We start from the raw sequence: 72089 nt of genomic DNA on the forward strand, positions 1-72089 counted from the left end.
CTCCACAAGCGGGTTCGGCGGCCGAAAGTTCCTTCGGCGGCCGAACCTGAGTTTCTCCAAAGTGGTAGAAACTCAGCTCCAACATGCACAAACGCCTCCCAAACCTTTCCAACATGCATAAACCTATTCTACAACACTCCCAATCATACACAATCAAGCATACAAGTTCATAGGGGTCTCAAACTAGCCTAAACCCCAACTACAACACATCAAACATACCCACATTGCTCAAAAACACACATTAAACCCATAAACTCAAAACAACCTAAAAATGCATTTCTACTCCATGAAACAACTTAAAACTTGTTTAAAACATATAGTGAGCTCAAGATCGGCCCTTACCTCTTGAAGATCGAGAGGAAAACGACCCTAGCTCGGAGATGGGAGAGATTGAGTTTCTTGAACCTCAAAGCTCCAAAACTTGCTTTATGCTCGAAAATCTTCAAAACAAAGTGAAAACTAGTAAAAATCGTGAAAGATTTGAAGGAAAAAACTCAAGATCGGTGAGGGACGGCGAAGAGCTCACCTTGGCCGAAAATGGGGAGAAAAACTCGCCCGTTTTCGGCTAAGGGACCCCTTTATAAGTGGCTGGCCAGGCCACATTCGGGAGCCGAATATGCCTCCGCATGCATGCCATGTTCGGCGGCCGAACATAAGGTTCGGCGGCCGAACTTGGACTTCCCTCACTTATGCTTTCGGGGGCCTAAAGCACTCCCGAAGTGCATGCATGTTCGGCGGCCGAACTTGAGGTTCGACGGCCGAACCTGGGTCTTCCTCCAAGGCTATTTTCATGCAAAAACTCAGTTTCCTTCTAGCTTAAAAACATAAAATACATTAAAATATTTTATAAAAACATGCTTTTACCCTTCTAGAGGTTTCCGACATCCGAGATCCCACCGAACGGTAGGGATTCCGATACTGGAGTCTAGTCGGGTATTACAATGATCTTCAGAAATACTTTGAGGTCTCATGGATGAACAGACAATATTGAATTCTTTCAAGTGCTTGTGTGGATTTTCATTTTCTAATCCTCTAAATTTAGGAAGAAGATGGATCAAACCTATTTTTAGTTCAAAGGGAACTGTCAGAGGTGGATAGGTGATGCAAAGAGGTGCTTGATCACCTATAGGTGTTGCCAATTCTCTCATGGTTCTTTCTCTTAGCATTGGAGCTCTCATGGCTGGATTTTCTTGAATTATTTGGTCATGGACAGCATGTCCATTATGGGCAGCAGATTGTGCATTAGGTTTAGCCATTGGTGCGGCTTGGTGGTGCGTTCTGGTGGTGTTTAGATGATGGTCTGCGCAAGAGGCTCCTTCAAGCGCAGGTGCGGCTTCAGTTGGGTGTTTAGGCACAGAGGCTTGCTTTCCTAGTCTCCTGATAGTGCGTTCAATTTTCAGATTGTAAGGCAAAGTGTCCCTACGTTCAGATCTGGTCATGAAAGAAAAATAAACAAGTTAGAACAATTCCCCGGCAACGGCGCCAATTTTTGACTCGCGGTTGTCGAAGCCGATCAAAAATAACCTTTTCGGTTATCAACAATTTTACAACTGCAGATAGTGGTAAAGGATCGAATCCACAGAGAATTGAAAACTTATCTATTTTTCTCAACAAGACCAAGAGATTAAACTGAATGAGAAACTGAAAGCAAGTAACTGAAAGCTGAACAAAAGTAAAGTGCAATAAAAGTAAAAGGGGGGAGGTTTTGAGGTTGATTTGATTAACACACTACTGAAAGCAATTAAATAAGTAAGTAATAGAAATAAAAGAGAAATTCAATATGAGAATGGTCTAGTTGAAGAGATGGATCCACTTTGGTTGTTTGGATTGATCATAAAAACTTATGTTCTCTTGATTGATTCAATAGATTAGTTATGGAGGAGGAAGACGCTTCTCACCACCATGTCCCTCCTTATAATTAAATCAATTAGGGAACGTCCTCTAATCAATTACTAATTAACAAATTGCCAAGGAATGTCCTTGGGTCTTAGGCATCAAAACAATTGTCAATTGCATGAAGAAATAGAGAGATCCAATCCTAGCTACCCAAACGCATGGAGATGTTGCTAGATTATACAATTCCTTAGTTATTACATCAAGTGTTCTTATGTTAGAATAATTCCAGCAATTACGGACTAAAAATTATCCCAACTAACAATCAATTACCTTGCAATCAAGAATCAAGTAGCCAATTTGATCAAAACAATAAAGTAATCATAGATTCAAGCACAAAATTGTATGAATATTGAACTAATCAAAGACAAATAGTTTATGTTCAGATCTCACAATCCATAAAACAACCTTAGTTTCAACCAATCTTCAACTAGAATAATAGGTTTCAGCCACTCATGGCTGAAACAAAACGGAAAATAAAAGGAGAACACAAAGGAAGATGAACCGAATTGATGGAGACTTGGTGCGCCTTGCTTGGCCGGATGGGGGAGAAGGAGTTGCTGTCCAATCTGCCTTGGATGGCCTCTTTGAGATCTTTAAATATATTCTAAGGTGCTGTCTTAGGGTTTCAAGAGGCTGCCCACGTTTTTAGAGGCTGCCCAAAATGCCCTTGGTCCAAGATGTGCCATCCATGCACATGTGTGAGGGGAAAAACGTGGGGCATGTGTGGCTTGTGCAAGAGTGGGTCTTTTGGTCTTTGTTTGCTGCCCAAATGTCTTCAAGATGCTGCCCAAGGTGCCCAAGAGTTGCCTTCACACTCTCCTTGCCGCCCATGCACTAATAAGAAAGGTGGAGCCTCCTTTGCAATTTGAATTTTGAATGTGCAAGGAATGAGGTGGCAAGCATGTGATCTTTGGATTTGGCTTCCTTGATAAGCTGGATTTTGAAATTCAAAATTTGAATATGAATCTTGAAGATTTGAAATTCAAAATACTTTCCTTATTTGGCTCCTCATTTATGGCAGCTTGAGACTTGGCTTCTTGAATAAGGAATACTTGGAGATTTGAAATTTGAATTTCAAATTGCTTTGGCTGAATGTTCTTTCCTTCTTTGCCACTTTCCTTATTTAGCTTCACTTGAATTCAACTTGGCAGGCTTGCTCTCCTTTGCTCCATTTAAGGCAGTTTTAAGGGTATTTTCTCTAAAATGTCCTTTTTCACCATTTTCTCCCTTGGGCAAGGGTCTGTCATCCTCCCTGTAAAGCACATCCTCGCCATCGGAGTCTACCTCAGCAGCTCGGAGTTCAGCTAGCGGGGTGGAAGGGGCATGCCTGGCTTCCCTCAAGCCTCGATTGAAACCGGAGACGAATACGCGGAAGCCCTTATGCCATATTGCATTCTTCATCTCGTCAGAGGCTTTGTATTCCGCAAGTCGCTCCTCGCAGGCCTCCGCTATCTTGGTTTTCAACTCAGAAGAGTCTTTATAGCTTTGGAGACGAGCTTCACAGGCCTGCTTGATCTCTTTCTTCAGCTCGGCTGACTCCTTGTACTCCCTCAGCCGCTCCTCACACTCCAGCTGGACCCTTTCTTCAGCAAGCTTAGCATCCTCTAGCAGGGCTGCACACCTCTTCTTAAGAGCCTTGACTTCCTGGTAGAGGTGCTGGTTTTGAAGTCTAGATGCCTCTACTGCCAGAGCCATGTCTTTTTCATTATCAGCACGCTTGCTCAGCTCTTGCTCGAGGACCACAACCCGAGCTAGGGCTTCATCCTTCTAAGCCAGCACGGGATCGAAATCTGCATTCAACGACTCATGCTGGTGCCGGGCCTCATCCCTCTCCTTCTGAGCTTCTTCTAAGGAGGACAGCTGCTCCAAGACCTCATCACGGCGGACCTCCGCAGCAGCTGCCCTCTTATCAGCCCCCTCTAAAGCCTCCTTAGTATGGGCCAGCTCCTCCCTAAGGGTCTTCAGATGCTCCTGAGCTGCAGCAAGGTGACCCCGGGCATCGCTGGTTGCGATTAGATTTTCTTTAAGACGCGCCTCTTCAATCTGGCGGTCCACTGTGCTCCGAGTGGACTCGTCTCGGGCGTCTACCTCCATGAAGAGGCCCATCAGCTAACACAGAGAGAAAAAATATTAGAATGGCAGACAACAGAAACCAAATGAAAGAATTCAAAAGTAAGAAGAATAACTTACCATCAGGAGCATCTCCTTAATTGTGCCTCCAAGCTCCTCTCGAGTCCGAGACCGGAATGCTACTTGCTCTCATGTAGAACTCGCCAAAAGGCCAGTGAGAGCAAGCAGACGAGGATCCGAAGCTTCTGTGACCCCGCCAAACATCCGCTCCCGCAAGATTTCTGCAACAACGCTCGCCGGAGATTGATGAGTGATATCCTCCGCATTTAAAATATCGTTGTCGGAAGCAGACAGCAGAGGCACCACAGAAGTCTCCTTCTTCTTCTCGAGAGGAGGCAGAGCCGGAGCTGGTCTTCTAGAGGCCCAAGACCTCTTGGGGACAAGAGCCGGGGCAGGCGCTTCAGAAGGAGGAGGACGCTTGCTCCCGACCCTCTCTGCAGTGCCCTCATCATCAACTGGTCTGGGCTCCACTCCCTCAGTAACAGGGGCAGCCTCAATAGGAGTTTCCTGGACATCTTCACCAGCTGGGATAACCTCCATCCCAGGAGCCCTCTCATCAGTTATGGAGGTCTCGAGCTGTAATACCCGGCTAGACTCCGGTATCGGAATTCCTACCGTCCGGTGGAATCTCAGATGTCGGAAATCTCTAGAAGGGTAAAATCATGTTTTTATAAAATGTTTTAATGTATTTTATGGTTTTAAGCAAGAAAAAAATTAAGTTTTGAATGAAAATAGTCTTGAGAGGAAGGCTCATGTTCGGCCGCCGAACCTCAAGTTCGGCTGCCGAACATGCATGAGCTTCGGGAGTGCTTTAGGCCCCCGAAGGCATAAGTGAGGGAAGTCCAGGTTCGGCCGCCGAACCTTATGTTCGGCCGCCGAACATGGCATGCATGCGGAGGCACGTTAGGCCCCCGAAAGTGGCCTGGCCAGCCACCTATAAAGGGGTCCCTTGTCCAAAACGGGCGAGCTTTTCTCCCCATTTTTGGCCAAGGTGAGCTTTCCACGGTCCCTTATTGATTTTGAGCTTCTTCCTTCGAGTTTTCATGATTTTCTTATGAGTTTTCACTTGGTTTGAAGATATTTGAGCAAAAGAGCAAGTTTTGAAGCTTGGAGACCAAAAAGGTGATTTCTCCCCATCTCCAAGCTAGGATCGTCTTTCCTCTCGATCTCCAAGAGGTAAGTTTAGATCCGACCTTCCTTGTATGTTTTAAACAAGTTTTATGAAGATCTATGGGGTAGAAATGCATGATTAGGTTTATGTTGTGTTTATGGACAATGTATGTTGAATATGCATGTTTGATGTGTTGTAGTTGGGGTTTAGGGTAGTTTGAAGCCCCTAGGAGCTTATATGCTTGAGTATGCATGTTGTAGAATAGGAAAATGCATGTGTGAATGAGTTGGGAGGCTTTTGTGCATGTTGGAGCTGAGTTTCTGCCCTTTGGGAAGAACTCAGGTTCGGCAGCCGAAGGCTCTTTCGGCCGCCGAACCTGCCTGTGGTAGCATGTATCGGCTGCCGAACCCTGCCCCCGAAAGTGGACTTTCGGCTCTGGAAGGGAGTTTCGGCCGTCGAAAGTGCCGCCGAAGGTGCATGACTTTCTGCTTTGGAGGGACTTTCGGCCGCCGAACCTGCCGCCAAAAGTGCCCTGTTCAGCCTTCTTTTGCATGATTTATGTGATTGTTTTAAGGTGTTTTAGGGGGTTTTTGGGGAGTATTTTAGAGTCATGTTCTTGTATGTTTGGTCCCTCATTTGAGTCCACCTGTGTAGGTTCGGACCCGAGGAACCGAGGACCCCAGCAGTGAGTCAGCTGCTCCAGTGTCTGGTTTGAGCTAGCCAGAGGTGAGTGGAATAACTCTTTATGTTTTAAAGTAAATAATGAATATTTCAGCATGATTCACGCATCATGGATACCATGTGATATGTTAGGGTGTTTGCATTAGTATTCACGAATATGTTGCATTGCATATTATGTTGTTGATGTGGATGAATGTTGAGTGATCCATTAGCCCCCGTATGTTATGTCATGATATGATGACGATACGGTATGGAAGTCCAGGAAGACCCATTCTACGTCCCTGGCACTTTGTAAGAGAAAGTCCAGGAAGACTCATTCTACGTCCTTGGCATCTTGGAATATTATGTTATGTTATGTAAAAGAAAGACCAGGAGCCATTCTACGTTCTGGCACTAATGGAAATGTAGAGGGCTATTGGTGACAAATTCATCCTTGATGTGATTTGTTGTGATGTGACGCATTTCATGAAAGCATGAACTTTAATATAATGTTTCATTATTCTGCTCACTGGACTTTTTAGCTCACCCCTCTCCCTTACCCCCCAGATTTGCAGGTACAGGTTAGACAGGAGGTCAGCTAGAGTAAAGTCTTGGTTTTGTAATAGCTAGTGGTGGACATGATAAATGTTGAAATGTAATGTTTAGTATTGTAACGACCCGGAAATCCGACCCGTTACCGGCGCTAGGATCCAGATCGGCTTAAGGCCGCCGGGACCCGTAGCAAGCCTACATACCTCCTGTAAACCTGTGGAATCCCATACATAACAACATATACATGATCTGTAAAAAAATTTTTTCTTTTCTGTTATCCAAGCAAAACCTGTGCATGCACAAAATCATACATAAACCCCACACTGGAGTCCTCATCAAATACTCCAATGGGGTATCATCATCATACATATCAGCTTGGATAATCATGGTCATTAACATAATTACTCATTAAACACTCTGTACATCATGGGGATTCACACACCTCTAGGTCAAGCACTACTATAATCCTCAATACATCATCAAATCATTCATTACATTACATGGTCATAAGTACTCATTACATCATGTTCATGTCCACTACTATCTATTACAACATACATGACTTGACTTCACTCTAGCCGACTTCCTGATCTATCCTGTACCTGCAACTCTGGGGATAAAGGGAGTGGGGTGAGCTACTAGAGCCCAGTGAGCAGAATAATAAAACATCAGTTTAAATCATTCTTTCATGTATGCGCCATAACACAAACATTTCACAACAAGGATGAACTTGTCACCATTTAGCCCCTATCTTTCTTACTTATACATGCCGGGGGCGTAGAGCCGTAGCAGGCACACCCGGACTTCCATAATCTGTCATAGTGCTAGGGGCGTAGAGCCGTAGCAGGCACACCTGGACTCACATAGGCTATCATGACATACAAGGGCTAATGGATCATTCAACATTCATCCACATCAACAACAAAGTATGCAATGCAACATATTCGTGAATTCTAATGCAAACAACCTAACATATCTCATGGCATTCATGATGCGTGAATCATGCTAAAACATTTCATTAATTTGCTTTAAAACTTAAAGTTTATTCCACTCACCTCTGGCTAGCTCTGAAGAGACTCTGAAGCAGCTGGCTCACTGCTGGGGGTCTCGGTTCCTCGGGTCCGAACCTACACAGGTGGACTCAAATGAGGGACCAAACATACATGAATATGACTCTAAAAAACTCCCCAAAAACCCCCTAAAACATCCTGAAAACATCACATGAAAACATGCAAGAAATGGCTGAACAGGGCACTTTCGGCGGCAGGTTCGGCGGCCGAAAGTCCCTCTGCAGCCGAAAGTCATGCAGGTTCGGCGGCACTTTCGGCGGCCGAACCTCCCAGACAGAGACGAAACTTGAGTTTCGGGGGCAGGCTTCGGCAGCCGAAACTGCCTCCACAAGGGGGTTCGGCGGCCGAAAGTCACTTCGGCGGCCGAACCTGAGTTTCTGCCGAAGGGCAGAAACTTGGCTCCCTTGTGTCCACAGCCTCCAAAACGCCTCAAAACATGCATAAACTTGTTTCTACACATGCATACACATCATACATCACACCTAGGGGTCTCAAACTATAATATACCCCAACTACAACACTTCAAACAACACATTTCCAACATACATTGTTCAAATCACAACATAAACCCATAAACCTAACAACAAGCCTAAACATGCATTCTACCCCATCAACTTGCATAAAACTTTCATAAAACATAAAGGAAGCATAGATCGAAGCTTACCTCTTGAAGATCGAGAGGAAGAACGACCCTAGCTCGGAAAATGGAGGGATTTAGCTCCAAGACTTCCAAGCTCCAAACTTGCTTAAAAACACTCAAAAACTTTTGTGGAACCTTAAAACTCAAAGAAGATGGTGGGGATTGAAGGAAAAACACAAGATTTGGGAGAGGGAGGTCGGAAGCTCGCTGTGGTCGAAAATGGGAGAAAACTCTCCCATTTCGGCTAAGTGCCCCTTTTATAGGTGGCTGGCCAGGCCACGTTCGGGGGCCGAAGGTGCCTCCGCATGCATGCAAGGTTCGGCGGCCGAACTTGGAGTTCGGCGGCCGAACCTGCATTTCCCTCACTCAAAATTTTCGGGCGCCTAAAGTCCCTCCGAAAGCATGCATGTTCGGCGGCCGAACCTGGGTTTTCCTCCAAAGATTGTTCATGCAAAAAAACTTATTTAATTCTTACTTAAAAACATGAAATACATTAAAACATTTCATAAAATCATAGTTTTACCCTTCTAGAGGTTTCCGACGTCCGAGGTCCCACCGGACGGTAGGGATTCCGATACCGGAGTCTAGCCGAGTATTACATTCTCCCCCCCTTAAGAACATTCGTCCCCGAATGTTCCTCAACTAACATACAAAGCATGGCATCAATCATAACATACAACATAGCATACAATATATCATACATGCAACCCATAGAACAACTAACACTCACCTCAAAACAGATGGGGGTATTGCTGGAGCATGGACTCCCATGTCTCCCAGGTGCATTCTTCAATATTGTGGTGGTTCCAAAGGACTTTCACCATCGGGATTTCCTTGTTCCTCAGCCTTCTGATCTGAGTGTCTAGGATCCGCACTGGCTGTTCTACATAGGTGAGATCCTCTTGGATCTCTACATCAGGCTCACTAAGAACCTTGCTCGGATCTGACACGTACTTCCGTAACAGAGAAACATGGAAAACCGGATGGATTCTCTCCATCGAAGCAGGCAAGTCTAGCTTGTACGACACATTACCGACCCTCTGAAGCACCTCGAAAGGACCGATGTACCGTGGAGCTAACTTACCCTTCTTCCCGAACCGAACCACTCCTTTCATAGGAGACACCTTGAGCAAAACCAAATCCCCCTCCTAAAACTCTAGCTGTCTTCTGCGGATATCTGCATAACTCTTCTGCCGACTAGTAGCAGTCTTGATCCTCTCTCTGATTATGGGTACCACCCTACTGGTAAGCTCTACTAACTCCGGACCCGCAAGAGTCCTCTCTCCTACTTCCTCCCAGCAGATAGGTGATCTGCACTTCCTCCCATACAAAGCTTCATATGGAGCCATCCCTATGCTAGCATGATAGCTGTTATTGTAGGCAAACTCCACCAAAGGTAGATGCTGCCTCCAAGAACCGCCAAAATCTAGCACACACATTCTGAGCATATCCTCTATTGTCTAGATGGTCCTCTCTGACTGTCCGTCTGTCTGTGGGTGGAAGGCAGTACTGAAGTCTAATCTGGTACCCATAGCGTTCTGCAGACTCCGCCAAAACCTGGAGGTGAACTGGGGCCCTCTATCTGACACTATAGATACCGGGACCCCATGCAGTCTGACAATCTCATCTACGTACACCTGCGCCAACTTGTCCACAGAGTAACCACTCCTGACAGGGATGAAGTGAGCAGATTTGGTGAGTCTGTCCACAATCACCCATATGGAGTCCAATCTGTTGGACGTCGCTGGTAACCCCACTACGAAGTCCATAGCTATATTCTCCCATTTCCACTCTGGAATCGGTAGTGGATTCAACATCCCAGCCGGCTTCTGATGCTCTAGTTTCACCCTCTGACACACATCGCAGGCTGACACGAACAGTGCCACGTCCTTCTTCATAGCTGGCCACCAATACACTCTCTTCAGATCCTGATACATCTTGGTGGCTCCAGGGTGAACACTATACCTGGTATTATGGGCTTCCCCCATAATATCTCCCTTCAGACCAATGTCATCTGGCACACATAATCTGTTCCCGTAGCGGAGGATCCCCTTATCATCAAACTTGAACTCATTACTCTGGCCTGACTGAACCGTTCTGGCTATCCTGACCAACTCTGGGTCCTCATGCTGTTTCTGAGCTACCTGCTCCAGAAACACGGGTGTCACTCTCATCTGAGCCACTAAGGCACCTGTGCCAGACAACTCCAACTGTAATCCCTCACTCATAAGTCTGTGGAACTCCTTCACCACCGGCCTCCTCTCTGCTGAAATGTGGGATAGACTACCGAGTGATTTCCGGCTTAGGGCGTCTGCCACAACATTCGCCTTACCCGAATGGTACTGAATCTTGCAATCATAGTCACTCAACAGCTCTACCCATCTCCTCTGCCTCATGTTCAGTTCTCTCTGACTCAGGATGTACTGCAGGCTCTTATGATCTGTGAAGATCTCACACTTTACCCCATAAAGGTAATGCCTCCACATCTTGAGTGCAAAGATCACTGCTGCCATCTCTAGGTCATGTGTGGGGTAATTCAGCTCATGCTTCTTCAGCTGCCTAGAAGCATAAGCGATCACCCTCTCATTCTGCATTAGCACACAACCCAGTCCCACACGGGACGCATCACAATATACTGAGAAGTCATCATCACTTTTTGGCAGAGCTAACACCGGTGCTGAAGTCAACCTCCTCTTAAGCTCCTCAAAGCTTTCCTCACACTGATCGGTCCATATGAACTTCTGATTCTTCTTTGTCAATTTGGTCATAGGAGCAGCAATCTTTGAGAAGTCCTGAACGAACCTCCTGTAGTAACCTGCTAAACCCAGAAAACTCTTGATCTCGGTCACTGTGGTGGGTCTAGGCCAGTTAGCTACAGCCTCTACCTTCTTGGGGTCTACTTCAATACCCTGTTCTGACACAATGTGCCCCAAGAATGAAATGTTCCTAAGCCAAAACTCACACTTGGAGAACTTGGCATACAAGCCATGCTCTCTCAAGGTCTGCAAAACTGTCCTCAGGTGATGGGCATGCTCCTCTGCATTTCTGGAATACACTAAGATATCATCTATGAAGACAATAACGAAGTGATCCAGATACTGACTGAATACTCTGTTCATGAGGTCCATGAATGCTGCAGGGGCGTTGGTCAACCCAAACGGCATCACAAGGAACTCATAGTGCCCATACCTGGTCCTGAAAGCTGTCTTCGGTACATCTTCATTCCTTATTCTCAACTGATGGTACCCTGATCTCAGATCTATTTTGGAGAAACAACCTGCTCCTGCTAGCTGGTCGAATAGATCGTCGATCCTCGGCAAAGGGTACTTGTTCTTGGTAGTGACCTTGTTCAACTGTCTGTAGTCGATACAAAGTCTGAGGGATCCATCCTTCTTCCTCACAAACAAAACCGGAGCACCCCAAGGTGAAGTACTCGGTCGGATGAAACCCTTATCTACCAGCTCTTACAACTGTTCCTTCAGTTCTTTCAATTCAGCTGGTGCCATCCTGTAGGGAGGGATAGAGATCGGTCTGGTACCAGGCATTAACTCAATCTCGAACTCTATCTCCCTAGCAGGTGGTAACCCTGGCAGCTCGTCTGGGAAAACATCTAAGAACTCACTCACCACAGGCACTGAGGCGGGCTCTCTGACATGACTATCTAACTCCCTCACATGAGCTAGAAACCCCTGACATCCCCTCCTAAACAACCTACGAGCCTGAAGAGCTGAGATCAGACCTCTAGGTGTACCCCTCTTGTCTCCTCTGAAGACGACCTCTGACCCATCCTGATCTCTGAATCTGACTACCTTGTCTCTACAGTCCAAGGTAGCACCATGGGTTGATAACCAATCCATCCCTAGAATGACGTCAAAATCTGTCAAATCTAGAACCACAAGGTCGGCGGAAAGGCATCTTCCCTCTATGAAAACTGGACTACATTGGCAGACTGCCTCTGCCACTGACGGGTCACACTTGGGTCCACTGACCCATAGGGGACACTCTAACCCAGAGACCATCAATCCTACCCTCTCCACGACTCTCGGAGCAATAAAAGAATGAGATGCACCCGGGTCCATTAAGGCATACACATCAGAACAACCAATGATGAGATTACCTGCCACCACGGTGTTGGATGTGTTGGCCTCCTGCTGAGTCATAGTGAAGATCCGTGCCGGAGCTGATGGACCTTCACCTCTGTATCCTGCTGATGAAGAGGCTGACCCTCTCCCTCTGCCTCTGCCACTGGCCTGTGTTGCGGCTGGAGCTACTGGCTGTACCACACTGCCGGAGGCTGTCTGCTGAGACGGTGCTGCAAAAGCTGCTCTAGGACAATCTCGAGCCAAATGACCCGCTTGTCCGCATCTGAAACATGTGTTTGTCCCTGCCAGACATACTCCCTTGTGTGGTCTCCCACATCTCATACATGCTGTAACCTCTGCGCCAGAGCTTGAGCCACTGCCTAAACCCAGACCTGACTTGATCTTGTTCCAGAACTTATTCTTCTTAGATTTTCTGTGGCCTCTGTCCCACTTCTTACTGCCTGCAACTGCTGCACTCAGAGAAGAAGAGTCTAACCTTTCCCCACCTGGGGTCTTGGAACCAGAAGACTGTGCCACTGACTGTTTTACCTTCCCCTCAACGATAGCACTAGCCTCCATTCTCCTAGCCATATCCACTATGGCATGGAAACTCTCCCTCTCTGCTGACTGTATCAAAGAGGAATACCTGGAGTGTAGCATTATAATATATCTACTTGACTTCTTTTGATCTGAGTCCAAATTCTGTCCAGCATATGGCAACAACTCCAGGAACCTGTCTGTGTACTCCTCCACACTCATCTGATCAGTCTGCCTCAACTGCTCGAATTCTATCATCTTCTGCTCTCTAGAGCTCTCAGGGAAAGCCCATCCTGCAAACTCATTTGCGAACTCCTCCCAGGACATACTGTCCGCTCTCGGGTTCACATAGTTCTTAAACCAACCACGTGCCTTCTTGCACTCCAGTGTGAACCCAGCCATCTGAATGGCTCTACTGTCATCGGCCCCTATCTCATCTGTAATAGTCTTGACCCTGTTCAGATACTCAAATGGGTCATCGCCTGCTCTGTACTGAGGAGCACCCAACTTCATGTAATCGGTCATCTTGACCTTGCTCCCTCCAGATGAGGTAGGTTTGGGTACTTGTGTTTCCGGGACAGTAGGTACTGGTGGTGGTGGAGGTGCAACATCCCCTGGGGTAGGGTTTGCTGTACTGGTATAGGGAGGTGGAGGTGGGTACATGGGGTACTGAGAGTATGGTGGGTAGTAAGGTGGGTATGGCATATGTGGAGGATAAGGGCTAAAACTGGGGTTATCCGATGTACCTCCCATCGAATACCCTGGATGGTGTGAATAGGGTGGGTAGTGATGTGGCTGGACATAACTCGAGGCCTGAGTGCCTCCTTCTGATTCTCCCATGCCCTCTTCCGGCATGCTCACACCGAGACTGCCATCCCTCCTCTGGTCTACTTCCATATCCTCAGACATTCCTCCCTGCACTGTTCCCCTTACTGATCTGCTTCTACCCAGATCCAAAGACCTTCTAGGGTCTCTAGCTACTCTGTCTCTGTTGGACCTACTGGACATTGCCCTAGGCAATGCTGGAGGACGGGCATCAGCGCCCTCGTCCTGAGGTGGCACTCCAGTCAATCGTGCAGATCGACGAGTTCCTCTCATTCTATCTTCTGAAAAACAGCACATAGCACAAGCAATCATTAGCATCATATGGTTCATGTGGAAACACATGAACCCTCATCACATACATAGCATCACATCATAGCATTTATGCACATGCATATCATCATGGCATATCATATCATCATATAGACAGGACTCTACATCCTATCCTAGTGGACATGATTTTCCTAGTGTGCTTGACCTTCTAGAACATCTATGAGCCCGACACTCTAGGTCCGACCATATGAACCTAGGGCTCTGATACCACTCTGTAACGACCCGGAAATCCGACCCGTTACCGGCGCTAGGATCCAGATCGGCTTAAGGCCGCCGGGACCCGTAGCAAGCCTACATACCTCCTGTAAACCTGTGGAATCCCATACATAACAACATATACATGATCTGTAAAAAAAATTTTTCTTTTCTGTTATCCAAGCAAAACCTGTGCATGCACAAAATCATACATAAACCCCACACTGGAGTCCTCATCAAATACTCCAATGGGGTATCATCATCATACATATCAGCTTGGATAATCATGGTCATTAACATCATTACTCATTAAACACTCTGTACATCATGGGGATTCACACACCTCTAGGTCAAGCACTACTATAATCCTCAATACATCATCAAATCATTCATTACATTACATGGTCATAAGTACTCATTACATCATGTTCATGTCCACTACTATCTATTACAACATACATGACTTGACTTCACTCTAGCCGACTTCTTGATCTATCCTGTACCTGCAACTCTGGGGATAAAGGGAGTGGGGTGAGCTACTAGAGCCCAGTGAGCAGAATAATAAAACATCAATTTAAATCATGCTTTCATGTATGCGCCATAACACAAACATTTCACAACAAGGATGAACTTGTCACCATTTAGCCCCTATCTTTCTTACTTATACATGCCGGGGGCGTAGAGCCGTAGCAGGCACACCCGGACTTCCATAATCTGTCATAGTGCTAGGGGCGTAGAGCCGTAGCAGGCACACCTGGACTCACATAGGCTATCATGACATACAAGGGCTAATGGATCATTCAACATTCATCCACATCAACAACAAAGTATGCAATGCAACATATTCGTGAATTCTAATGCAAACAACCTAACATATCTCATGGCATTCATGATGCGTGAATCATGCTAAAACATTTCATTAATTTGCTTTAAAACTTAAAGTTTATTCCACTCACCTCTGGCTAGCTCTGAAGAGACTCTGAAGCAGCTGGCTCACTGCTGGGGGTCTCGGTTTCTCGGGTCTGAACCTACACAGGTGGACTCAAATGAGGGACCAAACATACATGAATATGACTCTAAAAAACTCCCCAAAAACCCCCTAAAACATCCTGAAAACATCACATGAAAACATGCAAGAAATGGCTGAACAGGGCACTTTCGGCGGCAGGTTCGGCGGCCGAAAGTCCCTCTGCAGCCGAAAGTCATGCAGGTTCGGCGGCACTTTCGGCGGTCGAACCTCCCAGACAGAGACGAAACTTGAGTTTCGGGGGCAGGCTTCGGCAGCCGAAACTGCCTCCACAAGGGGGTTCGGCGGCCGAAAGTCACTTCGGCGGCCGAACCTGAGTTTCTGCCGAAGGGCAGAAACTTGGCTCCCTTGTGTCCACAGCCTCCAAAACGCCTCAAAACATGCATAAACTTGTTTCTACACATGCATACACATCATACATCACACCTAGGGGTCTCAAACTATAATATACCCCAACTACAACACTTCAAACAACACATTTCCAACATACATTGTTCAAATCACAACATAAACCCATAAACCTAACAACAAGCCTAAACATGCATTCTACCCCATCAACTTGCATAAAACTTTCATAAAACATAAAGGAAGCATAGATCGAAGCTTACCTCTTGAAGATCGAGAGGAAGAACGACCCTAGCTCGGAAAATGGAGGGATTTAGCTCCAAGACTTCCAAGCTCCAAACTTGCTTAAAAACACTCAAAAACTTTTGTGGAACCTTAAAACTCAAAGAAGATGGTGGGGATTGAAGGAAAAACACAAGATTTGGGAGAGGGAGGTCGGAAGCTTGCTGTGGTCGAAAATGGGAGAAAACTCTCCCATTTCGGCTAAGTGCCCCTTTTATAGGTGGCTGGCCAGGCCACGTTCGGGGGCCGAAGGTGCCTCCGCATGCATGCAAGGTTCGGCGGCCGAACTTGGAGTTCGGCGGCCGAACCTGCATTTCCCTCACTCAAAATTTTCGGGCGCCTAAAGTCCCTCCGAAAGCATGCATGTTCGGCGGCCGAACCTGGGTTTTCCTCCAAAGATTGTTCATGCCAAAAAACTTATTTAATTCTTACTTAAAAACATGAAATACATTAAAACATTTCATAAAATCATAGTTTTACCCTTCTAGAGGTTTCCGACGTCCGAGGTCCCACCGGACGGTAGGGATTCCGATACCGGAGTCTAGCCGGGTATTACAAGTATAGTCATGTAATGAATAGTATTAATCAGTTATGTAATGTAATGATGTTATTGAGGATAGAATTGTGCTTGACCCTAGTATGTTGTAAATCCCTTTTTGGTTACATGATCTTTTAATGAAATATTTTATGATGTTATGTAAACCAAACTTAATACTTGTTATGTCACCCCATTGGAGCATTGATGAGGACTCCAAGGAGGGGTTAATGTTTATGATTATGTTTATGAATAGTGCATGCATAGGTTGAGTTTGGTGAATGAATGAAAAGAAAAGTTCAAAATTTTATGTATGTGTTGATCATGTATGGGATTAAACAAGTGTACAGGTTGTATGTCAGGCTTGCTACGGGTCCCGGCGGCCTTATGCCGATCTGGATCCTAGCGCCGGTAGCGGTCCGGATTCCGAGTCGTTACACGAGCCTTCCCTCAGAAACCTCCTCAGAAGGAAGAACAGGATCCGTCCTTACTAGCTCGGTGCCCTCGACCGGCCTGACAATGACCCTCGGAGCCTTTTTCGTCCCCTCAATAGAGGTCCGTTGAGACCTGGGGGCTTGGGAAGACTGAGGAGCCGAGCTCGACCTGCTGCGGCTGGATGGCCTGGAAGACTTGGTACCTCGGGAGCTCGGCTTGGGAGCTCGGAAAGAAGCCAGAGCAGGAGGTCGGCTAGCCGACCTGGAGGAAATGACTTCAGCCACCCTCTGGGTAGTCTCTCCCACTGATTGCCCAGCTCGGAGGGCGTCCAAAGCAGCATTCATGCTCTCCCGAGATAGCGTGAAGTTCTTCGGGGGTTTGATTTGGTCCATTTTCACATCGGAAGCTGCAAAGATTCAAAACCAGAACGAATTAGAATAGCCCTCAGTAAAAATCATAAAGACAAGACAAAACAGTTAAATGAAATAAAGTACCCGCGTCCTTGATATCCCGAAGATTAGATGCGAACATACACTTTTCGACATCATACTTCTTTTCAACAGAAGTCAGTCGAATGTACCCGACCTGCTCGGTAAGGCTCAGTTGGGGCAGGTCGTTGCAGCCTAGAGAGACGTTCTCCCAGGAGAGATCCACCTCCCAAGACAACCCGGACTCCTTCTTCAGCTCAACCACCGCAAATCCCTCCACCCAGCCCTTTATCGAGTCTTTATGACCCGAGGAGATTGACAGCCCCTCGCGAGGGGCAAAGTAGTAAAAAACTTGGCTTGCCTTTACTAGCCTAAAGAAAGTGACGAACAGACGCGTCGTGGATGTGAACCTCCAGCTCAGACAGACAGAGCTAACCAGAGGTGAGTGGAATTTAACTTAATGTTTTAATATGAGAACTGAATATTTTATCATGCTTCATGCATCATGAATATGCTATAGGGTGAGTGCATTAGTGTACACAAAGATGATGCATTGCATTTATCCTTGTACTTGGCATGGCTCCTTGTACATTGCTTCTGTGAGACGGCACGGACTTCGTGAGGATTCATTAGCCCTCAGAGGAAAGACCTGGAACAGCCTTACGAGGACCAGGCATAAAGACCTGGAACAGCCCTACGGGGACCAGGCACATGGTACTTAGGTACCCCAGATGAGATAGAGGGAGTTTTGATCCGTCCGGCCGAGGTTATGTGATTATGTGTTGCATTCCATGAGAGCATGTTTTAGCACCTATATTTGCTTATTCTACTCACTGGGCTATCGTAGCTCATCCCTCTCCCCTAACTTCAGTTGTGCAGGTTCAGAGATCAGAGAGAACTCAGCAGGGTACAGGAAGAGTACAGAGTCTTGTAATAGCTAGTGTGGACATGTATATGTAAAGAGATAAGGTTTATGTATAGTGTATAGAATGGTGCTTGACTATAAGAATTGTAATCCCTTTGTGGAGTCACATGATCAGTTTATGTATGTTTACATATATTGTTGTATGTTTATGAGCAAAACCAGGCTTAACATTATGAGATTGATCCGCCTAGAGCCATGAGGAGCTCTAGTAGGGATTGGTAGAGCACAGAGAGAGTGCATGCACAGGTTAAGCCTTGGAAGAAAGAAAAGTTTTATGTTTTTACAGAAAATGTATGATCATGTATGGGATTTCACAGGTATACAGACAAGATAGCAGGCTTACTACGGGTCCCGGCGACCTTAAGTCGATCTGGATCCTAATGCCGGTGGCAGTTCGGTTTCCGGGCTGTTACAGTGATGCTAGACTCTAGATTAACGACGTTAGGGAGATTTGGGCTATCCATGGAAGAATGAAGAGCGTACCTTGAAAATAATGAAGGCAGAAGAACAGAGCTAGCAATGCGCACGGAGAACAGAGGAAAGTAAGAGTTTGGAGAAGACAGAGAATTCGAAATTTGAAACAACAATGAGACGAAAAGATGTTTTGAGGAGGACTGTCCTTGGGCGGCGCGGTCATAATGACTCTCGATATTTACCCCCTCATTATTCGTGCAATAACTGATGAGAAGGTAAAGGGGCAATTGATGACCGCTGAATTTCACCATCCTGTTACGAGGCCGGGCTCATAACGACAGTCCCCATTTTAAGGCTTCTAAGTCTTCTTAATGGGCCGGCCTAGTCTGTTCGGCCCTAAGATCAGACCTCCCCTGGGCTTCAGTCCTAATCTCATCTTTCGGCCCAGTCTGGAGGAGAAGAAGTAGCCAGCCCATCCGCCTAGTGGGTCCATCCGCATGCGTGCCATGAGAGAATTAAATGGCCATTACGCATGGAGCAGATATCTGATATTCTCGTACGTCCGTATCCATATGGCAGAGACAGGTGGCCCAATGGCAGTGAAGCCGTTACACGTTACTGACAGATAAAGGAAAAGAATAAAAGGGGGGAAACATTCTTCTCTGAGATCAAGCTTACTCAACCATCATAAAATCATATTTTCTAGATTTCAGACTATCATTAGTATATAAAGTATAAAATTTGTCTATAAAAAAGTTAGGGTAAACTGTAATTTAGTCCCTCTGGTTTAGTGAAATATAATCTTTCGTCCCTCTGTTTTAAAAAACCTTCAATTTAGTCACTGTGATTTTTAAAAACTATGCCATTAGTCCCTCCCGTTAGATTTTCAGTTAAATCACCGTTAATTTTAGTTAAAAGACTAAAATACCCATATCAGTTTCTTCTTCAATACTTTCCACGACTTTGTACATTTTCTTTCTTTCTCTCTCCAGAAAGAAAAAAAAAATTCTTTTTGCCTTTTTATTCTGTGATTTTTAACGCATCACATCTTTGTTATGGTGTTGAAGATTTGAATTTTGCATATTCCGCTTATTAACTTGCAGGTACTTTTTGTTTTTAATCTTACGGTGGTGTTTGAACTGGGTTGAATCAGGCAGAGTATTTAACGTGAACCGATTATCAGCAGAGGAAGCAAAAGAAGGAGCAGCAATGTCAAACGTCTTATTCGTAGAGAAGAACCCAGAAGCCAAAATTTAGTTAGCAACCAAAAATCCATGCCTAGAAAAGAACCCACATCCAATTTTTCAGAAACTAGAACCAAAATTAACTTAGGGAAGAGGAATTATAAGCCAAAATTAGAAATGAGCAATGTTGGATATTTAATGCAAGGTAAAGCCAATCTTAGAAGTAAAAAAGAAAAGCTGATGCTGAAAGATAGAAAAGAGAAGAAGGATGGCTAATGGCTGACCTGGACTCCAGGTGAGTCGAAGTCTACAACACGGATCTTAGCACCAACTTCACCCAGAACCCGAGGCTCCACTCTATCATTCAGCGAAGCATCCCTGATTAAATCAACAGCATTGGCCTGGATCAAGCTATAGCGATCAACGGAGATGGTGGCTTCCACCTGCCGCTCGCTATGAGCCTCCTGATAAAACCCAGGAACCGAAGCCTTCCCCAAAGGAATCCCATGATACATGACAGTGAATTTAGACTCGCTGTACTTGATCCCTACCTTGTTGGGATTAACGGCAGTGAATAGCATGTGGATAGTTAAAGAGAGTGAAGCGGTGGTGGCGCCAGTGGTCATGGTGGTTGTGCCGATGGTCGGGTCAAGTGAATTGAGATTAGAAGCGGGGATGCCCATGTACTGGACCCCGACTTGTTGGAGATCGAACTCAGGTTTCTTAGGCTTGACGGTGAGAATAATGATAAGAAAGATAGCGAGAACAAGGAGAGCAAGGAAGGAGAAGAGAAGGAAGAGACAACAGCAGCAGCAACAACCTTTCAAGGAGGCTGACTTGGAAGACGACGACGTTGGGTAGTAAGGATGGTGGTGGTGGGTGTTTGAACTCTGCGGTGGGCGTAATGGTCTGTGGTCACCATTCAGGCTAGTGCTCGGTTGTGCAGGTGGCGACATTTCGAGGGATTAGTTTCCTTCGCCTAAAGCTGCCATTCAGGCTAGTGCTCATTTCTAAGTTTGGGATGCGGGTGTAAAGAAGAAGAAGAGAATGATATTAATAATGGGTATTTTAGTCTTTTAACTAAGATTAACGGCGACTTTAACTGAAAATCTAACGGGAGGGACCAATGGTATAGTTTTTAAAAATCACAGTGACTAAATTGATGATTTTTTAAAACAAAGGGACAAAATGTTACATTTCACTAAATCAGAGAGACTAAATTACAGTTTAACCAAAAAGTTATAACGGAAGAACAAAATTAATATTCATATAATATAAAATATGACTAAATACATATTTACACCCATATTGGAGTATTTTTTATTTATTAAATATTTTAATTTTAATTATAAATACTTAAATTTAAAAAAAAATATTATTTTTAAATATATTTTATTAAAATTATAGTTTTAAAGTTATATTTAAAAATAATTTTTTAAATTTATGATTTTAAAGTTATATTTAAAAGTTTTTTTTTTAATTTTAAGTGTTTAAAATAATATTTTTTAAAATTTAAATATTTAAAATTATATTTTTTAAAATTTAGTGGTTTATTAAATACGATTAAAATTAACTTAAATATTGACAAATAAAAATATTAAAATATATATTTTATCTATAAAATATTTTAAATAATATAAAAAAAAATCTTAATTAAAAGTTAAACAATAAAACTAAAACCCTTAAATCCTTTTATCAAACAGAAACCCTTAAATACAGAATCCAAATATTTCTCTCTCAACTCTCAACACTGCCGCCCGTCCCCTCGGCTTCTCCAGCCTCCCGTTGATCGGACGTCTGCTCCTCACGCTGTCAACCTGGTTGCTTCTTCGCTCTCCTCTGCCGCTTCCTCTGGTCCTCGTTGCTGCTTCCGCTGCCTTCCGGTGCTGCTCCTCGTCCTCAATCTCGCCGCCGTTGCTCATCACTGCGTCCTCAGTAACTGCAGGTTAAATGGGTTTTGAGATTGTGGTTTCATATGTGTGCTTTCTAAGATTTGTGTGTTGAGGTTGTATTTGTGAGATTTATTGAAAATTTGTTGAAAGAAAGGCTACTGTGAATGGGTTGAGAGTTGATTTAGTGAGATTATGGAAATGGGTTTTTGAATTTTATTGAAATGTTAATGTGAGATTTCTGAAATTCTTGGAATACCAACATTTATGTAAATGTACTGACAGTTGTATGTAAAGTCAGGACTTCAAAGCAATTGACGTATCACAATTTTATATGTGGTATAAGCTTCCTCTGGTTAGATTAAGTTAGATAGCATACCATTACTAGAAATGTAGATTTCTGCCCTGTGGGAGTTTGTACAAGGATTTACCCCACGTATTTCCTCTAGCAGAAGTTGACTCAATTTACCTTTATCCATACTTTGATGGAAAATGTATTTTCTAAGAGGTCACTCTGGCCGCCTATCCATGAAAAATCTTATGTTTCCCTTCACATCTTTGTTCTCAAATTGCAGCTTACATCCTCACACAATTTTTTAGTACTTATATTTTATTTCTATTCTTTTAACATCAATATGCTATTCTCTCAGATTTGGAAAAATGAATTTCAACAATGTCAAAGTTCCTAAGGTGCCAGGTGGTGGTGCAGCATCCACTTTGCTTAAGCTTGGTGTTATTGGTGGTATTGGCATGTATGCAGCTGCTAACAGTCTCTACAATGTTGAGGGTGGGCATCGGGCCATTGTGTTCAACCGTATTGTTGGAGTCAAAGACAAGGTAATTACTTTATTATACTTCACATTTTAATTTGTGAGGAAGTTCATATCCAACTAGAACTTTGTCATCAGAAATGACTTCTCATATATGGTTTTCTGTTGGACATTTAATTTTCCTTTCCCATATTTCTCTAGTACTTGTTCCATTCTGATTATTTGTTATGTTTCATAAGCATTCTTAACTTACTAGCATGCCACCCATACTATGCATCAGGTAAAATCGTTCATTTTAATGATATCTTTTGAGATGATATATGTTTAAAATTAGATGAAGGAATTATATTTAAATAAATAATAACATTTATCATTAAATATTGAGAAATATATATAACCATAACATATTAACTTATAATGATACAAATTTGATAAGTCAAAAAGTACTCAAATGTTTATAATATAATAAATCTGATTTAACATTTATTATATAAATTGTTAAATTTATTTCAAAATGTTTCCTCACAACTGATATGTGGTTTGCTTTTATTTTTATATTGAGTCCACCATCCTTGTAAAAAATGTTTTAACAATTTAACTCACTTCTATATTTATTTAATCAAACAATTAATTTTTATCAGTAGACAGCTTTATATACAAATATCTATACATGTATCCTAGTATCACTTGAACCATTGAGTTCTAAAATAAAGGTCATTTTGTCTTTATTTTCTATACCAAGACTGTTATGGAATATTTATTTATCATTAAATTAAAATTCTGTTACTGCATCTTTTAGGCAGTACTATAAGTATATTATTTTCATTTTTTAAAGTTTATTTAATCTATTGAAGAAAAATTGTTGGCTTTTATATAAGATTAAGTTAAGTTAATAATTAATGCATATACTTATTGAATTTAAAAAATAGTGAATAGTACTGATAGAGTTAAGAACTATGAAGAACTGATTTCTCCTTTTCTCCCTTTTGTCACTAGCAATAGATGCTGAAAAATAAGAAGAAAGCAAATATGATAATGGAAATGGCTGCCAAGAGCTCCTAGGGATAGATCCTCGTGCAGAGAAAATTCTGCCCCCCTGAAAACAGAGAAAAATTCTAGAATACTCTGATGCCTTCTCTCATCACCCTTCTTTCTCTTTATACTCATTCTGTTAGCCTTCTCTTCTAGAATATTCCCCCTTTTTGCCAGCTGTCCATCAACATGATTCTAACCTCTGCATTTCCCTCTTGCATTTCTGCAATTCTCCACATCTCTAACAAGTACACTGAAATTAGATTTGCTTCTCAGGAGGAAAATGTATTGTAGAAAAGTGAGACGAACTAAAGAAGTAATGTTATTGGGTCATCTATTCCATTATGAGGAAAAAGTAAGTCCTTGTGCAGTGAAAAGATGTATACATGAGGGGCCAATTAAAAAATATTATTGGACATGCAACCTTGGAATTATAGAAAGAATAGAGGGAAATGTGAACATTGTCTAAAACATAGTAAATAGTGGTAGATTGAAAAGCAGGCAGTGCACATTAGGGGAGTAATAAAGAAGTATTAAAAAAACTGTTCATTGTATAAAAATTGATGGAAACAGCAGTCAAAGCACTATGCAAACTACCAACCGCATTTAGGGATTAAAGTAGAATTTCCAGATCGTCCACCATGAGGGACGGCTGGTATAACTTGGAACTTCACCTAATGGGAGTGTTGATCGAGTCTTGCCAATTGGATAAACCCTCATCAGGCAGCTCATTCCATTTTAATGTAACAGTAAATATTTTCTACATCCAACTATCTTCACTTTTTTTTATTATTGTTTTCGTAAACTTTATGATATATAGTTTAATTTTCATGTGATTAATGTTAAGAAGTATGCTGGGAGGGGCTAGTTTTAAGTAGTGTAACCAGTTCTAAGTATTTTGATATGTTGCTTGCTGCTGAATACTTATGGTCTCTATGTACCTGCACTTCTCATTACCCTTAATTTTGCCCTTTTGATCCTACTTTCATTCAGCAACACCCCCCCCCCCCCCCCCAACCAAAAAAAAAGAAAAGAAAAGAAGAAAAGGCTCAATAGAAACTGATAATGGCAATAACAGTTAGTAACAGAGAAAATCAGTCTCTATGGTCCTCTACTAATTTGTTAGCGAGTGTTTTCAAGCTTTACCTTCATTTGTTCTTGTTGAATGGACCATATCTTGTCTTAATCATTTCTGTAGATTGGTACTGTGAGAGCTACTGGCACCTTGACATTCTTCTGTACTAATGTTCTGCATTATGGTGATGACATTGTATATTCTTTTGAGGCGCTTTAGTTTTTCTGGCATCTCATGCGAGAATTTTGTTTTGCTTCGGCATTGATTGGGTTGAGGATGAGGCACTGAGTAATAGAAGGCAGAGTTATAGTGCTCAATTGGTCTTGACAATTTGGCTTTTCAACTTATTCTGGATAATATTGCTCCTTACCATGATATTGCTAACATTTTTCAAAAATTTACCCTTTATTTTTTTAATTTCTGGATTTTAATATTTACTAGGACAATTTGCTTGTTGATCGTGCAGGTTTACCCAGAAGGAACACACCTTATCATTCCATGGTTTGAACGCCCAGTCATTTATGATGTCCGGACGCGACCCCATCTGGTAGAGAGTACTTCAGGGAGTCGTGATCTCCAAATGGTAAATTTATTCTGCCTTCATTTTTCGTGTATTTAGTTTGTAGCAAATTGGTATAGAATTCTCATTTGTAAGATTTTTTTTTTATCTGATGCAGTTAAAAAAATTATTGAAACTTCCAATTTTGAAATCTCAGCTGGACCATTTTTATCATAATTATTTATTGGTTCCCAAATTTTATATTTTGGGCCTTGTTTTTTTTTTTCTGCTAAAGATGTTTGATATTATACGTGCCCCTAGGAGATTCTCCAACTTCCCTTTGTTCTAATATGCTTTTCATAGTCTTTCTAATCTATGCTATTTTGACCTTGCTTTCAGGTTTCTGTGTTTAGGAAACCTTGGAAGCTCATTACTAACTTCCCTCCTCCCCCATTTCTTCTCTCTCTCTCTCTCTCTCTCTCTCATGTATGTTGTCCAACTTAGATTTTCCTTTTTTTTTTCTTTTTAAATCTTCAAACTTAGTACTTCCTTGCGTACCATTGGATTAGGTTCTAATAGCTGATGGTTGCCATTCTTTTTCATTTGTCAATGATTATTGCCTATTATTTGTGCTTATTCTTGGTGTTCTCTGTTGGTGTTCTCTGTTGCTGTTCATTATTAATAATCCTTAGAATCCAAATGTTTGAAACTTTAGGTCTTAAAATTGCTGTACAGGTTAAGATTGGGCTTCGAGTTCTTACTCGTCCTGTGGCAGCGCAATTGCCTACAATTTATCGAACACTTGGTGAAAACTATAATGAAAGAGTTCTGCCTTCTATCGTTCATGAAACGTTGAAAACTGTGGTTGCACAGTATAATGCCAGCCAGCTTATTACTCAGAGAGAGGTAATGAATCCTAACTATTTGGATCTCTGATGCAACTTGTTATCTTTTGTTCCATCACATCCTTGTCTAAAAGTTTGTAGTAGTGCAGTTTGTGTAAATACTTCACAGTTCATCAAGCATGCATTTACACATTCTCAAAATTATTTTCTGGTGCTTGTTTCTCTATGTTTGTCCAAGGATTATTTTCATTGGAGACCTCTGACAATATTTGGTAGGCTGTTAGCAGAGAAATACGGAAGATTTTGACAGAAAGAGCAGCCCACTTTAACATTGCTCTAGATGATGTATCCATTACAAGCCTGACTTTTGGGAAAGAATTTACTGCTGCAATTGAAGCGAAACAGGTGGCTGCACAAGAAGCTGAGAGGGCTAAATTTATCGTGGAAAAAGCTGAACAAGACAAGAAAAGTGCTATTATTAGAGCAGAGGTGAGAAAAGAAATACCTAGTTCACATCTACTTGACTTATCAGCCGCTGCAGGAAAAATGAACAAAATAATGGATTAATCTCCCAAGGTTTATCCATGGCCCTGGCACCAGTTTCTATATAGAAAAATTAGTTTGCAGCGGTAGATTGGGTTGTGAGTGCAGAATCCATTTTCTTATTGTTTTTATTGTTTTTATTTTTTTTTTCTCTGAGTGTTAACCTTCAAATTCACAACCCCATCAAATTATTTCTACCTCTGTGGTTGACAGGGAGAGGCCACGAGTGCCCAGCTGATAGGTCAGGCTATGGCAAACAATCCTGCATTTATCACACTTAGGAAGATAGAAGCGGCAAGAGATGTTGCTCAGACGATCTCAAATTCAGCCAACAAGGTTTTCCTGAATTCAGAAGATCTGCTACTGAATCTTCAAAAGATGGAGTTGGAGGTTCATGGGAAGAAATAGGCATCTCTCTTCTTATCTTGGTGTTTTCATTCCAATCCAAGAGCAAGCAATTGGGAATATTTCCTGAGCTATTAATGGTGACATGGGACTTTTTTTTTTTTTTAAAAAAATTCATTTGTTTTAATGGATCCTTTGAAACAGCCAAGCAGGGGGTTTAGATATGACGTGAGAATCATAATTGGAGATGCATAGTCTCCTTAGGAACTTAATGGGATATTTAAATTGGAAGGTAATCATTAGTGGGATGCTTGTTTTGCCTGATAATATTTTCATATGAATTAAAAAAAATTGTAGTTATATATTTAAATAATAAATTTTAATTATTTTATTTTTTTTACTTAATAATTTGATTTTTTAAAACTTTTTAATATATATATATATATTTAAGTAAGATATGTTAATAGTTAATAAATAAATTATTATTTTAAAAGGAACAGTGACTTGTAGTTTGAGATGGTAAAAAGAAAAAAAGTGAGCTTTTCATTATTAATGAGAATATTCTTTTAGGTACTTTCTTTGGTGTATAAAAAATGCACATAACTCGATTTCATAGTGAGGGTTAAAGCTCTTTGGGTTGAATCCCTCTGTTTGTATCTCTTCTGTTGGGCCTAGAGGCTTTATATTATATCTAGGCTATGACCGTGTATTTTTATTCTCAATAAATATATTTTTCTCAAAAAAATTTTTTATATATATATATATATATATATTGACCTTTTCGATAAACAAAAAAAAAAATCCTCTGATTTGGATTTACTTCCTGGTTTCTCTTGATCACCTTAGGTGATCTTTCTTTGTAGGCACTCTTCTCTTCCCCGTCACCTAATCCTTCTCATCTCCCTCATTAAGTCCTACCACCAACCTTACCTACCTTAAACTTCTCTCTGTTTCCTTCATGTCGATCAGTGACCAAATTATAGTTGACTTAATCCATAAGGTGAAAAATATGCATTGTGAAAATAACATCCTGCAACGGAGAACAGACTCCAAAACGAGCAATGTCCTGAAATGGAAAACAGACTCCAAAACGAGTAGAGCCCTATAGAAGAGAGTTCTGGTTGGGAAAATCATTTCCAACAGAACTTCCAGTGTGGCCATAGTTCAAGTAGTCCTAAGCAAAACATAGCATATGAGGATGGAGCTCAAAACAATACCACAAGGACAGAATAAATTTTTATTTTGCTTCAGCCATTAGGTAGATAAGTATTATGTCCTCAACAACAAACCTTGGAACATCCATAACCAGTTGTTGTGTCTTATGGAATGGCCACCAAATGTAAGCTTGCATGATATCCCTTTTATCCAATCTCCCTAATGGATTTAAATAGAGGGACTTCCATCAAACAAAATCACACAAAATAATGCTAAAACCATAAGTAATTTCGCAAGAGATTTTCTAGATTTTGGTTTAACGAATGATAGAATTGTGGGTTATCCTAACATGCTCTGGTCCAAACTATAGTAAATTTAGAGAAGCACTTGGATTTATGATTTCACATCAAGAATCAAGAGGACTGCGTTCAATGGATTCAATTCAAATAAGAAATTACCAGACTTCTGCTATAATTGTGGATCATTGGTCTGTCACATATTCTAGGAAGAAATATAGAAATAAGAGGAATTTAAATGTATAGTAGGGAATATTATGGCTATTATAGGCTGTTACAGATAGTAGTGAGGTTGTTATAGCTATAAGTGGACAGCTGTCAAGTTAGTTACTGAGAAATAGTATATATCTCAGCACAACACACGTACAGCTTACCTGCTTCCATCTAAAACCTTCTTCTCTATCCAAACAGTCTCTTCTTCTCAATTCTTCTCTCTTCTTCTTCTACATTTCTCTTTATTCCGCCTTATTTCAACCTATTAAAGCTATTGCCCTAACATTTGGTATTAGAGCTAGCGAAATTGTGGGCGCTTGTTTTCGAAATTCGAAACCAGATTGTGGGCAATTGTTTTCGAAGTTCGAATCCATGATTCGATCAGCCATAGTAAGTCAGGAGATGGTGAGGATCGCGGAGTTAGAAGAACAACTTAGAATACTCCAAGAGAACACCCAAAAGAACAACGACGAACTGAAAGAATTTAAAGAGGAGGTGCAGAAAAACTCTCGAGATACTAATGTGATTTTGGCTTAGTGCGATCCTTGATGATTAAGCATGTATCGGAGAAAGGGAAAGAAACTAGTAGTTCCAGTGAGGGTGGAAACAGAGCATCACAAACAGTTTCTGGAAATGACAAAGTATTATTTTTAGCCCAGAATCAGTTCAATCAAGCTAAAGAGAAAGGTATTTTAGGCTCTCAACCTGTAATTTCTCTACCACAGCCTCTAAAACTCTCCAAACTCCCACCAAATACCCACTAAAATCCTGCTTTAGGTGTGGAGACAAATATTTTCCTGGGCATCAGTGCAAACCCAAAACCTTAAATGCAATTTGTGCAGAAGAAAAAGGGGAGGAGGGGGAGATGAAGAGTGGTATGAAACTACAAAAATTTATCGGATTAGTAATGGAAATTTTTGTTACTAATTATTAAAAATCCGTTACTAAAACTATTTTGTAACGGATTTGTAATTGGAACTTTCCGTTATAGCAAACCTCGTTGCTAATGCAATCCGTTACTAATTTAGTAACGGATTTATAATGGAAAATCCATTACTAAATTTGATTTCCTTTTAGTTGGTTTTAGTAATTAGTTTTAATAACGGATTTGTAATTGGAACTTTCCGTTATAGCAAACCTCGTTACTAATGCAATCCATTATTAATTTAGTAACGGATTTGTAACGGAAAATCCGTTATTAAATTTGATTTCCTTTTCGTTGGTTTTAGTAACGAATTTTTCTGTTACAGAAATCTGTTACTAATTTTGAAAAAGCAGTAACAAAATTTTCCATTACTATTTTTAACGGACCATTAACAACTTAATCCGTTACTAATCCATTATTATTTATAAAATTACAATAAAATATTACAAATTATATACTCTAACCGGACAATTTAACCTGTAAATACACTTAACTATTATAACTCATCTCAATAACAAATGTAAAAACTAGATGTCATACATATAATGAATAAACTCAAATCCAATATCATATATTATGTAAATCAAATCAAACATATATCCAAGTATCAAGTTGTGCAATTTTAAACTAAAAAAATTAACAAATTATTTATTATTCTAATACATATGGGTAATGAAAAAAGAAACTATAAATGTGTAGTGTTCTCGTCCTCGTCCTCATCATTAGCTTCATCTGCTTGATCAGGAGGATGTGCAGAAGTTCCCTCACCAGGAGCTGAAGGTTGGCTGTCTTACCCTTGACTCACGAGCTGCCTAAGTAAATCCTTCACCTGTGAGAGCTTAGAGGTAATCCGCACGTTTTGCTCATGCAATACTTATTCATTATCCTCACACTCCTGTAGCTTGCGTCTGAGATTAGCCATTTCATCTTGAAGATCCTGATTTTGCTGAGCTAATGTGAAGGATGTACTAGCAGAAGGCTTGTTTGGGAAGAAAATTGAAGCCTGTGATCCAAGACTGTACACCCTTCTTTTTTTCTCTCCACCTACTGCCTCAAAGTATAACTGAGCCTCATCAATGTGAGATGCTTTAGTACTGTTATTATCTGTCTGTGATACTTGCTCTTTCAAAGTCAGAAAGCGGTTCTTCAAAAAAAAAAAACCATGTGATATAACAGTATAAACTATAAATCAAATAATTTACTATAAATTTATTTAATTTCTCACATGAATGACTTTTGAGCGTGCATCAACAAACTTTGAGGTACCCTTCTTCTTATGAGTAGTCTCAAATAACTCATGAGGTAGAGGATCTATGCCTAGTCTTTCGCGCTGCAAGTTAAATATAAATAGTAATAACATGTTTGAATATAAATTCACAACAAATTGGATAAAATTTAAAGCATTTGAAAAAATTTAAGTGAAAATGAATAGTACATACCATCTGTTGTTGATGCGTATACTGATATATGGATCCTCCACAATGTCTTGATGGGCCAACGCCTTATCCACCTATTTCACTCTTTCTGTTATTTGAAAATTTTTTGCATTGGTTTTGATACTCATTTGCTCCCCAAGCGGATTGCCATGCATCCATTACTCCTTCTGTCAATGATAGCCTCTTCTCCTTCTCATTCCTTATATTACATATAAGGCTACGATAGCGCTCAACAGCTTTCTTCTTCCAAGCTATCTTCATAACCTGCTCTATTGCCTCCTCTCATAAGAAGTATTTCTGTAATTACTTACATTTAGTGACAAATAATGCACAGTAAAAATAATCACATGTACTGTAAAATTCGTATTACCTTAAATTCTTGCCAATAGAATTCTTCAACCTCTTCTGGTACATTTTTCCAATAAAAGTCATCTGCTACTAATTTTGTTTTGAAGATCAAGGTAATCCGCCTAGCAATCGGATCAGAAAGTTGCATGCTGTAAAAGAATAATTGACAAAATTATTAGTTTGAAATAAGCACAAAAATTAAATGCATAGTTAAAAATACTTATAAATTTTACTCGCATTGAGTTTACTAAGGAAATATGTGGTCTGTGTCCTGTAGGTCCACAACTACCAGAAGCAGATGCAGATGCAAATATAGCCGTAGATGCAATAGGTGGCAAACCTATGGGAGCTGATGCAGTAGCAGATGTGTGCATTGAAGCAGAAGTGCATGATGCAGCACCCTGTGTGGATCTCTCACCCTAGTCTGGTCTAGGAATCAAAGTAGTGTGTTGTACCAAATCTTGATTGACATTTTCTGATTCACTTGTGTGGACACTACCCCTGCCATAGTCTCCTCGACCCCATGATAAAGATCCACGTCCTCGTCTTCTCATCCTGTATAAATTTACATTAAACAAATCACATGTAGTGAACATATTTAATAACTGAGAGTAAAAATAGAGATCAATTATATTATACCTTTTATTCACTATCTACATCTAAGTCATCATTATTATTATCATCATCATTATCTGTTTCTATTGCTATTATAGTTTCATCTTTATCATTTTCTTTACCATCATCAATTTCAATAACATCCCCAGTTGGATCATTTAATTATTGTGTTGAATCATCAATTTCTCTAATAATGGCAGTGTGTTCCATTTCATCTTGTTGAAATTGTTCATCAGCAGGTTGTGTATTTTCCTGTGTTGAAAGTTTAATTACAGAATGTGCTTTGACTTTTACAGCAGCCCACCATTCAATTTTATCTCGCTTTAGGCTAGGATACGGAGCATATATCACTTGTAACCCTAGGCGTATTTTGGAGAAACCTTCTTCTTGTTGGATTTGTTCTTCCTTGTCCTTGTTGAAGCAGGACTTGAGGTCTCTTGTGTCTAAAGACATTCTAGAAGATAGAGGTGCCTAAATTACTTCCTTTGTTCTAATTTTTGGATTCTTATCGTTTTAGAGGCTGCTTGAATTGACTCTCTCTTCTTTTAATTAATTTGATGTCATATTTGATCACACACACACTTGTACATGTTTAGAACTTAAAATAAATTTCTTTGTTACAAAATAATTAATTTGGCTACAAAATTAATTATACATGAGAATTCTGATTTGGTGTAATTAATTTAGGTATTATCACTTTCTTGCTTTGTAGGGTAGAAATATTTTAGGTTCAATATTTGATTTGTTTTGTAGTAATTCAAATTCTTACATTTTGGCCTAAATTATCTATTTCTCAATTCTTATTTGCTGTTTTTTTTATGAGTCTTGCCATCTTTGTTTCCTTTACACTGTTAGAGTATTATTTGATGGTGTTTATACTTTAAGTTGATATAATAAAGTAAATACATAGTTTTGTCATTGTGCTACCATCCATTTTGTCTTGTATCTTCTTTCTAGTATGTTTGAGCTTTTTTTTTTCTTTGTTTCTAAACATTTCTTTTGAGTTGGTTGGTTGGCCCAAGTTCTAAAGTTCAATTGGAAGAATTACAAGGAGTGGTAAAAGAGTGCAAACACGCGAGGGAATGCTTTACTACTAACTCAATTTTTTCCTTGTGATTTCTGTTTCTATTCTTAACTATGAGTTTGGATAAGCATGGAGACGATAGAGAGGAACTTGAGATGGAGACTAAGAAGAATGTTTCCTATCTTATGCTTGATTTTGCAATAAATAACTTTAAAGAGTGTATTTAGCATTGTAGAAAACGGATGGATAAGGAAGTTACATACAGCTTTAGAGAAGCTATGTTGTTACTTGAGAAGCTTCATGGTTATGAAGATAATTTATGTGAAGCAAAGTTGGAGATGGAGAGGTTTGTTGCTAAGAAAAGAGAAGAGATAAGAAAAAGGAGGATGGAGAAAGAAAAGGAGAAAGAATATACTAAAGTTTCAATTTCAACTTCTATAGAGATTAAAATTGAAGAGGAAGTTGTAATGCATGAGGTTAGTGAAGTTGTTGCTAAAAATTCTATCAATGAGCTTAAAGAAAAGGTTATGAATGATGGTGGACATGGGGAGAACATGATTGATGAGGTGGAGGAGACGAATGGGGCTGTTTTAAATATTATAGAGGAGAATGGGTCACATCCACATTTCTATGATTAATGTTATTATGTCTAGTCCTTTTCTTCTTGATGTGCAGGTTATTGATGAGAACATCCATGAAGAGAGTTTCATGCTATTTCCACCTATTCAAAAGAAGATCTTTAAAGATGCATTAATTCCTAAAACTTCCATTCCTGACATGAAAATGAGCAAGACTCAATGACGAATCTTTTCTAAAGAATGAGGAAATGATATGGATCCAATAGGGTAGATTTGCAACAATAGTATAGATAACCTTATATCATTCAAATGAGTCTAAAAAGAGTTCAAAATCATATTCATATGATATAAATACACTTAAGGCAGATTTAGTACAACACTTGTAATTATGGGCTTAAGGAGTATAATCAAGTCTATGGGCTAAAGCTACACAAAAGAAAACCTAAAGTGAAGATTAAGGAAGACTTTTGTGAAGATTCAAGTCTATTGGATCTAAGTAGAAGGTGTACAATTCCATCAAACTAAATGGGCGAATCTGAAAAAACATGTACAATGCATGTGCAATTTGAGGAGTATGTGCAAGGCATGTGCACAACTCATGGCAACCGTAGAGGGCATATTATACATGTTATTTGGGCCTTAATGATGTATTTTATAAGCCCATTTATTTAGGTTAAGCTGATGCTATCTTATTTATTTTAGTATTGCTAGTTTAGTTGTTTAGACCTAGTTTTGGACTTTATGTGCTGCCCTTGCTTTATGGGCTTATACTGATGTTATGTAAGTCCAATATACATTAGATGGACCTTTATAGGGTGTTGGGCTAAGCAAGTTTTTAGCCAGCTTTTGATAGAGGCATATTAGCGCTGGTTTTTCCTTATTCTCTTAGGATTAGGATTAGGTTTTAGTATTTAAGTTTAAGTTTTCTCTTTATTCAAAGAGAACTTCTTTAATTAAATTTCATAATTATTCATGCTATTTGCATGCTTGTTATTGTGAGAGTATGAAATTTCATTCTTTCAATTGCATCAAGAATCAAGATAAACTTATAAATTCAATTGTGGCGTTTGTCTTGTTTCTCTAATCCTCTATTATTGGTGTTCTTGATGTTCTTTGCGTGGAGTGCCATAGAGGAGAGTTTATTATTGGTCTTTGGAGCTATTTCATCTTATCATAGAGTTTTTAGACTTGATCCATAGGGTTCCGCGTCCACTTTGGTTGCTTTACTCCTTCATCAGATGCTATTAAGCTAAACCTCTGCCATATTATGACTGCTTTTTGCCTTTGGTGTCGGAGAGGCAAATTTAGTTCTTTTGATTTGCGGTGCTCGCTATAGCCAAAGCTTCATTTTCTTAGTTGTTTAGGCTCTCACAAGCTCTAATAGAGATAGTTTTGTGCATGCATTTTTAAATCTTCCTTCGGTAGTCGATGGTTTGGAATGATGATTAGTCCTTTTGCTTATTGGTAATGGCCTTGGCTTCCACAAGTTTACCTTTCTAGAGTGACAAATCATCTACTTTAGCGACATTGATGTATCTCTTTACCAATTCCTTTTTGTGGGTCGAATATTATTCGATTAGAGTCCTAGGATTCAAGGTTGTTCTTTAGGATTTGAGGTTGTTCTTAGGCCTTGTATATTTTTTGAATTGGATTTGGGCCTTGGTTAGATTTCTTGCTTATAAGCTTTCATATATTTCCTACATTTAATTAAAAAAATGGCAACACCCTTACTTTATGGAAAAAAGTGCATATATTTATGATGCTGCACTAGCTCCTTCGATAGGTTTAGATCTACAAAACAAGTAAGGCACAAGATAGTTTAGTAGGTAAAACCTTTGATACTTAAGTCAGTAATAGATTTTAAGGATTTAATTAGTGAATAGGTGAATAATGAGGTGAGATTTGCATACCTGGAGGTTGCCTCGATTTATAGCTGTTGGAAGTCCAATTCTGATAAGATTTGAAGATTGTTATAGAGTCTTAGTAGGCAAGGAGTCTATGTTTGACTCGATTCAGGTCTCTTTCTTTGTAGAAATTCTATTTGAACTGGGACTTGGGATTTCTGAAGGTATGTTTCATCCTGTTGGGTCTTCGAGTTTCGGGGTCCTCCCTTAGGATTTTATGGTTTACTCCATTTTGGTTCTGAGTTCTGAGTTTCCCTTCTTCTTAGTACGGGTACCATATGATTAATCCCCCTCTTTCAGTTTGCAAATCTTTAGATTTGCTATTTTCCTATTCTTATTTATTTTTATATACGTGTCATGTAGGGTAGAGTCCATTTGTTTCATTTAAATCTTCTTGTGAGATGAATTTTTTTGACTGATTTGATAGGTTTATCTTCTGTCACCATTATGACTTTTCCTTTTTTGGTGTAACTGATATGGCCTGATTGGGGAAATGAAACATCTTCTTAATAAATACAATACTTTGGCAAGTGGATGAAATAATTCATTTTTGCCTAATAATTTTTCTATACTAGGGGTTGTGGGACTTCATTTTCCTCAAATATTTTCAAATTTCTCATCCTTTTCTCTAGAGTTCTCTCTAAAAAGTTTTTGATCGCGGGAGTTCTTAGTCTCTGTCAAGTCACTGATGAAGTTTGAAGGTATTTAAGTTTGACTAATTTATTTTTCAGGTTTTTGTTTTTATTTTTTGGTCCTTTCTTCAAGCCTTTTTGGGTTTTCTAGATTTCGACTACTAGTGAGATTGTTATGAGTATATGCTTTTTAAGTTTTCGACCTTCAATGCTTGGGAAAGCTTTTTAGCTACAGATGGGATTGTTTCAGGTTTTTGGCCTTCGATGTTAAGGGGAGGCTTCTCGAGGCTTTGGCCCTTAATGCTTGGTGAGGCTTTTTGGGCCATGGGCGGCTTCTCAAGTTTTTCGCTTTCATTTCTTATCGAGGCTTTTTAGCTTTTTAGGTTTCGGGTATTCTTCAAGTTTATTGGCTTTATAATGGACCCTCCATATGTTCACCCAACCGATGTTAACTGGTTCGATTGTGAGTGATCTGAAGAGGCTTTGGAAAAACAACAAGAGGAGGGAAAGCTTTCATTTCTCCTAATGTATCGTTGCCATCAGGTCTTACTAGTGCCTTTGCGCCTCGTCCTTTAACTGGTGTGGTTTCATTCCTAAGCAAACACGAGATTGAAGAGATAAGCATGGTTTATAGGATACCAAAAACTCTTACTTATTCGTGCGTTGGGGATCAATCAATTGATGGTTTAGTTTGCAAGAAGAATAATATTATAGTATATGTTAAGAATTTAAAAGCCAGATTATGTTTCCCACTGGACCCATTTGTGTGGCTATTCTAAAGCTTTTTCGAGTTAGTATTGCTTAGATTCATCCTGATGATTTTTGAGTTCTACTGTCTTTTTCAGTCTTTATGTCGTATGCATAATATAGAGCCCTTCACCCGAGTTTTTACTTTGATGTATGTATTATCGCGTTGAAGAGCTAAAGAATTTTAATACTTTGTACAAAAGAAGGGAGGTGGTTATGGTGGTTTTCCACAGAGTTGGTCCTTCCAAGATTAATTCTTTAAATGAGTGCTTCAGATGATCAAGGTGACAATTGTTAGTTTATATGGAGCTAATGGCGATTGTTTCATTGAGGGGGAGGTTTCATCTAGGGGGAGGCAATCTTATCAATCTTTTGTTTGTGCAGAAAGAAGAGCATTTTTTATAAACATTATTGGATCGGAAGAGATTGACAATATTATTCCTCAAGATCTTTGTCTATTGACTTCTTAACTAACTTAATAATTTCTTTTTTTTCTTTCTTTGTAGAAATAGCTAGAGATAATGCATCATGGGTAAGGAAGGTAGCTGAGAAAGGAGGAAAGGTGTTGGTTAAGCTGATTATTCCAAGAAGTCGAAGTTTGCTTGAGGGACTTTTTAATCCTTCTGATATTGCTCTTCAAACTTTCCAAGAGCACGTTTCCACTAAGTTACCTTCTTTTCACCTTCCTCCCCTACTTTCAATGGCCTACAAAGGGGTCATAATATGGTAGTAAAGAACTATTATTTAGCTGAGTGAATAGCAAAGAAGGTTACTTTGCCATCCGACCAGAAGCGATTTGCAAAGGAGAGTGATGATAGCATTTTCTACCTCAAGATATCGTTGAATTTAGAAGCAATGACTGCACTTCAGGTGGGGAATGAAAGGTTCCAAAAATTGTGGGGAGCCTATGGTGAGTTGTGAACATCCTTCTTACCACAGAGTTGAGAAACCTATATAGCATTAGTAAGAATCTTGAAGTTGAGGTGTAGCAACTTCGGTCGCAAGTTAAGGGATTGACGCTTGAAAGGGATATTGAGCAAGCTGAAAGGATCTCTCCAGGAGCTACATTTGAAGAGGTTGAGAGGAAACTAGAGGCAACTAATGACCGTATTTCCATGATGTAAATGGACTTGCAAGGTTCCACAATGACTGAGCTTCATCGGCAGGACCTAGAAGGATACTATAGTTATATTTTAGGCATGATCCCAGGTGCTATTGATCCTTCTAATGAGGAGTCCCATAGAGGAGATGGTGAAGATGCCTCATAGTTTTTAGTTTTCATGTTCTATGTAATTCGACCTTGAAGATCTTTTCCCTCTCCCCTTTTGCTTTTTGTTGTTTTTGTAACTCACGAGGATATTTTATATCACTATTGTACTTAATATATTTTAGTTTATTTGCATTTCTATTTTTCCTTTGTTTCTAAAATATTTTGAATTGAAAGTGTATTAAAATGCCAAAAAGCAATTATTGGGTTTAAGACTTGTTTTGGATTGAGAGTAAGTTTTCTTTAGCCGAAAATTTGACATTTGCTTAATCGAAAAGTAGGTTTCGATTTTAAGATTTCACTCCTTTGAAAAGTGGCATTTGTTTGGCCAAAAAATTTTAGTTGTGAGGTGTATTCGGCCTTAGAATTTAAAATGCATGAGATGTCACTTGAATGAGTATTAAAACGTCTAAATTAGACGAAAATATCACCTAAATGGGTGCAAAGGCATTTGAAGTGGGCGCTAAGTTGTCCAAATAGGCATAAAGGTGTCTAAAGTAGGAGAAATGTCGCTTAAATAGATTTAAAAACGCTTGAAATAGATGAGATGTTTTTTCTTAAAATGACTTAATTTTTTTAATAAAAAATATTTTTTATTAATTAATTTTTTAAAATGTGCTAGAAAATATAAAAAATATTTAGAAAATATGAAAAATATTTTTTTTAATAAATATTTTCTATAAAATGAATAAATTAATTATAATTTTTTTTGTCTAATAAAATTAAGTTTATAGTCATTTTTACATAACTAAAAAAGTATAGTTATTATGGATAAAAACATTTTTAAATTATTTCTCTTAATTACAGTCTACATTTATATATTATCTATTATTAAATCACTTTTAGAACTAAAATTTTTTTAAATATATATTAAATAAATTAGTGTAAAAAATAAAAGTGGCCTTAATTTATGTATATATACATATAAAGACGAAATTTTAAAAAAATACTTTCAGTTTACTTTTTTTTCTTTAAAAACAAAAATCGATAATAAGAAGAAACATGTATGAAGAGACATGCACATATGCAGAAACTGAAGAGGAAAGAGAAAGAAGACGCAAGTGCATTACATGTGCCTAATTAATTAGCCAAGTAATGAAACAATCATAGCGCGTAAACAAGGAATAATCTTTTTAATTTTAAAACACACAAAATTTCAAAATTATAAAGATTTCATCTTATAACGTTAAAATAAGGACTATTTAATCAAACTAAATAGTTGATGGTTTAACATAATTTTTCAAGAGAAATAAAAAAATTAAAGTCTCGTTTAGTTCAAAATGGTATATTTTCATAGAAGTTAATTTCTTAAAAAGTACATTTATATTTTAGAAAGCATAATTTCAATATATTAAAATTTTAAAAAATAAATAGAGTATAACTATAAAAATAATATAAATATCCCTACTCTAAATATATATATAATATTAAAAATATGATACTCAACTAATTTTTTTTATAATAATAATAAAAATTATCATAAAATAAAAAAATAATTATGTTTAATTTAATTAATTCTTTTTTTTATTTGAATAAATATATAACTTAAATTAAATTATATTATGAAATTTTTCACACATCATTATTTATCAATAAAATTAACCTCCAATTTTTTTACTAATTTTTACTTAAATACTTAATAATAAAATAAGAAAAATAACTTGAAATTACGGAGGGAAATTGCAGGAAAGTAACACATCAACTTCGGGAAAATTATAAAATCATGCCAACCAAACAAGTTAACCTTTCATACTTCTCAGAAAATTCCTTGCTAAATTATCCAACCAAACATAGCCAAAATACTCATCCAAAATTCCTTGCTAAATTATCCAACCAAACATAGCCTAAATACTAATTCACTTTAAAAAAATAGTAAGGTATAGCCATAAAAATTCAAAAGTCATGTGATGATAAATTTAATCATTATTAAAGTTGTGCTTTTATTTTATATATTTTAATTAATTATGTGCACATCCCAAATATGAAAATTTAATGTATTATTGAACCTGCTAAGATGGAGTTTATACATATAAATACAACCTAAATATAATATTACAAAATCTCACCAACGTTTTGTTTGATTAAATCTGGTCAAGGAAAATTTTCATCATGTTATAACAATATATGTAACCATTAACCAATTAATGAGTTAAAAAGGAAACTCAAATCCAATCCCATTTTATCTTCATGGATCTGAGTTTATTAGAAATTTAGAATATAACTTCCTGTTGTTTCAAAGAAATGAAGCTATGATAAGCATAAGCTGCAATTGGCAACTGCAACGCTATATTCAAAATTTCACATTTTTGCTATGAGAACCATTCTTGTTTGAAGACTTGCCTAGCTTGTACAGAGCATTGAACACAACAAATAAGGATACACGAGTGAGTTGTTTTTGCTTACCAGGATTCAAATTGTATCTAACCATGAATCGAAGTCATCCAAAACTTTAGACTTGGTGCCGGTACGAGAGGAAGAAGATTGAGTTTCATCGTTGGAAGCAGTCACTTTTGTCAGTTGATATGAATCCTTTTTGTTCGACAAAATGGATGTTTCCTCGAGTAAATCATCGAGTACATCATCAAGTTTGGCAGAGACGGGTGTTGTTTTTGAAGAACTTGGAGTGTTTCTTGTATGTGGCCGAGCTATAGGAGCCTCTTTTTGGTACACAGGAATAGCAGCCGGCGAGAATCCAGAAGAATCAAGTAACTTGGTCTCGTTAAATGAGTCAAGAAGCATATCCAGCTCTGCCTCAGCAGCTGAGGCCTCAAATACAGATGGTTTCTTCTCAGGTTCTGAAACAGAACTCATATTGAATGCAGTTGGAAACTCCAAGCCACTCCTTTGACAGTTGATGCTTTCTTGACTTGAATTCTTAGTTTGATTTAATAAATCCAATCCTTCGTTGAGTGAATTGACATTCAAATGGCCACTAACAATAGATCCCGACGTTGTAACCTCAATATTCTGGTTTTCAACCTTCTTTGAAAAATCTTCAAATGTAAGCTCTTCTGTTACTGTTGACGTTGCATCAGTTTCACTTGTATGCATTCGATCTGATTCCCTGCCGTTTGTATTTGATCCATTGCCAGTCTGCCAAGTAACCCATGTCACATTCAGCATTACAACCTTATTTTGTGTTAAAACTTGGGCAACAGAAAATCATCCTCACTAATTAATCCATTGAAAGTATTTCTGGAATGCAAGCAAAGAAAATCCAAGCCAATGAAAATTTTCAGAACTGCATTATGCAACCAGAAACAATCCTTGAATGCCAAAACAATTTCAAGGAAACATTCACTAATTGTTGATTATTATTTCTTCTAGATATCCAGAGAATCCCAGGATATTCTATAGCTTTTGCAACATGCAAGCCAACTCTTTCCTAGCAGTCAGAGCCTTCTAAGCAGCTCAAATAGGTTTTAGTTTTCACCATCAATTGGAGATAACTTTGTTAGAGAACAAACTAGCCAACCGTTAGAAGTTTACTCCAAGCCACTCAGAGTCTCCATTGAACTCAACTAAACCACAGTTTCAATCTAGCTTGGGAAGTCACATGGATAAGTTTCCATATCATTTGACAAATCTAGATAAGTAGCATTAACTTTCAGCCAGCATTTACAAATCAAATTAGAATTTCAATCATACCAGCTCCGCTGGTAATAGGTCTGCTTCAATGAAAAGCCTCTCTGAAATGTCTACTTTTGCTAGTTGTTCTGCAAGGGCATTCAAATTCAGGGAGAGAAATGGTACCTGATTGAAAAGCCATACAGCAGGACAATAAGAAAAAGAAAAGGAAGGCTAAGATACCATATGATTAGCTAAGCCACAAAAAGAATAATAAAATAGCGATAGGAATAATGGCATTGACATAATGATAAATCCCTATATTCCAGAACACGGATTCAAATTCAAATGAAGATGCTTTTCTTGTTTCTATTCCATTTCCAATAGATGTTTAAACCTACAAAATTTGCATGCTGTTGACATTTAATAGGATTTGTAACCAGTAAGCAACAATTCTAAGAAAGGACCAAACTAGAAATTACATCGCACAATCTCCAGCAAACTAGGAAGTGTTCTCCTTTCTCTTCATCATTGGAGAAAGGGTGGACCTATAACTTACAAAAATTAACATATCTAATGTTGTTTTCGGTTGTTCCATGTAACGGAATCACACGAACATTAGCTAAGCTTTTGGAAATTGTAATGCAATCTAGAGTTGAGCGCAAGTTTAGGATAATAAAATACAAACATCCTAATGTGAATATTTTAGTTGCAAAGCAAACATTACCAGGTTTAAGATAAGATAAGACTTCTTGAGCATGTTCAACCATCTTAGGGAATCCAAAAATGATTTGTTGGAAAATGAGTACAATAAACTGGTTTAGGTATAAAATAGTAGTGAGCCTCAATGTAAGACACTGAATATTAATGATACAGTATTAGACGAAGATTCAACTTAGGATACTTCATAGTTAGGAATTATATTCATTGTAAATTAGGAAATTGATGTTACTATTAATTAGGAAGTTTATACGATATAACAATGCTATTATTTTTTACTTTATTTTCTTTAGGAAGTTTAATTAGTTTTACATACCTAGTATTTGATTGGGGTTTCTTGTTTAAAGATTCTAGCCCTAGTAGTAATAGGACTAGTTATTTTGGACCATTTTTTCTGCAGAAAATAAACTTCCATATGGAAAAGATTTTCCAATATTTTGCCTTTGTTTGGCAGCAATGCTGAAAAATAAGTTATGTTAATAGATTTACGTATAGAAAGTTTAATAGTATTAATAAGATTCTGAAGGTAAAGGACATGACTTTTTTGTTTCCAAAAAGGACATAATTTTTTTTTTAAAATGACTTAATTTCATCTTCGATCAAGAAAATATTTTTCATTGACTACTTTTCAGAATGCCTAAACATCAAAAAATGCAGAAAATGTTTTTTTTTTTCTGAACAATATTTTTCAATGAAATAAATGGAGCCAGTATTGTTGATACACTCATTATCTCAGGATTTTATTGGATTTGATTTCTATAATTATTGAGAATTAATAAGAGCTTTTGAGAGTTGTCTCTCGTCTGTCTTGAGAATGTGTTTCACTTGATCCCTTTGTTCTCCTTGTTCTATATCAATTTGCCACTATGTTAATATGCATTAAATTATCTCAACATTTGGTGCTGCTAAAAGGCAGAATGTCAATTCTATTAGGATTGAAGGGATTCTCCTTAAATTAAAGAAGAAGATTACTCCTCAATTTTGGGCATTAATTATCTCCTTAATTTAGATATGTCTTCCTAAATTTAAGAATTAATATCTTGGTAATTTTTCATTATAAATATGTATATTTATTATGCATGAGAAGACAGAAATTGAGTAAAGATGTACCCTTCCCTTCTATTCCTTCCCTTCCCTTCCCTTCTTTTTCTTATAAGTTATAACAAAAACTTAACATGATATCAGATCTTACAAAAAATTATGGAGGCTTCTCCTACCTTAATCTCCCTTAAAAATTCTAGGATTCTTCTTATTCTTCTTTCCTTCTTCATGATTTGAGAGTCAAGGTGTTAAGTCCTTACTTGCTTCTTAATTTCTTATTCTTCATCAGTGCCAGGGGTTGATGTCCCTACTCTGTTTTTTCTTTTCAAAGATATGGGTTTAAGTTCCAAAAGTTATTCTCTTTCTCACGGGTTTGCATCATTAATCTTTCATTTTCTCCCTAAATTTTGAATTCTAAAAATTAGTTTTTTTACCCCAGCTTTCATCTAGGAGAAGGGAGCCTAGTCAAGTTTATTGCTGCCTCCTGAGGATGTTGGTAAACCTGCTTAGTTGCTGAACCTGTTGCGATTCTAAGGATGATTTTGAGTCACTTTTGCACTGCTGGTTTTATTATTTGCATTACTGATGAATTTGTACTTGGATTCAATAAGAATCTCACCAAAAGGGAGTATTAGAATTAATGAGATTCTCTTTAAATGAAGAAGAAGAAGTGTCTCCTTGATTTAAGGGATATGTCATTCTAAATTTAAGGATCTATATTTTCATAATTCTTCATTATACATATGCACTATGTATTATGCAAGATAATATTAAAATTGGTTAAAGATGTAGCCCTTTAGTTATTTTCCTTCTCTTCCATTCCTTCCCTTCCCTTTCTTCTTTTTCTTATGACAAAAAATTGACATTCTACTGCAATATCAGGCATAATCTTAAACTCAAATAAGGACACTTATTGCAGAGATATCAATTAAGCAGGATTGCTCTTTGAGAAACATAGGGACTCAAGTTAAATTCTTTTGCCACAGCAAATTACTTGATCGCCAGGATATCATTATCTACCCAAGGTAAATCCTAGCTTCATTTTCATAAAACATAAGAAATGGGTAATCACATGTGCAGGCACAGCCAACATATAACCTACTGAGCAAGGGAGTGCAATGAAATAGGGAGGATTAATCCAGAATTACCAGCATATGAAGGAGCTGTATGCTCCACAGTTTTTGAATTACCATAGTCCTTTTCTCTCAGTTATCTGATATTCAGATGTTATTATCATTAAAAAGAGATTCAAATAACCAATTACCTCAGGGTTTGCAGCTGTTTCATCCTCTACAACGAAATTATCATCTCCAATCCATGACAATATGCTCTCTCCCCTGACAGAAAGCATTGATTGTAATCCAAGTTTAAAGTCCCCTACAACACCACATGCCAATTTTTTTATTTTAAACAATATTGATTGTACTATTTAAATCAATACCTAAACAAACCTACCAAAAAACTATGCTGAAACTAGAATGCCCTATCATTGAAGTAACTATACTTTCACAAACAAATACATATAATCAAATGTCAAGCTTAAATAAAAAGGACCATTTAACGAATTCAGGGATGCAGTAATATTTATTAGTTGATAGTTTAAGACAATCAGTGAAAAATGGACAAGCAATATGGTGAGGATATAATTACTCATCATCAAATAAAAAAGAAAGGGATCTGTTTTTTATTTCAACCAAAATTAAACAAATAGAAGAAAATCCCAGCAATTATGGACCAGCTGTTAACATAATTTGGGGTACCAATTTCTATGGAGAAAAGAAGGAAATGGAAAAAGAAGCTAGTATAGAGTTGTTTGATTGAAACAATATTGCCCATCAATTGGAATCTAAAGGAAATTTATATGCAAAAAAGATGGGCCTACAAAATGGGAAACATCCATTAATAGGTTGTAAAGCTAACTTAGTAGGGTGTGCAGCCTTTCTTAGGTTGTAATTCCATGACTGAGCATTCCTTGGGTATAGATCCTTAACAAGAAATTATCATGTTTAGAGTCTAGATAGCGCAATACTTACACAGTCCACATCCAAGTCTTCACCAAGTTTATCAAAGCTTGCTTGTAGGAAACAAATTTGATTATTGGGTCCTAACCTGATACTATGCAGTATGCACAGAACATTCTTGAAATGAACCATACAAATAACAAAGTGCTACTCTAGTTTCATACATAAGCTTTTACAAGTATTGGAAACGGACCTCTTATATATTTCGTCCCTCCCATAAGTTTTGCCTACTATGCTTTTTCACACATATTAAGAAATGATAATTATTTTATCTATAGTATAATTATTTTTTTCCACTAACTTTCCAATTATATCCATCTTTCATATAAAATGGCTATATTAAGTTTGTTGAGACAATAAAATCATTACTAATAACATTAAATGGGAAATATACTTGAGTGCAATAAGAAGCTATATTAAATACCAATAGATGATTTCAATTCTCATTTTACAAAAATAAAAAAATGAATATGTGATTGTATTGAAAATAAGATAAAATTAAATAAGGTTATAATAGACAATTTATATGTTAATCATAATGAAATGAAAAGAAAAAAAACAGTGGACAATATTTTGTGATAGACGAAAATGCAAAGATGGACAAGAATTATGGGACAAAGGGAGTAATGTTGTATCCATCTTTAAAATGCAGCCAAGTTTTTCTTGCACAGCATCTTAGTAGGAAGTTTGGAATTTCCAGTATAAATTATTCCTATTATTTACATGTTTTTTTTTACATAGTATAGATCAACTTATCATATCTTTCTGGATCAACTTACCATAACTTTCCTTCAGGATCACCAATAAATAATAACAAAGAACAACCGTTAAATTAAGATGGAATAGCCTTCATCAATAGTGTATCCACCACATCCACAATTAACCAACATTAATAACTTAAGCATACAGCTATTCACTTGTGAAGCAGAGAGCATCAAGAAAAATACCAGGCAAAATGTCATCCAGTGAAGGAAATGAATCCAAGTGAGAATCTGACTGGTACTGAGACTGAGCTTCAGCAAGCAGGTAACGGTAATCTGCACCTTTACTCTTGGGCAAAATAACATCAGAGGCTTTATTTGTAGTATTCCCAGATGGGTCTTCAGAATCTGAACCAAATTCTTCCTCATAACGATCCCAATTCGAAGGAAGGCCGGACTGTCGAGCTTTCTCCTTAGCTTGCTTCCCCAATGCCTTATTTCCACTTCCAGCAACGTTAGCACCTCCAGAGGGGGCTTTTGATTTTTGAGCAGCTTGGGGCTTTTTGCTATGGTGTAGCGAGTGAGCCCTCTTTGATTTTGCTAATGCTTTTGCATCCATTATAGAAAACAAAACTTATTGAGATACCAAATCCCACGGGTATTGGAAACTGGATTCAACACTGCCACACCATTGAAAATTAAAAATTAACCTAGATGGTTTGCTTCAGTATGGAAGTTGAAATTCCAATCTGAACAATTTTCGAAATCAACCAGAAGTAAAATATCAAACTTCCCTCAGGCCAACAAAACCAAACCCAGAAAACTGGAAGACAGATGCGAAATGATTATTAAAAATAGAAATGAACTCAATTAGGTTAGTTCTCCTAAAGCAAAACCAGACAAGGAACCTTTGATCAAGTGAAATGGGTAATTGTACCTTGAGTTTGAGGGATTTGCTTGAATTGGCGGAATTGAATACATTCATTGGAACCAGAGAAACAATAACAGAAACTTTTGTGGGTTTAGGCAAGCAGAGAAGTGCATGGAGATTGGTGGGCTGACGAGTGATGCCTCCATTAGAAGCCCAACTTTGCTTCAGCCTATACTTCTCCTTCATCTACATTTGCTGCGGAAAATATAAAAAGGCTCGATCCATTCTTGCTTCCTTGGTCCAACCCATGAATGCTCCAGAAATAAGCTCTATTTGTATTTTTCATAAAAAAATATTTAAAAAAATATATTTTTAATAAAATAATTTATTTTTTGTTTTTTAATTTTAATTTAAAAATAAAATATATTAATGAATTTATATATATAAATTTTATAAAAACCTTAAATTGTAAATAATTTCTTTTTTTTTTAAAAATAAGTTTTTTTAAAAAAAATATTTTCTGCTAATTAAATTTTCTGAATATTTTGAAAAGTATTTTTAATACAAATAAATATTTAATTGCATGATTTATCTTGCAAAAAAAAAGAATAAATTTTTATAAAATAATGTAAAATTTTTACTTCTTTTACTCTGAATTAAAAATATAGCAAGAATACAATTTAATTAATTTAATTAATTTTTTTAATTCTTTTTAACTGAAACATCGTATTTGAAATATAATTCTTATAAGAAATGAATCGAATTCTACAATTGATAAAAGAATTTATTTATTTGAAATATATCATGATAATAGAATTCAATTGAATTCTTTTAATTTAAATAAATTTAAAATTAATTTATGCACTTCATCATCCTTATTACTTTTAAAATAAATATAAATATTTATTCTTATAAATAATAATAATTTTTATCACATCCAAAATAATTTTGAAAAAACTGTATCAATATTTCTCACATATTCAAAATTTAAATTTTATATAATTTCTATCATTAAAAAATATAAATTAAAATTTATTCCCTATTTTTTAAATTAACATAATAATATAATTGATTTTTAATATTAATTATAAATACATTAAATATTAATACTTAATATTAAATTAAATTAATATTTTTCTTTAAAAAACAGTTATTAATTAAAAAAATATAAATGAATTTAAAATTAAAATAAACAAAAAAACAAAAATAAGTTATTAAGGCTAATTAAGTAATTCTGATATAAATAATTTAAGGAAATCATTTCTTGCAAAATTTTGATAAGATTTTATTTTAATTCAAAATCAATTTTCACAAGTATTCAATAGAATTAAAATTTTTTTATTATTAATTTTGTCAAATATAAAAATTAAGAAAAATTTTTTTAATTCTTTTAAAATTAATCATTCTAAATAAGAAGAAAAAGGATTTCATTTCAAAATAAGTTGAAATCTATATGAATTTATAAGAATTTTTTTAATTTTTTTTTGAAATAATTTTTTTAAATTCTTATTTTTTTAAATAAATTATATCAATCAAAGAGTTAATGAAAATTTTTCAAAGTTAAAATAAATTGAATTCTTTCATTTTAAAAAATTATTAAAAAATTAATTAAATTAAATTAAATTTTTACAAATTTTTTTTTTATTTTGAACACAAAGTAAAAGAATAGAAATAATTTATAATATAGTTATTTAAGTTTTAATAAAAATTGTAATTTATTTTGTCTTTTCTGTGAGTAATTTAATTCTGAAACCTCTATTTGAAATTAAAAATTTTATAAGACCACATTTCAATTATTTTTTTTATTAATCATTTTTTTATAATAAAAAAATTCAATTTTTTAACTTAAAAAAATTATTTTAAAAAAGTTGAAATTTTGTATGCTTTACAATAATTGGTTGGAATTTTTTTTGTAAAAAACAATCATTTCAAATGAATGAAAAATTTTAGTTCTTATAACAAAATAGCCACTGTATAAGTTTATCAACAAAGCATTCTAAATGTAAGCATCAGTTTATTTGTTGAGAATAATTTATATTTAAAAAAAATCATACATAATATTAATTTTTTTGTGAAAAATATTTTTTCTAAAAAATAATTTAATTGATATTACTTAACTTTAATTTAAAAAATAAAATATATTAATAAATTTATAAATAATGATATTAATAAGATTTTTAAAATATAGTTATTTTCGTTAAAAAGAGAAATTTTTATCAAAAAATCTTAATTTTTCATAAAAAAATTAAAAAATATATATTTTCTTGAAAAATATTTTTTGTGAAAAATAATATTTAAGAGATTAAATTATTACAAATATTAAGGAGAATTATTATCCAGTCCTTATAATATAGAAAAACTCACTATTTAGTCACTAAATTTTTAAAAATACATTAAAACATTTCTCACGTCTCAAAAATTCAATTAGTTAGTTATTCTATTACTTGAAACTATTAATGACCAATGAATAGATAAAAACGCTCTTAAAAATTTAAACAAATAACTTAGTTAATCTGAAAGAAACTCTAAATCCTCAGTTTTCCTGCCTCTCTTAACACGCTATTTTTCTCATTCCTTTCTCAATAGGCCTTAACATTCTCCGTCACTGTCTCTTTTTGCTTTTATCTCTTCTCTCTCTTTATCCATTTTTCATATTTATACATTGACACTTGATGGAATTTATAATGTGTATTGTGTATTGTACTTTAGGAGTAAAAAGGCCATTCTGCTTGAGCATTTTTTCGATTCATGCACAATTTAAAAAATAATTATCAGTTCATGTAGAATCCGAAAATATTTTCGGATTCTGTGTGTCAACGGAGCGTGTTAGTTCGTGTTAGTTCGACACTCATAGTGTCGAACAATGGGGAGTTCGACACCATGAATGTCGAACTGCCAGTTCATCAGCTTCTTCGGCACCCATGGTGTCGAACAAACTGTTCACTGCTCCCTGGCCGGTCCAGTGGCATGAACAGAAATTTGAAAAATAATTATTATTACCATTTAGTATTTACATAATTAAATTTTAAAAATAAAAAATATTATACTTAAATTTTTAATACATATAATAATTAAAATTATATTTATATATAAAATTATATTTTATAATTTTATTTTTATATATAAAAAAATATCTATATTTAAAAATAAATTTAAGTAAAAAAAGAACCTGATGATAATGGAAATGTTGAAAGGTGAAGAAGGAAATCTGTTGAGGAAGGAGCTGGAAAGGGAGAAGAAATTGCTGAAGAAATTTGGAAAAAAAAATACTAAAAAATTTTGAAGAAGAAAATGCTGAGAAGAAAAAATTTGAGAGATAAAATAGAGAATGAGAAGATGAAAGCAGAAAGATGGTGTATGGAAGGAGACTTAAAGTCTCCTCCCCGCGTAGCTGTGCGTGGGTCTCCTTTACCCAGACAGTGGCTTGCATGCATGAACACATGTCATGCATGCAAGGCACCCCTTATGCATAACATGTTTCATGCATGCAGGCACTCCACCCAAAATGACCTGCATGCACAGCGCCCCATTCGACATTCAAAGTGACTTGCATGCACAGTACCACATGGGTCTCCTGAAAAGTGCCTTGCATGCATGACATGTGTCATGCATGTAAGGCACCCTTTGCATGCATGAGACATGTCATGCATGCAAGGATGTCCACATGTCCACTTTATAGGCTGTTCGGCACTTTGGATGTCGAACACACCACATCAGACATGATGTCGAACTCCCCATTGTTGTCGAACTAGCGTGTTCGACAGTATGACTGTCGAACATGCTCCGTTGACACACAGAATCCGAAAATATTTTCGGATTCTGCATGAACTGATAATTATTTTTTAAATCGTGCATGAATCGAAAAAATGCTCATTCTGCTTACCTGTATTAATTAGTCTTTTCTTCTTGGTGATATTTGAGATTCTTTAATCGTCTCTCATTCAAATATCTGTTATCCTCTCTCTTGTGAAGAGAGACTTTTTCTTTGTTCATCTAGTTCTTTGAGTCAGGAGTTTCAAACCCTTATTATACTGCTCAATCGGCCTCTTTTATCCCATCAGACAGGGGAGGCCGCCTCCTTTTCCCCCTCAATCGGCTATGAATTTCTCTTCCCTACTGCTAGGTTGGATTGTAGATATCTTTTTGCTTTTGTTTTGTTGTCTCACCGGTCTTGAGCTTCAAGGTAAGAGAAACTTCTGCCGGTTGAGTTCTTTAGTCTGACAAATGAGTTTTTTGTGAGCTCACTTTGTTATCTTTTCCATGTAGCTTGGCACTTGCGGGGTCTCGGTTGAATGTTGATATCTCTAGAGACATTCACGACGTTATTGATCTTGGACTCCCGGTCCTTATGCCTATATGAGATTGAGAAGGCGAGGAGCGATAGTCAAACAATTTTAACTTTTCTCCAAGGATGTTCTTATGAATATCTTCTCATAGATTCCAAATCTATTTAAATCTTTGGCTTTGATTTTCTTTGATTATCATTGTATAATGCCTATATTGTAGTTGTGCCTTAGTTTTGTTTCTTGATAAAAACATAGAATATTTGCACACGCAAAAAAATGAAGAAGAAAATGACCAAAGGGAAAATGAACAACACTCTAAGGAAGAGATATTCAGAAAGTTTTTGCGGGTCGGATAGGTACTATGGTTACTTGGATAGGATTTTTTTTTCTTTGCATAGGTTTTGTGGTCTTCCTTTTTAGATTGGACTTTAAAAAAATAGTTTTATGCCTTAGTCTTTAGGGCTCTTGTAATTTATATGGGTTTTTATATTGCTCTTTTTTCTAATGAATTTCTACCTTTGATAAAAAAAATATTTGAGATTCCTTTTCTTTTTTTTAAACAACTTTGTTTTCTTTATTGAGTTTTTATTTTGGTGATTTCATGATGTTGGTTTGTTATTGACAATAATATGAGAAGACGAGTGTTCTCTGATTTTTTTTGTTTTGATCAATTTATACCAATTGTATTATTGGATGTGTTTTTTCTGAATTTTTGTAAATAGGTCCCTAAAAATGGCGATATGGTTTATTTTCTTTAACTTCTCATTTTTTAATACATATTAATTGAGTTATTGATAGGTAAACTTAAAGGTTTTAATTATGGAATTGAAAATATTGTATCTTGATAAATGACTAAGGACATTTTTGGAAGAAAAATATTTTCTCCAAAGCCATAAGACCGACTAAAGACTGATAGGTCTTTTATACAGGTTAATTGAGTTGTTGATAGGTAAAACTGACTAAGGACATGTTAATTGGTTTATTTACCGATTGGCTAGCTGGAGAAGATAATAAAGATTGTTTAAATGATTCTCCATCAATAGAAACTAATAAGCTATAAGAAGCATATTGAAGCCCAAAAGAGAGGGAGGTGACATACAAGCTAGCAAAACCTTACAACACAACATAGATTTAGAGTCCAAAGCCCATCACCACTAAATTTTACTAGAACCTAACAACAAGCCGATAATCAAGACACTAATTATAGACTGAAAAGGTTATTGACGAAGGTGAAGGGATGGATAAATTGTTTATCGGAAAGGCAAAATCCTTACATGCAGAAAGATCTACGGTAAGGAAAACAAAAAAAGAAAATGAAAAAAAAAATTCAATGGATAAAAGAAACTCTTTTAAAATATTATAGATTTATCAATAAAAAATTAACAAAAAAGAATAAAAAATCTAAAAAGAATAAAAAAGAAAAAAAAAGCCACCCAAAGGTAGTGAAAAACTCTTATTATGAGTTACTTGGGAAAAAGATTCCCTTCCATATGGAAGGAGCATGAGAGAACCAACCAGTAGAGACGAAGAGACATTACTCCTAAAAGGAAAATTCCATAGAGAAAGACTTCTCTCTCAGGTAATTAGAGAGAGCATGTAGAGAGAAAATTAATTTATCAATGTATTCCTGATAAAATATATGCATAACAATAAAATTATTTTATTCAAAGTAATATTTTATTTTTTTATTAAAAAAATAATATTTATTTATATTTATCTTGGCACTTTATTCTTATATATGAATATTACCAATAAAATTTTATCTCAAGTAATAAACTTTTTCACAGGTAATTTTTAAAAGTCATTTTTATATTTTATTTTATACATTTTTTGTCGATAAAAATTATGTCACCACATATATTTTCATAGGTATTTTTTAAAATTATTTTAAAATAATTGATTTTTAATTTACAAATTTTCACATTTTTTATATTTTATTCAGGAATTTCGATATTTTTGATATTTTATTCAGAAATTTTAATATTTTTTTTTGAAAATTAAATACCACTGGCACATTTGGTTGCTATATTTTCCATATGCATTGCTAACGTTAGTCTTATGTTTTATTTGGTGTTTTTATTTGTAAATTTTATTTTGCATTTTAATTCGATCATTTAGTCTTTAAAAAATAAAAAATTATCAATAAATATTTTTTCAATAATTTTTTTATTTTTTATTATTGCATTTATAATTTAATTCGTTAATAAATTCCAACAATTTACTTCTCATAATTTTAATTAATAATACAACGATGGTGACTTCATAGAAACTTTTTTTTTAATCATAAAAATTAAATAATTGATTTTTAAAAATATAAAAAATTAATGTGTAGATTTTACTAAACCATATATATAAACTAAAATATACTTTAACCTTTTATAATTCAAAAAAATTTATATATATATATATATATATTCCTACACTATTGTTATTCCCATTTACAGAAGTTTTTTTTTCTTAATTTCATCATTCTACTTATTAAAAATATTCAATTTAACATATTTTAAAACTTTTTTGTTTAAAATAGCACAAAAATTCAATTTTAAAACTCAATGTAGCAAACGAATGAAAAATCAAGAAATTGAGTTCTTGATTTTTAGATAAATCAACTAATTTAGAAATTTAGCAATAAACTTTGTAAGTTAAATTAAACTGAAATTTCTGAATTTTGCCAAAAGTTTAGAATAAACTAATTAAATTAGAATGTTATTAAGTATAAGAGTGAAATTGCCTACTTAACTTTTTTTTTTTTAAAAGAATTCCTATTTGTTATATAAAGGAATGAATGAATAGTGAAATATTTTGATAATTCTTTCCGGACGTATGATTAAGAAAATTTTAAATTATAACTCCGGATTTTTGCTCATTTCTCACCGTAATAACAATAACTTGGTATATCTACTGTCCAAAAACTTAAGAGTTCTTCTACAAGGTTCTTTCATAGAGGATAAATTATCAGCACCTAAGATCATATCAAAAAATGTAGGATGAATGGTTCTTTAGAATTAATAATATCAAAGTATTTTATCTCCTGTTTAGATCAATAAATCTACAAGAAATGTTTTATGGTATAACACAACAATCGCTCAAAATAAGTTATGAGTTGTTATTATAAGATAGAATCACATGATAAGAGTCTCATAAGCTGATACGCGATCCCACCAGTGGAAAAGAAGACCTGAACACTGTAAAATTCAGTTCTTCATCAAGACTCGCGCTCCTCTGAAGAGGTCGAGTTTTTACATAAAGTTACCGTCACAAAAAAAAAAGACCATTAGTGATGGATTTAGGGACATAAATTACTTCCGTTGAAAAAAAAAAAATTTAGTGACGGATTAGCGACGGATACTTTATGTTTATATTTCCGACGGATTTGCGACGGATTGGCGACAGATTTTTAAAATATTAACGATGAAATTTATTCCGTTGCTAATCCGTCAGAAAATACAAATAATATAAAAAACTATAATCTTCTCTTTCATCCTCGCTTTTGATTTCAGCCACCCTTTTCCTCTCCTCTTTTCTCCTCAGCGCCGCATCCTTCTTCTTGCCATTGTTGCCGCTGCCGCCGCTGCTGTTCCCGTAGCTGTCGCGCGTTGCTATCTCCTTGCCGTCACTGTTGCTGCTGCTTTTTCTGCTGCCGCGGTTGTGTCGCCATTGCTGGAGCTGCCACTGCCGTTGCTACTCACCGCCGCCGCATCCGCCGTTCCCGTGGCTGTCGCGCGTTGCTGTCGCTGCTGCTTTTCCTGTTGCCGCGGCTGTGTCGCCATTGTTGGAGCTGCCACTGTCGTTGCCACTCATCGCCGCCGCTGTTTTCGTGGCTGTCGTGCGTTGCTGTCGCCTCGCCTTCACTGTTGTTGCTGTTGTTCCTACTGCCGCGGCTGTGTCGCCATTGTTGGAGTCACCACTGCCGTTGCCACTCACCGCCATTGCAGCTGCCGATTGTCGCCACTCCATGTAAGTTAGTGATGGAGATCTCCATTACGCTTGTAATCACGGAATTCAGCAGATCTCCGTTACGCCTGTAATCACAGAATTCCCAATCAATTAACCAATGGAATTCCTTATCAATTAGTACCAGCCGAATTTTTAAGAAATGTTACAATTAACTAAAACTAATGATTGCAGAGACAAAGGTATGTATTTTTACACAACTACTCTTGAATTGTAAGTAATTCTTTACATTCATCATTTTCTTCAGTTTACTTAACATCAGAGTGACTGTTATAGATGCCAATCACCTCACGTTCTCTTTCTTACATATTGATCAATAGCGATACAGTTTCATTTTAGTCATATTATTTTCATTTACCGACAGTATTTTTTTTAATAAAAAAATAAAAATAACTTTTCACTACTATTTATATGTATTATCATAAATTATATTGGGTAATTAAAGAAAATTAAGTGAATTATTGAAGTTTTATTATTATTATTTTTGTTGATTTGTCATATCATATAGACTCAAATCAAATCAGACATCTATTTTGAAAACAATTAATTTGATTAAATTTATGATTGAAAATTTATAGAGTATGGAAAAGAAGAAATTGGGGTTTGAAAACAAAATAAAAGAAGTTCATAAGTGGTAATGTGAGATAGCAGCACACAGAAATGCAACATTAATTAAGTGGGTTTAGAATGGTAATGGATGTTGTGGCAACTAATGTTATGCATTATGAATATTTCATTAAGACTTAATTAGCTTTATTTCATTTGTTAGTTGAATGATAAAGTATGTTAATTAATTACAAAGCATATCATCAATTCCTTGATTTGAATCTTCTTTTGGGTAATATTTTATTTCAATCTCATAAGTGACTAAACTGTGCATAACTGAATATCTATTTATCATCTTTTATCAACACATCATGCTGCATTTTCTATCTTTTCTTTTTCTTTTTTCCTTCCTCTTTTTATTTGTGCCTTTATTAATTATGGTAATGCTCAATTATTTCATTTCACTTGCATATCCTTTGGAGTGGTTCTTATGCCATATTTCATCTTAATCCTAAATTCAATTTTAATGAATTTCTAAAAAAATTGTGTATTTTATGAAATAATTAATCAGTGAAATAGATGTATTATTTTTAAAAATTTGTCCATATTTTTAATATATATATATATTTTTAATGAAAATAAATTTTATCAAATAAATTAAAATTTAAAATTTATACATTATTTGTAGTTATTGTTATTATAATTATTATTATTATTTTGAAATGGAGATTAAAGGGGTATAATCTGAAACCTCGTTATACTTACCACCAGACTAAATCTATAAGTGCTATTAGTTATTATTATTAATTATAAATTTAGAAAATAATTTTGGATATATATATATATATATGCCAACATTTTATAGTTTATTAAGATTGCGATATCATTTTAATTACATTTTTAAATAGTTCATACGTACGGTGAAATAATTTTAAAGTTTAAAATGGCAAGAGACCATTTTGAAAAAAATTAAAAGTGTAAATATATATTTAAGTAATTTAAATTAATTTTTTTAATTAGAAAAATTGAATTCTAACAAATTTAAATCTCTCAAACACAAGAATTAATCAAATAGAATTTTAATTAAATTAAATTTGTTTATTTCTTAAATACTTCTCAAACACACATATGAAATAATTCAAATTCAAACCAATAAATCTAAACTCCAAATAAATTATAAATTTAAATTAAAATAAATATTTTCTAAACTACTGTAATACCCGGCTAGAATCCGGCATCGGGATTCCTGCCTTCCGGCGGAATCTAAGGTGTTGGATCTCTCTAGAAGGGGTAAAATGTGTTTTCTAAAATGTTTTCACATGATTTCATGGTTTTAAAAGGAAAGAGAATTGAGTTTTGAAGGGAAAAGACCAAGGAGGCAATTGCCAGGTTCGGCCGCCGAAAGTGGAGTTCGGCCGCCGAACATGGGAAGGCTTCGGGAGCGCCTTTGGCCTCCGAAAGTCTTGTTTAAACGAGCCAAGGTTCGGCCGCCGAAAGTCAAGTTCGGCCGCCGAACATGCATGAGTTTAGGGGGCACGTTAGGCTGCCGAAGGTCTTCGACCAGGCCACCTATAAAAGGCCCTCAGATCGGAAATGGGTGAGTTTTCTCCCCATTATCGAGCTCAGGTGAGTTTATGCCTTCCTTTGGTCGTTTTCGTGTTTTCTCTACCCATCTCTCAAGTTTTTCATGATTTCTACCTTTGTGTTTGAAGATTTAAAGCTTAAAAGGAGTTTTGGGAGCTTGGAGCTTTTGGAGCTTGGATTCTCCATACCTCCGAGTTAGAGATCACGCAACCCTCGATCTTCAAGAGGTAAGTGTAGATCTATGCTTCCTTTTATGTTTTAATGAGTTTTAAGTAAGTTTATTGGAGTTTTGAATGGGTAGAATGGCATGTTTAGGTTTATGTGGGTTTTATACCCAGTGTATGTTATGTGATGTTTGTGTTGAGGAGTTTATGTTAGTTTATGCTCCTTTATGCTTGTGGGAGTGAGTATGCATGTTGGGAGAGAGTATGTAAGGATTTGGGTATGTTGAGTTTGGTTTTTTGGCTTGGCAGAATCGGACCTGTCGTCCAGAGGGGACCAGGTTCGGCCGCCGAAAGGAGTTTCGGCCGCCGAACCTGCATGGGAGGCAGTCTTTAGGCTGCCGAATGTGCCCCCGAAGGAGGGACTTTCGTTTCTGTCCTAGGGTTTCGGCCGCCGAACCTGCCGCCGAACCTACCCGAGTTTCGTCTCTGGAAGGGACTTTCGGCCGCCGAAGGTGCCGCCGAAAGTGCCCTGTCCAGCCGTTTCTTGGGTGTTTTCCATGCATGATTAAGTGATGTTTAGAGGGGTTTTTGGGGAGTTGTTTATGAGTTGTTAGAATGTGTTTGGCACCTCATTCGAGTCCACCTGTGTAGGATCGGACCCGAGGGACCGAGGAGGCCAGTAATGCTAGCAGTTGCAGAGTCAGTCAGCGTCTGCCAGGATGTGAGTAGAACTAAACTTAATCTTTTATGCACAAAATCTAATGCCTAAAGCATGTTCATGCATCATGATTATATGTAGTAGGTTGATTGCACTAGTTTCACGAATATGACGCATTGCATTATTTGATGTTGATAGAGGAAGGGTGGACCGAGGCGACTTCAATAGCCCATATCTGTCACGAGTCTTGTCTTAGTCCTTTGAGAGCCGGACAAGTACATGTAGGAAAGTCCATGTGAGCTCTCTGTGGATCAGACACCATGTCATGTATGTTACAGGCCTTTGTGAGCTCCTATGGGGGAGCCGGGCACCGACAGAGGGATTTTTGATGTCATGTCCATCCTCTGAGAGGAAAGATGCATGCAAAAAGACAGACTCTCAGAAACCAGGGTCCGTGGGGAATAAATATTGCATGAGCCCCGAGACGGACAAGTTATGTGATTTACTTGTGTTATGACGCATTTCATGAAAGCATGTAATTAATGAACTGTTTTCTCTGTTTCTACTCACTGGGCTTTTTAGCTCATCCCTTTCCCCTAACCCCAGTGTTGCAGGTTGAGTCAGAGTTCAGAGGCAGCAGGGTAAAGTCAAGGCTAAGTTAAGTTATGTATGTAATAGTTTATGTTTTGTAGCAGTTTAGTAGTTTTAGAAGTGGACATGTAATATAAGATGATGTAATGTAATTTGAGATAATGTATGTAGCTGATAGTAGAGTTAATGTTTATGGATTAGAGTGTGCTTGGCCCTATAGACTGGTTAATCCCTGTTGACGCATGATTATGAAATGTTTTTATGTTGAGTTGAGAACCAGGCTTGATGTATGTAATGATGACCCAGCTAGAGCATTTGATGATGACTCTAGCATGGGAAAGTTTATGTTCACAGTTATGTTGCAACTTACGAATCAAGCTTGGTGTATGTTCAGATTTCAGGTTTCATGTTAAAGTTTTTAATCATGTATGGGATTTGACCAGGTAATAGTATGTATGTTTGGCTTGCTACGGGTCCCGGCGGCCTTAAGCCGATCTGGATCCTAGCGCCGGTGGCGGTTCGGGCCGTTACAGAGGGGTATCGGTTTCCGGGCTGTTACAGAATGGTATCAGAGCTTTGGGCCTCGAGAGTACGGTGTCTTGCACATCGGAAAGAGGTTGGCTTAGAGGTCATAGAAGGGCAAGCACAATAAGAAAGATCAAGAGTACAATCATGTCCACTAGGATAGGATGTTGAGTCCTGTCTTGCTATGATGATGTGATATGCCATGATTTCATGCATGTGCATAAATGCTATGTATGTATGATGTAGGTTCATGTGTTTCCACATGGACCGTATGATGCTAATGATGGATTGTATGCTTGTGTGTTGTTCTTCAGAGGAGGGATGTCAGTATGGGAGTCAGAGTACCTGAAGAAGGTATGGGAGATTCTCAGGAGGATGCTCAGACTCAGGATTCTAGGATTTCAGGTTCAGGAGGGATTGATCCCTCCACTCTGAGTACAGCTGCCACGAGAGGTAAGAAATGGAAGAGAGGTCTCAGGAAGTCGCAGAAGAAGTTTTGGCAGAATCTGAAGGCTAGTTTGGGTTTTGGTGGTTCAAGCTCTGGCTCGGGCAGTTCAAGGTGCTTGAGGTGCGGAAGGCCGCACAAAGGAGCCTGTCGGGTTGGAACGACAGCTTGTTTTAGGTGTGGACAGGAAGGACACATAGCACGTGAGTGTCCCACTGCGCCCAGGTTGGCTCTGTCCCAGCAAGCAGTTTCAGGTAGATTAGCTCAGCCAGTAGCTCCAGCCATAGTTCAGGTTAGTGATCGAGGCAGAGGAAGAGGGTCAGTCCCTCATTCTTCAGGTTCCCGTGGAGAAGGTCCGTCAGCTCCAGCTCGGATCTTCACCCAAGCTCAGCAAGAGGCAGACACATCGAACATGGTGGTGCCAGGTATGCTCACTTTTGAATGTTCTGATGTGTAAGTTTTTGTGAACCCTAGTGTTTTTCTCTTTCTTTAGTTGCTCTAGGAGCCGTCGAGAGGTTGAGTTGATAACTTCTGGGCTAAAGTGTTCTTTTGGGTCAGTAGACTCAATTGTGATCCATCTGTGGCAGAGTCAGTCTGCCGGTCCAGTTCTGTGTCAGTTGGGAGTAGATGCCTTCCACTCGACTTTGAGGTCCTAGACTTGATTGTCTGGACGTCAATCGAGGGATGGATTTGGTTTTTCTACTCGTGGTGCTATCTTGGTCTGCAGAAACAAGGTAGTCAGATTTAGAGGACAGGATGGGTCAAAGATTTTCTTCTGAGGGGACACAGTAGGGGTGCCTAGAGGTTTGATGTCAGCCTGTAAGGTTCGTAGGGTGCGTAGGAGGGGTTGTCAGAGGGTCCTAGCTCTTGTTTGAGAGTTCAGCAGTCAGGTCGGGGAACCAGCCTCAGTGCCAGTTGTTCGAGAGAATTCTTAGATGTCTTCCCAGGCGAGTTGTCAGGTTTACCATCTGTCAGGGAGTTAGAGTTTGGTATAGGAGTGGTGTCTGGACGCAGAACCATTTCTACCCTTCCCTATAGGATGGCGCCTGCATAGAGAGAGGTAGCAGTAGAGTAGAGGCGAGACTTGGTAGACAAGGGGTTTTGTCCGACCTAGTACCTCACTCTGGATTGCTCCAGTATGGTTGTGGGAAATGAAGGATGAATCCTTGAGACTTTGTAACGACTGTAAGCGGTTAAACAAGGTCACTACCAAGGGCAGGTATTCCCATGTAGGATGGATGATCTATTGGGACAGCTAGTAGGAGCTGTTTGTTTTCCCAGATAGATTTGAAATTCGGGTACTACCTGTGAGAGTTAGAGTTAGTTTTGGGTTAGTAGTGAGAAGAAGCCAGTTAGTAAAGATGAGAAGAGACGAGTAAGAGTAGAGAAGGAGGAAGATAGAGAAGGATCAGAGTAGCGCAGCAGAAGCTCGTGGAGTTTAGGAACCTGGGAGTTCTTACTCCAGCGTTTGGTGTCTCTCTTTGGAGAGAAGCTTTAGGATTCGCTTGCTTGCTTGCATGCTTGTGTTTGTTGTTTTAACATTCGGGGACGAATGTTTTTGTAAGGGGGGTAGAATGTAATACCCGGCTAGAATCCGGCATCGGGATTCCTGCCTTCCGGCGGAATCTAAGGTGTTGGATCTCTCTAGAAGGGGTAAAATGTGTTTTCTAAAATGTTTTCACATGATTTCATGGTTTTAAAAGGAAAGAGAATTGAGTTTTGAAGGGAAAAGACCAAGGAGGCAATTGCCAGGTTCGGCCGCCGAAAGTGGAGTTCGGCCGCCGAACATGGGAAGGCTTCGGGAGCGCCTTTGGCCTCCGAAAGTCTTGTTTAAACGAGCCAAGGTTCGGCCGCCGAAAGTCAAGTTCGGCCGCCGAACATGCATGAGTTTAGGGGGCACGTTAGGCTGCCGAAGGTCTTCGACCAGGCCACCTATAAAAGGCCCTCAGATCGGAAATGGGTGAGTTTTCTCCCCATTATCGAGCTCAGGTGAGTTTATGCCTTCCTTTGGTCGTTTTCGTGTTTTCTCTACCCATCTCTCAAGTTTTTCATGATTTCTACCTTTGTGTTTGAAGATTTAAAGCTTAAAAGGAGTTTTGGGAGCTTGGAGCTTTTGGAGCTTGGATTCTCCATACCTCCGAGTTAGAGATCACGCAACCCTCGATCTTCAAGAGGTAAGTGTAGATCTATGCTTCCTTTTATGTTTTAATGAGTTTTAAGTAAGTTTATTGGAGTTTTGAATGGGTAGAATGGCATGTTTAGGTTTATGTGGGTTTTATACCCAGTGTATGTTATGTGATGTTTGTGTTGAGGAGTTTATGTTAGTTTATGCTCCTTTATGCTTGTGGGAGTGAGTATGCATGTTGGGAGAGAGTATGTAAGGATTTGGGTATGTTGAGTTTGGTTTTTTGGCTTGGCAGAATCGGACCTGTCGTCCAGAGGGGACCAGGTTCGGCCGCCGAAAGGAGTTTCGGCCGCCGAACCTGCATGGGAGGCAGTCTTTAGGCTGCCGAATGTGCCCCCGAAGGAGGGACTTTCGTTTCTGTCCTAGGGTTTCGGCCGCCGAACCTGCCGCCGAACCTACCCGAGTTTCGTCTCTGGAAGGGACTTTCGGCCGCCGAAGGTGCCGCCGAAAGTGCCCTGTCCAGCCGTTTCTTGGGTGTTTTCCATGCATGATTAAGTGATGTTTAGAGGGGTTTTTGGGGAGTTGTTTATGAGTTGTTAGAATGTGTTTGGCACCTCATTCGAGTCCACCTGTGTAGGATCGGACCCGAGGGACCGAGGAGGCCAGTAATGCTAGCAGTTGCAGAGTCAGTCAGCGTCTGCCAGGATGTGAGTAGAACTAAACTTAATCTTTTATGCACAAAATCTAATGCCTAAAGCATGTTCATGCATCATGATTATATGTAGTAGGTTGATTGCACTAGTTTCACGAATATGACGCATTGCATTATTTGATGTTGATAGAGGAAGGGTGGACCGAGGCGACTTCAATAGCCCATATCTGTCACGAGTCTTGTCTTAGTCCTTTGAGAGCCGGACAAGTACATGTAGGAAAGTCCATGTGAGCTCTCTGTGGATCAGACACCATGTCATGTATGTTACAGGCCTTTGTGAGCTCCTATGGGGGAGCCGGGCACCGACAGAGGGATTTTTGATGTCATGTCCATCCTCTGAGAGGAAAGATGCATGCAAAAAGACAGACTCTCAGAAACCAGGGTCCGTGGGGAATAAATATTGCATGAGCCCCGAGACGGACAAGTTATGTGATTTACTTGTGTTATGACGCATTTCATGAAAGCATGTAATTAATGAACTGTTTTCTCTGTTTCTACTCACTGGGCTTTTTAGCTCATCCCTTTCCCCTAACCCCAGTGTTGCAGGTTGAGTCAGAGTTCAGAGGCAGCAGGGTAAAGTCAAGGCTAAGTTAAGTTATGTATGTAATAGTTTATGTTTTGTAGCAGTTTAGTAGTTTTAGAAGTGGACATGTAATATAAGATGATGTAATGTAATTTGAGATAATGTATGTAGCTGATAGTAGAGTTAATGTTTATGGATTAGAGTGTGCTTGGCCCTATAGACTGGTTAATCCCTGTTGACGCATGATTATGAAATGTTTTTATGTTGAGTTGAGAACCAGGCTTGATGTATGTAATGATGACCCAGCTAGAGCATTTGATGATGACTCTAGCATGGGAAAGTTTATGTTCACAGTTATGTTGCAACTTACGAATCAAGCTTGGTGTATGTTCAGATTTCAGGTTTCATGTTAAAGTTTTTAATCATGTATGGGATTTGACCAGGTAATAGTATGTATGTTTGGCTTGCTACGGGTCCCGGCGGCCTTAAGCCGATCTGGATCCTAGCGCCGGTGGCGGTTCGGGCCGTTACAGAGGGGTATCGGTTTCCGGGCTGTTACAACTACATTAATGCCAATCTAAAAAGATTTAATATATAGCATGCATAGGACTTTGGTGCACTATGGAAAAAAAAATTAATTACCAACATAAAAATGTGGGCAAAATTAATTAATAAAGATAAACAAAGATTACTTTTCCTAATCAATTTCTCTAATCATTATAAGCTTTTTCTTGTTGGAATCATTGTGTAGTGGTTTGCTTTTGAATGTTTGAATATTTATAAGTATAAGGTTTGAACAAGTTCTTGTCTTTTGTTATTTTTGCTTGTTTGTGTAAATATAAATCAATGATTAACGATGGATAATCACCGTTCCAAATCCTTATCATCTCTCTCTAGTTATATATTTCACTTTGAACTTGTTTATTTTCTTAGTGGAATTTGAGTGCTCATCAAGAATTTGATGGTGACCCAATTCTTAATTATGTTTATGATTTGAAATATATATGAATTCTTAATTCTTTGATTTGGGCATTATATGCTCTCTTTCTCTAACACATGCACATAAAAGGTGATGGATGAAGAATAGGTTTGCTAGTTTCCTATTTAATAGAACAGGTAGGGTCCATCTAAAGAGAGAGAGTGGAATGTGCTTTAATGTTTAGCTTTGCTTTTGAAAGTTAAACATAGAATCTTCAATCCTCATAAAAAAAAAGGGTATTTATCGATGAGTATGGTATAAATGGTTTGGCTTGATTTTCATTGATTAACTGAGATATAAAAAAGGTAGGGTTTAGGAGTGCAAGAGTAAACTTCATCTGAATAGGTCAGACTTCCCTCTTTTATTCTTTTTTTCTTGTTCTTTAGTGACGCATAACTGTCACTCTGCTATAGTGTTATCGATTACTATCGTACAAAACTGTATGTACGGGTGTATCTGTATACCCACCATAATCAGGCGGCCATTTAATTTCCTGTCGGCGCTCGTGCTGATAGGATCGGGGCATAACTAGGCTTGCTCCTCTACTCCCCATCACATCATATGAGCCGAATTCTTCTCTAATAAGTCCGGCCCCTGGTCAACCCGGTCTATTTTAACAGTGAATTGGAGGGCGTGTTGATGGGCCAATCTTGCGTAGTGAGCTCTGACAGGTCTTGAACCCGACTCTCCTATAAGAAATCGACTGTGGCCTAGGTGCCAGTAGTCCAGCGGTTATCATTCATATACAGAGCAAATAGTCGTCGGGAGTATTTTATTTTTTAGTGGTCGATCTGGTGTGAATAAAATTTAGTTTCATTTCAATAAATTTAAAAATATTTATGATTTATATAAAAAACATAAAGTATTTAATTTTGAATGAGTACATTATCATTTGGTTGATTGAGCATTGAATGAGTACATTATCATTTGGTTGATTGAGCATATAGTGGTGGTGGTCTCTTTCAATGTTTCATATCCATTGTTTGAGGTAGCTTAGAAAAAGGCAGCTCCAGATATTTTTATTTCTTATTATTTTTCAATACAACTAGAAAATTGCTTGTCACAACCAAAACCAATTACATGTCTATTTATATAATTCAAATATTAATTAGATGTAGTTATCGAATTTGGTATTTAATTCACAAAAATTCCAATCTGAATGATTCATAAAATTAAGGATCGATTATTGAATTTAATGTGTTTACTTTTGACTTGATTTAACTCATATTTTAACTTGAAAAATCAAATAAATAATCACTTTTTAAAATTAAATTTGGACATGAAATGACGTGGATTTTATACATTAATCTACAAATTTTTCTAAATTATGATTTTTTTGAACAAGTAAAATTACAATGAAAAAGTCAAATAAATCTTTCAACCTTTTATTAAAGTTTAAGTAAAGCTAATTTGATTTTCCAAGTCAAATAATTAAAACTCTAAATTTTTATATTTAATTTATTCATCTAATTAATTAAAATTTAATTTACTAACAAATGCATAATACTAATTTATTATAATAAATATTAAAATTAATAATAATATTAATTTTACTTGACCGATCTGCAACAACAATATAAACAATTGCTACTGTCTCTATATGAAAAAGATATAACAAGAATAAAAATTTGTAGGCAATAGTAAAAAGTTCTTTATAGCAGTAATAATTATTTTTTTAATATATAAATTTTTGAGCATTAAACATAATTTTATTACAAAATATCTACTATTACAATGTTATAGCAAAATTATATAAAAATCATATATTGTTTCATAAATTTATAACAACAAATTTTATAATTTTGATAGCAAATATTTTTGTTGGTGATTCCAATATTTTTTATAGTAAATATTTTTTATTTTCTGAATATATTATCTTAACGTTATTTGTTATTTCTTTTAATATAACAACAGATATCTTTAATCATCTGATTGAGATTAAATTTTATCTGCATCGGATCGAATCGAATCATTAAGAAATAAAATACTCTGACTTTTTTTAAATTTAATTCCCAATATTAGTAAAAAGAGAAGAGTGTTGAACTATCTATTTTAATATTATTGATATTATTTATTTTTTAAAATATATTTGAAATGATGATAAAAAAAATAATATTGAAATCTACATGGGTTTCATTCCTAATGTATATTTCACAGTCACACTCAAAAAATGACAGCTAGACCTAGCTACTTTGTTATATAGTTTTCCCCACAACTGTAGGATAAATATCTTTTCAAATTGTGTACCCATTTATGAAAAGGATGATAGCTAGGGTTAGGAGTGAGAGATGAGGAGGAAGGGTTAATGGCTTAGTCAATATATATATACAAATATATATACAAGTGAAAACAAAGACAAGAAGCCATTATCATCCACTAGGTGACATTGACATACTTTAGTCTCTTCATGTATCATCTCTATAATGTGTTGGTAATCATTCATGGAAAACTATTTTGTCTTCTTCCATATCCAAAATGCTTAGACAGTATTCTGTCACTACTAACACATTTTGGGAAGAAATGTTTGCCACCTTTTTTCTTGGTAGACAAGTTGTCTTCCATCTTCATCACCTTCATATTATGAGACCTAGGTGCATGGAATGCCCTCCTATCTATATGCAATCATAGATACAAAACCCTTTTTTCAAGTGGGTATATACACAAATTTTTTAATTACAAGTTAATTAACAAGCTCTCCTGGCTAGTCCTAGAGAGAGAGAGAGCCTGACTGACCAATATCTTCAAAGAATATTCAGATCAACTTTTTTTATGTGTTTAAAGTTTGGTTGGATTAGATTTAATGATTCTTCCACTGTAATATACATGTGTATTAAAGTTATATAAAGAAAAAGTAGAGAGAGAGAGAGAGAGAGAAAAAAAAGAGAAATAACATGGTTTGCAAAAAGGCATATATTCTCTTAACTTTTGATAGAGCCAAAGCATGTGGATTTCTGTAGGATTCCTAGATCCAAAATCTGCTCTTCCTTTTGGGTTATTATTTCTTCATCTGAAGTATATATTACCTTAATTAATTAAAAATAATTCAGAATAAAATTAAACCCTTTTATTTAATTTCCATTTTAATTTCAAATGGAAATTTTAGATTTATCCACAATATTATAATTAATTTCTTCAAGGTTTGCATATAATTACTAGGTTAAAAATAGTAATTAAATTAAATAGATATAGAAAATATATATGAAAAGGAATGAACAGAGAGAATTAATGGTTTCCATCTCACATGAAGGTTTTCCATCTCTTGAAACCAGGAAACATAAGCTTGTGAAGATTTCTTTGAATTGCTCAAACAATTAATTATAAACTAATAATTAGCTAGGCAGCCTACTCTTCATTTTTCAAAGTAATCAAAAGACAAGCAAAGAAACAAACATACCCTTGATCATAACATTTTGCTTTTCCCTAAACCCTTCTATATATATATATGCATTTCAATTTCCTCAAAGCTAGAGAGAGTCTTTCTTTTTCTTTGCTTTCTTGCTATCTTTTTCTTTATTTCTTTAACATTTTGAGAGAGAGAGAGTAAAACTTTGATGTGGGGTTGTACAAGAATCCCATAAGACATTGAAAGTTGAAGCCTTTGAGCTATAGAGAGAAAGAGAGAGAGAGAGAGAGAAAGAGGTGTTGGAGAAGGAGAGAATATTCTAAGGTTGCCTAAGTTCAACAGCTAAAATCCAAAGATTATATACTAAACTAACTTAGAATTCAAAAACATCATTAGATTATGATTAACATTAGCAGGAAAAGTCAGCCCACAAGGAGACGACTTCTCATACTTCCAAAAATTCACTGCCTTTGTCAGCTGGCTGTCGTTTAACCTCTTCCCTATACTCTTACTAATCTCAGTAATTATATTTATTATTAAATTAACCCAAGTTTATATCTATGATCGTATTCCAACATGATCATCTTAATCTTGATGGTTGATTTTTCTTTTTCACTTCTTTTCTTTTCTTTTCCTTTCTTTATTAAAAACAAAAGATTGTATTATAAAATTTAGGTCTAATTTCAAATCTATAAGGGGAAGAAATTTCATTTATTTATAAAACCCAATATATAAAACCAATCTGAATGAATAATTAATAAGGAAAATTGATGTATGAAACAATAATAGAAGGGCAAGTGGGTAACATATCTAGTGAATTTGAACTGGGGAATGTCATGGTCCTACTGTCATTAGGACGATTATTCCCTTTTATGTGTTACTTTCGTCGTTTCCTTTGGATTTTACCTTCCTTGACAGTTGGGCACGTGCATGGTATAGCTGCACGTGCATGGCAGATTTGCAAAATGATCAAGAAGATTTTCATCAAACATGAGCGTCAAAGAAACAAGAACACATAAGAAAAATTAAATACCTCTGCATGATTCATTGTTCAAAAGAGATGCTAGTAAATAGGCATCAAAATCAATATATCTTCTTTGGAAAAAGACTAATGAGCTTTAGATTTTGACAAAGGAAGAAACCAATATGAAGATAAAGATTATTACTTTTGTGGAAAATGAGGTTAAAAGAGATGTCTGAAACCAGTCACACTCAAACTCTTAGACATGTTAACTCATCTTTTTGACAAAAACCACCAACATAATAATCCATGCCACTGCTTTTTTTTCTTTTCTTTCTTCATTTTTTCATCCTGTCATGACCACTAGCTAGCATTTTTATTTTTCTAAAGTGATCAAACGAAAAATAGACACCTATATCACTAGCATTTTCATGATATCATGTTTAAAATGCAAAAAATCTTATACTTCTCGGGGTAGGGCACCACCACCAAACTTCGGAGGTAGAGCACCTAAATTAATTTCTTCTTGATCGATGAGTTGCATTGAGTAGTTGTCCATGGGGTTATAGGGTTGCCAAATTCAAGAATATGCATATTATACCCTAATAGGTACAAAGTCCGAGAAACTAATTAATATATTATATAATGGAAGCAAAAAATTTTCATTGTAAAAATGAATATATTAAAATAGTAGACGAAAATACTCTAATTTGAAATTTCATTCACTTTTATACTTTAAAAATAAAAAAAAAATCAAGCAGAACGTTTGTAATCGATTCATTTTAATTAATAATAAATAATTTAAGTTAAAAGAAAATAATAGAATCTACTTGCTTTTTTTTGAGAATATATACATATAGGATACGCTAGGGAGGTATAGGCTTGTATACAAATTTTGCAAAAGTGTTCTTGCACAAATAAACAAATTAATTATCATTTCATAGTATTTTAATATGGTAGATTGGTTGATTATAAAAATAGGAGAACAAAAAGCAAACAAATTATGGGATAATCATTCCAAATAGAAAAGGCATGGAGACTAGCTTTCCCAACCTCATCATATGTGTCATCATGCACCTTTGGTTTTAACCCTTCTTCACTCTCTCTCTCTAAAAAATCTTCATTATTCTATTCCACCTAGCCAAAAAAGTAAAGTAATTAAAAGGACTACCACATTAGAGAGAGAAAGAGAGGTGCAGACATTGAGATGGGGATCAAAATCTTTGCATATATTTGCTTATGTTATTAGGGTTCAGACCCATAACAAAGTATCTTTTCTCTTTGGGTTTTCTCTTAATTACACTTCTAATATATAACTTCTCTTTGATGAGACTTTCTTTCTCTTGGGTTCTTTCCTACAGCTGAATTCTTTTGAGCTAAGTCAACTGAGAAAAGAGAAACTTTTTTGGACATGTTAGAGAAGATGGCTGAAGAAGCAATCTTAAGTAATGGTTTTGTTGAAAACCCAGTTGGTGGATCTAATCCTCCTGCTGTAAAGAAGAAGAGAAACCTCCCAGGAACCCCAGGCAAGCTCTCGCTTCATCATTAATCGTCTTCTTTGTCATGCTATATTATTCGTTCTGTCTCTCTTCTCTTCTCTCTTTAGCTCGCTTTATGGTGAGCATGAGTATATTCAAAGTTATTCAGTTTTCTCTTTCCAGATTTAATCCAACATATTTTTAATTAATGGGATATACTAATTCTATATACAGATCCTGAAGCCGAAGTCATAGCTTTGTCACCAAAAACTCTCATGGCAACAAACAGATTCTTGTGTGAAATATGTGGCAAAGGCTTCCAAAGAGATCAGAATCTTCAACTTCATCGCCGTGGACACAACCTTCCATGGAAGCTAAAGCAGAGGACTACTAAAGAAGTAAGAAAACGAGTCTACGTCTGCCCAGAAAAGACTTGTGTCCATCACCACCCTTCTAGGGCTCTTGGAGACCTAACTGGTATAAAGAAGCACTTCTGCAGAAAACATGGGGAGAAGAAGTGGAAGTGCGAGAAGTGTTCAAAGAGATACGCTGTGCAATCTGATTGGAAAGCTCACTCAAAAACCTGTGGCACGAGGGAGTACAAATGTGATTGTGGAACTCTATTTTCTCGGTAGGTATAGTGTAAATATAGCTAAACAATAATTGCTTTTCAAGAATTTTTGGTGATGATGATACTGCAATTTAATTCTCTGCTAATAAAGTTAACAAGGTAGAAAAGAAGATAACACTTGAGGAGAGGCTAAATAGCTATAGCTAGATAATAAAGCAACGAAAGTGATGATCAATAGCTTTTTTCCATGTTAGCAGAAATCATCAAACAACTCAAAGATGAAAGTGATTTTTGTGGTTGTGATATCTTTGCCCCACTTCTCTCTCTTTTCTCTGTTTCTTTTTTTTTTTTTTTTTTTTTTTTTTTTTTTTTTTCTGGAGAGAAAAAGAGAAAGGAGCTATCTTTAGTCAAGACAGAGATAGGGAAAGAGACAATATTGTTCATTTCCATGTAGTCTGAGAAAATCCTTTTTATTTACTTTGATCAGGAGAGATAGCTTCATCACTCACAGGGCCTTTTGTGATGCCTTAGCTGAAGAAACAGCAAGACTAAATGCAGCAGCTAACATAAACAGCTTTGCTGCAGCTGCCACAAGCTTCAACTATCATCAGCTTATGGGGTCTCCAATAGGGCCTAACATGGCTCAGCATTTCTCGTCTATTTTCAAGCCAATCTCAACCAATGACCAGACAATGGACCAAACAAGAAGCGGACTCTCCTTGTGGGTGAGCCAAGGATCTCAAGGTCATCATGAAGTAATAGGCAACAATAGTATTCAAGAGATTCACCAACTTGGGTCTATGGGTTCATCATCAGGAGCAATATACTGTAACCCTCTTGTTTCATCCTCAAATCCTTCACCATCTGACCATTATCAGTTAAATTGGCCGGTTTTTGGGAACAAACTCTCTTCAAGCAATGCACATGAAGAGCTAAGAAGCACTAGTTCACTTCCATTAAACAACGTTAAGGAAGCTACAGAAGTTCAACTAGTAAGTGTTCCTTCCTTATATAGCAACCAACAACAGTCGCATCAAATCACTTCAGTAGCAAACATGTCAGCCACAGCTTTACTTCTAAAAGCTGCTCAGATTGGTGCAACTTCAACTGACCCATCATTTCTCGGAAGTTTTGGGTTAAAGTGCAGTAGCAACAATCAAGTTCATCAAGAAGCTGGGAACAAGTTCTGCGGACTGTATGGTTCAAACCCAATAAGCACCGGCGCTATAAATCTCGCATGTGATATGGAAAACTCAGCAGGGAATGACGTTTCCAGCTTGAACGAGCTGCAAATATACCCAACAGCCAAACGCCAAAAATTACAGATCAGCGACCATCAAGATGGTGCAGCAGGAGGGCAAACAAGAGACTTTCTTGGAGTTGGTGCACAACAAGCCATATGCCACCCATCATCAATCAACGGATGGATTTGATTTATGATCATATGTTATAAGAATTGCATGTGTCGCATGTTTTCGATCTCAATATAAATTAAAAATTGGCAATAATAAAGTGGGAGATAAGAGAGGGCAAGCTAGAGAGAGAAAAAGAGATATGGAGATCATTTTAGTAATGGGAAACTTTGCAGGAAGGAAAAGGTGGGCATCGAGTGGCATGATGGGAGGCTAAAAGTTACATGGTTAGATAACCATTGAAGAGGTGAAGAGGAGAGATCCATGCATATTCCTGTTAAGGTCGGAAAGCTGATGCCTCTAAAAATGGTGGCTTTTTTAAATTTTTGATAAAAGGGGAAGGGAGTAGTGGGGGGCAAAGTATGAGTAACTTTTGAGCTCCATTATTGCATTTGTTTCATCTCTCTCTATGTTGTGGTTGTTATCTTGTCGAAATAGGACTTGAAAGAAAGAGAGAATAGTAATTCCCATTTTTTTCCCAAGTGGCAAAAAGCATTATATAAATAATATTATTGTTTAAAATAAAAAAATTGAATCTAGTTTTTTCTTCTATTACCAAACCATGCATAC

General features: G+C 36.9%; 4 protein-coding genes across 6 annotated transcripts; 2 read left to right on the forward strand and 2 right to left on the reverse strand.

Annotated features, from left to right (window-relative positions):
- Window positions 1–19774: 19774 nt before the first annotated feature.
- LOC110627546 lies at window positions 19775–20559 on the reverse strand. The gene has a single exon (XM_021773895.2). It carries the CDS (start codon window positions 20557–20559, stop codon window positions 19876–19878), a length of 684 nt encoding a protein of 227 aa, XP_021629587.1. The 3' UTR covers window positions 19775–19875.
- A 748-nt stretch (window positions 20560–21307) lies between these two features.
- Window positions 21308–26992, forward strand: LOC110627256 (prohibitin-1, mitochondrial). The gene is made up of 6 exons (XM_021773504.2): window positions 21308–21548; window positions 22143–22329; window positions 24836–24952; window positions 25604–25774; window positions 25990–26202; window positions 26470–26992. Exons 2-6 carry the CDS (start codon window positions 22153–22155, stop codon window positions 26662–26664), a joined length of 873 nt encoding a protein of 290 aa, XP_021629196.1. The 5' UTR covers window positions 21308–21548; window positions 22143–22152; the 3' UTR covers window positions 26665–26992.
- A 12980-nt stretch (window positions 26993–39972) lies between these two features.
- Window positions 39973–46880, reverse strand: LOC110627334. Of its 3 annotated transcripts, none has more exons than XM_021773603.2 (5): window positions 46729–46880; window positions 46038–46471; window positions 44334–44446; window positions 41390–41494; window positions 39973–40834 (listed from the first exon to the last, which is right to left on the reverse strand). In XM_021773603.2, exons 2-5 carry the CDS (start codon window positions 46408–46410, stop codon window positions 40151–40153), a joined length of 1275 nt encoding a protein of 424 aa, XP_021629295.1. In that variant the 5' UTR covers window positions 46411–46471; window positions 46729–46880; the 3' UTR covers window positions 39973–40150. The 3 variants fall into 3 exon arrangements, with proteins under 3 accessions (XP_021629295.1, XP_021629294.1, XP_021629293.1); XM_021773602.2 differs by having other exon boundaries at window positions 46038–46614; window positions 46729–46872; XM_021773601.2 differs by having other exon boundaries at window positions 46038–46843.
- Window positions 46881–69214: 22334 nt separating this feature from the next.
- LOC110627919 (zinc finger protein MAGPIE) lies at window positions 69215–72001 on the forward strand. The gene is made up of 3 exons (XM_021774318.2): window positions 69215–69584; window positions 69771–70167; window positions 70595–72001. Exons 1-3 carry the CDS (start codon window positions 69470–69472, stop codon window positions 71538–71540), a joined length of 1458 nt encoding a protein of 485 aa, XP_021630010.1. The 5' UTR covers window positions 69215–69469; the 3' UTR covers window positions 71541–72001.
- The last annotated feature ends 88 nt before the right edge of the window (window positions 72002–72089 follow it).

This window comes from Manihot esculenta, chromosome 12, assembly GCF_001659605.2.
Source record: "Manihot esculenta cultivar AM560-2 chromosome 12, M.esculenta_v8, whole genome shotgun sequence".
In the NCBI taxonomy this organism is placed as follows: Eukaryota; Viridiplantae; Streptophyta; class Magnoliopsida; order Malpighiales; family Euphorbiaceae; genus Manihot; species Manihot esculenta.

Coding starts and splice junctions, on each gene's coding strand:
- LOC110627546 (XM_021773895.2), bottom strand. CDS start 20,559: ATGTCGCCACCTGCACAACCGAGCACTAGCCTGAATGGTGACCACAGA.
- LOC110627256 (XM_021773504.2), top strand. CDS start 22,153: ATGAATTTCAACAATGTCAAAGTTCCTAAGGTGCCAGGTGGTGGTGCA. Junction 24,953..25,603: donor GGAGTCGTGATCTCCAAATG/GTAAATTTATTC, acceptor ATTGCTGTACAG/GTTAAGATTGGGCTTCGAGT. Junction 25,775..25,989: donor AGCTTATTACTCAGAGAGAG/GTAATGAATCCT, acceptor AATATTTGGTAG/GCTGTTAGCAGAGAAATACG.
- LOC110627334 (XM_021773603.2), bottom strand. CDS start 46,410: ATGGATGCAAAAGCATTAGCAAAATCAAAGAGGGCTCACTCGCTACAC. Junction 44,447..46,037: donor ACTGGATGACATTTTGCCTG/GTATTTTTCTTG, acceptor GTGGTGTTGTAG/GGGACTTTAAACTTGGATTA. Junction 40,835..41,389: donor ACCTATTACCAGCGGAGCTG/GTATGATTGAAA, acceptor GTTACTTGGCAG/ACTGGCAATGGATCAAATAC.
- LOC110627919 (XM_021774318.2), top strand. CDS start 69,470: ATGTTAGAGAAGATGGCTGAAGAAGCAATCTTAAGTAATGGTTTTGTT. Junction 69,585..69,770: donor AAACCTCCCAGGAACCCCAG/GCAAGCTCTCGC, acceptor TTCTATATACAG/ATCCTGAAGCCGAAGTCATA. Junction 70,168..70,594: donor TGTGGAACTCTATTTTCTCG/GTAGGTATAGTG, acceptor TACTTTGATCAG/GAGAGATAGCTTCATCACTC.